The 72,089-nt window shown below is 26.9% G+C and overlaps 1 protein-coding gene across 1 annotated transcript; it reads right to left on the bottom strand.

Annotated features, from left to right (window-relative positions):
- Window positions 1-7,755: 7,755 nt before the first annotated feature.
- Window positions 7,756-55,343, bottom strand: LOC122507385. Its single transcript, XM_043620059.1, has 3 exons — window positions 54,578-55,343; window positions 30,405-30,823; window positions 7,756-15,111 (listed from the first exon to the last, which is right to left on the bottom strand). Exons 1-3 carry the CDS (start codon window positions 54,714-54,716, stop codon window positions 14,932-14,934), a joined length of 738 nt encoding a protein of 245 aa, XP_043475994.1. The 5' UTR covers window positions 54,717-55,343; the 3' UTR covers window positions 7,756-14,931.
- Between the last annotated feature and the right edge of the window lie 16,746 nt (window positions 55,344-72,089).

Genomic DNA, 72,089 nt, shown 5'->3' on the forward strand with positions numbered 1-72,089 from the left:
TTCTACATATTATTATTGAAAATACGTTACGGTGACGTAGCAATTGTATTAATTAACAAATTGATTTGATAATTATTAAATAACGTAAATTTCATCCAATTGTTTGTATTAACTAAATAATTAATAATTTAATAATTTTTAATAATAATAATTGCAATTGTTAAATTAATTATTATAAACAACTTTATATTATTATATTGAACATTTAAAATTTAGAAATATGTTAAAATTATAGAAAAGTGATATTTCTGTAAATTCTAGAAATTGGAGTTGGAAGGGAGATGAAGTTGAGGAAAGATAAGACTCAGCCCCTTTTCAAAGATCCTCCTATGCTTAAAACTGATAAAAATGGGACGGACCCAAAATTTTCTTTTCTTAAACCAATCCTAATAATACTCAACCTCTTTTTTCCTTTTCTACAATATTTTCATCCCCGAATTTTCCTCCCTTGAGAAAATCAGTAGTGGAAACTGACATATAAATATATGCTTTCTTTAAGAAAAAGTCAGTCTTACTCATCCTTCAAGTTCTACAATTTTCAATCATTCAAACTCCTCAGTTTTTCTCATCATTCAAGTTCTCAACAAATTATCAAACTCAATCAAGAGTTCTCCCAAATCTTTAAAAGTTCTAAATCTTCAAGTTCTAAATCTTAAAAATTCTAAATCTTCAAATTCAAATTCAAAGTCTTTATTTCAAAATTTACTAAAATTCAACGAGAGTTTCAACTTCAACTTCATCTCCAGTTCCAGTTCAAATTCGGTTCATCTAAAAATTATATTAAAAAAGTGAGTAACAACATTTAATTGCTGTCTAATTTCTTTTTTGTAAATCTTAACACACATATTCCTATTCCTTGAATGAATTGTACTACGTTAATCCTTGGATTGATCTTAGTATAGAAATTAATTCCAACCTTTTTTTTATTCTTATATATTATTAAATACAATTGACTCCTAAAAATATTTTTACCTTTGATTCCGAGATCAAGTATTAAACTGTAAAAAATCTCAGTTCGAAAAAGATCTTATTCCTTTTTTTATTTAAATTCTACCATCCTTAATTTTCTTCCAATTAAATCAAAGAAAAGAAGAAAACAACGAAAGTAATCCCAAACTATTGGACGCAAGTCTAGGCTTAAAATAGTAAATCATAATTAAATTTAATTAAAATTTAATATTTAATTAAATTTTAAAATAAAGTATCATTACGAACCATAATTTATTATTTTTGGGACGTAATAGTATTATTATGTTTTTACTTACATCAAAATATTTATTTACATTATGATTACAAATTAAACAATTTATCACGATTTTAGTAATTTATTATAATGTATTACAAATAAAAAAAATCACAGACAGCAACAAATATTTTAGTATATCCTAGAATGCCTTAAGCGTATCCGGTAATCAAAACATTCCTAAGATGTCACATGTAAACTTCATGTACTACGAATTTAAGTAGTCAATCGGTTCAAACATTTTCGTCACTTCCTCCCTTTGTAGTGGGAAGAAACTATTTGATTCACAATATTGGTAATCAGAGTCCCCACATAAAGCTTCAAGCAACTAATTTGAACCAATCGGTAAGGATTCTGAATTTGAATTCAAAAAATTGTAATTGAAAATGGAGATTCACAAATGGCTAACAAATGGAAAAAAAAACTTTATGGAATATTGTGTAACTAGGGTTCTAGGAATCTTTTGTGTTTTGATGATATGAATTATATGCAGTCAAAAGCATTCTCCTCGACAGGGTGCAGGGAAAGCGCAATCGAAACCGAAGCCTTCCAACCACAAGCAAACAAGTCAAAAGGTAAAAAATTATCTCAATTAATTAGTTAAATTAATTAAATTAATTAATTGTCTTAACATTTTACAGTATAAAAATTAGGTTATGATGCGCTATAAAGAACTCAAAGGGTTTGTTATGGAGTAACAACAAATTTAATTTTAAGTTGTTAATAATAGAAATTATGTTTTTAGAAAGAGTATAAAAATGGGACGCACACTTATTCCCCAAATGTCATTTTTCCGAAATGTAATTTTACCGAACTGCACTTTTGCGAAAAGCCAATTTTGCGAAATGTCACTTTTGCGAATTGTCATTTTTGCGAAAAGCTATTTTTGCGAATTGTTATTTTTGCGAATGGCCATTTTTACGAATTGTCAATTTTCCGAAAAGTCATTTTTGCGAATCGCCATTTTTACGAATTGTCAATTTTTCGAAGTCATTTTTGCGAATTGTCATTTTTTGCGAAAATTCCTATAGTAAACTTGTATGCATATATAGATTCACTATAGGAATTTTCGCAATAATGACAATTCGCAAAAATTACTTTTCGGAAAATTGACAATTTGTAAAAATGGCGATTCGCAATAATGACAATTCGCAAAAATTACTTTTCGGAAAATTGACAATTTGTAAAAATGGCGATTCGCAAAAGTGACATTTCGCAAAATTGGCTTTTCGCAAAAATGACTTCGCAAAAGTGCAGTTCGGTAAAATGACATTTCGGAAAAATGACATTTCGGAAAAATGACATTTGGGGAATAATCATGCGTCCCGACTATCGGTGCATATAAAAACACCCTATAAATCATATGCTAATAGATCAATGCACAGTCTATCCGTCAAATTTAATTATTTTCACATTTTAACAAAATTTTATATTTCCTTCTTGCAATTGGCTTTTTTATACTTCAGTATACTTAAGCTGTTTTTCAATATTCTGAAATTGGCTTAGAAATCTTTAACTCAAATGTTTTGAGAAAAAGTGTATTCACGGTAGTCGGTAAGCATTCAGCGTAACGTCCCAGTAAGTTATAATTTTGTTCTGTTGGATACTTTTTCACGATGTACAATTTTATTCTTTAAAGAAATATGTAATGAAGAAGAATTAAAGAAGGAAATGTGTTTTAAAATGTTAAATTTATGTTGATGTTACCAATAATAGTTACGAATTCGACATTTCCACTGAAATTTCGAGTTGCTCATTTGATAAGATATTTACATGGAATCATAACCACAGATTGGACTGGATTTGATTATATGGTGTCAGTATCGTTCATACTTTATTCAGTAGGGTATTATTAAGTAACATGTAGGGTTGTTGTGGCTAATCATGGGATTGTAATTCGCCTCCCGTGCAGTACTTACAATAGTTACGCGTGTAATATTGTAACATAATATGCCTTCTTTCTCCATTGGAAATAATTAAAAAAAACACTACCTTTATTTTTAAATCTTTCATTATTTAAAAGCGATGAAGATTTTCATTTTTTTATATTTATATCGCAAAAGTTACTTTTTTGTAAAATACTATTGTAGTTTTTTTAATAGCTAGTTGAAATTTGATGCTTAAGACAAAAATTTTCAACAGAGAACGTACAAGAAATTCCAATATGTTTGCAATTATTTTAACAGTAAGCGTTTACAATAAATATATTATAAGATTCAGGTAAATTTTTACAAAAACTAATCCATATATTTACTAGTCTAACTTGTAAAATTAATATCTTTTTTTCTTCGTATAATATTAATATTGAAAGATAATCTGTGGTTTATTTTGGAAATTATTTTGAATTATAACAACCATACTTAATGGAACTATATGGATGCTCCCTAAGAGGATCTGTCTTTATATATGAATAATTTTCTTCTACTACTCTGGTATTATTTTTCACAAGCGACATCAAAGCGGATTGTATTACCGCGATAATTCCTCGTTATTAGAACTGTAGGGTGATGGTTTCATGGAAGCTTACCACACCCCATGTGCTGAAACAAATCCGTTCAAATTGAAACCGATGCAAAGAACTTAAAGGAGGCATTCGACTCTGTCACCATCCCTTCAAGAAGAAAAGAAATTGATGGTATGATGAATGACAATGAACAATTAATCCACATTATAGAAGCGGCCAGTGTATAGCTAATTAATGGAACTTTTAATAAAGTTAAGGTTGGTACTCTGAAGCAGACAATCGTGTAAATTATCATGTACTTCAAAAACAACAAGCAAGTTTGTGAATTCTTAGCCAATTTTTATGAGCTTGAAAGAATATTCAATGATTTTAATTAAAACTTGCATCTATTTACCATTTAAAATTTCAGTAACCTAGAGGTACGTGTTAATATTGTTCAATCTTTAGAAACAATTTTTTTTAAAGCCTTGATTAATTTTCTGGGTAGAGACCGAAGATTTATCATCAACTTCGCCAAAATAAGAACCACCCTAGAGATCATGCTCTTGCATTCCCTTTTCAGTGAGTACAGACTCTAGGTCGCTACTTGAGCAAGGGAAGTGTCCCTCGTACCGTTTTTCACCAACTAATTATTGAATGCATAATTTTATGCATTTATTATTAATTTTATGCATTTATTTAAAAATAAATGACAATTAGTTTTCCATGCTTCTAATAGTAATAACTGATTTTAAAATGATGGGACAATAATAGATATACATTTAAAAAAAAAAATTATTTACAATTATGATTTTTAATAATTTAAAAACAAATTCTCCCATATCCTTAAATTCTATTTTGTAATAATGAAAACTAAACTTAGTTAGAAAGTAATTGTATTCCTATCTTGAAGAATGTTTAAGACTTTGCGCCTGTAAGACCGCAATCTGCTAATCGTAGAAGTAAATACATATGCGTACATATGATTGACAGAAATGTGTCCAAACTTACACTGCAGCATATTGAAAGAATGAAAGATATACAAGATACTGTAGAAGCTTCTGTTTACGTTAATGTTATAGTATTAGAAATATAATACATTTAATTAAATAGAATAAAAAAATGTATAACTAATATTACACATCTAAATACAGAAATAATATGAGGTTGAAAAGTTAGATTTATTAGATGAAAGCAAATATAAAAAAATTTGTCTTGGAAAAAGTCAGAAGAAGAAAGTAGAAAACATTTGGCTCAGGTAACATTTCTCTTTGGGTGTTTCTATATGAATTTTTACAAAATTCTACAATATAATATTATATACCGCATATTGTTTAAACAGAAGATGGATATTGGATAATTTTGATTAAATTTTCCTTTGATGAATTCTAAAAAAATCATTTGATCTATTACTATCCTTGTAAAAAAAGTATTGGGAGGTACGAGATTTCGTATTGAGAGTCCCAACCTGCCAATACGGAATTCGCGAAATACCACAATGGGTGTCGTGGTGAATACGGAAGTCAAAGAGTCCCAATGCGGTGCAACTAAAGCTGCACTTACTGGTTTGACGTAAAATGGGTAAACAAACATTTTCTAACTCATTTATCTCCGAACACAGACACTTTTCACTAAATCTGCCAACGTACAATTTGGTAAGCATCTTCTAATTAAATTACAATAATCGAAAATATTGTTTAGATTCATGCAGAAACGCGGTTATAAAAGGAAAAATTGCAAAGTAATGTAATGCAAATCATATGACAGCTGGGCCACTATGTGGTCGCTCGGTTCGCTCTGCTTGCTTCTGCCCTCTACTGGCGACTGGCGTTATGTACCGATTGTGCGACGCATTGAAACGAAAATTCTTGTCGCAATATTAATTACTTTGACTCCATTTTTACATTGATTTCTGGATTATGGCTTTTCATGATGACATAAATATTTTTCAGACAGCCATTTTTTTACTAATCTACTATATTTCAACAGTTTCGCATAATGGTAAAGTTGGTTCACATTAAGCTCAACCGTATTTGTCAACTATGCGCTTTTTCTTATTAATTTCTTCCAATTCAATTTCTTTATTTCCCTTTCATTTTCCGTTTTTGACAAAAGATAGTTTTTAAAAAATCTGTTTCATTGTAAATTTGCGTAAAAAACGATTTTACGCCTTTTCTCACTATTGCAGAACCAACTCTGTCCTGAAAAAAAGCCCTTTTGATTTAAATGGTATTTCGCCTTTTTCACAAATACAATAAGTAACCTATTAGGGAATTTCTCCCATGGTATAGAAATTTTCTTATTGATTTCTTCACGTTCGATTAAACTGGATAAATTTGTATAAAATGTATAATAGATATTAAAAAGACCAAAATATATATCATTTTCCTTTAAATAAGTGTAAATAATTTTTAAATTTTCGGGAAAACAAAATTAATATAATTTTTTGTAAGAATTTTTAGGTTAATAATAGCGAAAAAAACTAGGTTTACCTTTATTGTGAGAAACAATTGTATCACTAATATTTCCTCCTTGTTGCTTTCTTTCCTTTTTCCAAATTTCTTCATCCCTTAAAATCATGGGCAATAAAAATTTATTCTATTTGAATTTTGGAATATTCCGTACAAAATGCCAAGGAAAAGTTACTAAGGAAAGTATTTTAATATATTTTAAAGGTCTCTTAGATCTTAGAATTTTAGTGGAAAATAATTTGTTGTCAGTATTTGATAATCCAACGCGTTTTGTGAATAAAGACGAAACGGACTTTAGTCTTTGTCCAAAGACAGTCAAGGTAATTATGGACATAAAGGATACAAAAATGTTTATAAAATTCAGCAAGGCAACGAAAAGGTAACCATTATTGTACTGATGATTTTCAATACGTGCGTGAAGGAATTGCTCCACCAAGAGTGGTTTTTCCGAATGTAAACCCTCCTTCTGTTATTAACAGTATGCCTCCAGATTGGGTTTTGGACAAAAGTGAATCTCTAGTTGGATGACTTCCATTGTGGTTTTCGAATACATAACAAATGAATTTAATCTATGAATTATAAGAGAAAAAATTCTTCGACCAGTTATCCTCTTTATTGGTGGACATAAGTCCGATTATCTAATCAGTAATTCATTCAAACTATGACCATATAAGAAAATTTAAAAATGTTGTAGCATATCGTCAACAATTTATTTTTAATCTGAAAGCTGGAAACATATAAATTCAAGATTGACAGAACCAATTTCTCAAGAAGAAAGAAATGCTGCTCTTATAACATTAACTGAATTAAATTAACTCAATCAAATTCTTTTTCTCGAAAATTTAATGATTTAAGTAACAATAGACTTGTATCGAATCAAATTGTCTCTAAACTTAAACTTTTTTTTAGCACATAGCATAATAAGGGAAGAGAGAGATTGGTACACGTAAACATCCCAGAGTAACAAAAATTTCCCATATTTCTACCAAAAAACAATCACGTAACTAATTTATTAATTAGAGATGAGCACAAAAATCAAATGCAAGCAGTTGTAACAAATACATTATATGCACTTAAAAAAAATGTTGGCTAAAAATGTTTGTATCGGTGTCGATTTTTAGTACATTACAACTTGTTGGTATGGTAGATGATAAAATTCAAAAATTGGTTGATTCTTAGATTCCTTTGGTGCGTTATATTGAATTTAATTTTCAAGAAACTTAATTTAATTTTTTTAATGCATTTTCAATTTTGAAAATCTGATTTAAGATTCATAATCAGCATCCCCAACAACTTCTCTATACCAGGATGTAAATTCTATTTCAATCACCTAAAATTATATTTAGAAACATTTTTATAAAATTTATTGTTGAACTGACTTTTACATAATGTCCAACATATGTGACAGTAAAATAAAATATTGACTGCTGTCCTAAAATTTTTTTAAAATATTTTTAGATTTTAATTAAAAATGTAAATTTTGATAAAGTTTTTATAGTTAATAAAACAATATAAAAAATAAAAGTTTTAAGCAAATATTTGTAACTTTAGACAACAATAAGGATATGGATAATAAAGAAATAGTAACAAGAAACTTGTATGCTTTCGGCGTGTTCACATTTATTTAATAAAAAACCAAGTACAATAATAATACGACAACAGTATAGTTGTCGAGTAATTGATATCGTAACATTACGATAACTATAAAAGTGAAAAAATCTGTACAATGAAAGACATGCGGGTAGCGGAGAGATGCCCCTGTCCGTGTTTACATTATTAATAATACATTTCACTGTTGGACTTCTAACCACTTCGCACTTTTGTTCTTTAGTAAAATTCTTGTTTCGAAAAATACATCGACTTAATAGCGGACGTAAAAACGTTTTGTTAAAATTCGGAACTTGGGGGAGCGGAGTGATAGGAAGAGGAATTTATAATTATACAAGAATAAAAAACTGATATATAAATCAAATAATATGAATAATATAGTATTCATGTAGCACGTAAAATTATAATAAAATTAATAACAGGAAAAAAATGTCATAAAATAAAATAAAAGTAGCAATAACGTATTGTCTTATAGTGACTTAAATAACACAGCATCGTATGATTGGGTCCAGTGGCTTTGCGCTTTTTATTAATGCTTTATAATCTCTCTTTTCTTTTCTTAAATAATAATTTTAATTCCTATTAAAAAAATATTTTGTATTTCCTTTTCAACGATTTTACACATTTTTTTTTTTTTAAATATACAGCAATAAGAAACTTAATTGTTCATATTTATAAAGCTTTGAGTGCAATTGTTGTAAGTTCCAGAACTGCCGGAATGTAGCGTACAACTTGATTTAATGCTTTTTGATAGCGGAAAAGTAGAGATTATACGAATTTTTAAGGAATTTCTGTTGAAAATTTCACTCAAATTTCCCACAACATTGTCAGAAATTCCACATAAGTTTAACAAACAATTTTATAAGCTTTTGTGAAATTTCTCTAAAGAATTTTATACAATATTTGCGGAAGAAAATGTAACAATTCTTTGACATTTATACTTGTGGGAAGTTTTCTATAGATTTTTGAATGTACAAGATCTGGCAGTTCTGTACAAAACGAAATTGAATCAAACATAAGACATTAAGAAACAAAAAGAGAAATTAAAGAAAAATTTGACCGGTAATGCACTGCGCATGAAGAAAATGTTACCTTTCTTAAAATCCGATTTTAATTTTGGCCAGTGGTGTAACTATCATACAAGAAAACCCATCAATTCGGATGAAAAGATATAAATTTACTAATGATTGCAAAGAAAGCAGAGAAAAATTTTTTTCAGGGTGAGTTCCTTGTCTCTAGTTACGCCACTGATCTCGGCACCATCTCTAATTTACTTAGGAACCAAACAACGTCACCTAGACGATTTAAAGGCATTAACGGGTCATAACATTGATTCTTAAAAAAAAAGTATAGGAAAAAAAACGAAAGAATAATACAACAGAACAAACAAAGTAATAGTACTGCTCTTCGTATATCCGCAAAAGGGAATTGTTTATACGATACATTATCACGTGACCGCCGTTCTTCTTTTCAATTTCTCGTGAACAAATATAATTATAGAAAATAAAAAAATTAAAGCATCTCAAGCACAGCATAAACGCTCGCAAATAACGTTTCCTCTTCGTTATTTGGTCACTTCTTTGGATTGGTCAGCTGGACGAAATTTCGTTTCGATATACATATATTTTTTTTCTTTTATACATATATTACTTTTTCATATTCTTTTTCAAAAATTGATAATCAAAAAAACAAAAGAAACAACAACAAAACGGTACATAGTCCAGACTTTATCACAAGGCAATTGCGAGCTTACAGCAGCTTGAGAGCAAAACCGGCTATAAAAAATTTATTTCTTAGATGAGAAAAACATCTGTGTTTACTAAAACTTGTTGATGTTTAAAATTTAATGCCAGCGTCGTATGAGAGAGCAGACAATAACATTCTTTTTTTTTATAGGAATTGAAGAACAATAAATTGCTCCCTAAATTCTGTCTCTCTCTCTTTCTCTCTATTTTTTCCTTTCAATCGTTTAATCTCTCTCACTCTTACATTGTCACTTTCTCTCTATCTCTCTCTCTTTTTTTTCTATATTACCATCGTATAATCGAACAGATCACGGCGGTCAATGGTCCACGGGACATTTGGCTACAGGTAACGCATTACAAAAATTACAAGGTTCTTTAAAATTGGGAAATAAGAAAAAAGGAGTTCCTAATTATTGCGATCCTCGACCAAGTCTCACTGGGATTTCATTTTGACAATTAAAAATAAAAATCGTATCCCTTATTAGCTCTTAAAAACAATAAATTTTATTTGTAGGTACAATTGATTCTGGTCCCAAAAACTTTTGCGCTAACTGACGAGAGATATGGTTTTTAAATAAGTGCACTTTGATATTAAATATGGTTGGATTAGAAATTGAGTAGTTTGAAAAACTGATAATTAAATTTTTTTTTTATTATGGCCATATCTTTTATCAGAGTTAAATAGAAAATTCTTTTTTTGAATTATGTATATCACATTTTTGTTAAAGCGCTAAAAGAGACAAGAGTCGAGAGATCAAATAAAAGATTGAAGCACAAAAGAAAGTCAATAGAAACAATAAAACCAAAATTATACCCTTCGATCATTCTGGCTCTAAACGTGCGTGCATGTGTAAGAGTATTGCAGTTGGCACCTTTAAAATTCGAGCAAATTATCATGAGATTCCTTGACACATTTTTGTGCACGTTTCTACGCATTTGAAAAAAAACGCGCATTTATGGCAAACTTAGACAGTCTGAGCAACTCAAAATTCTTTTCAAAATTTTAAACATAGTAATAGTTTATACGACATTAAAGAATTAATTTACGCCTGTGTTTGAGTTTTTCACGTGAAAGTGTTGGAGTATGATAATCAAATGAGCCTTTTCTCGTAGCCGTGGACGGCATTTCTCATTTAGCAAGATCTCGTGTTTAATAAAATTCCCAATAATTGTTTAGAAAATTTTAAAAACATCAACAATAGAGAAGTTTTTTAAAAAAATTTGATTAGAAAAGAAATAACTGTTTAGCAGATACGAGAAATGCATTATTGGCAGTAAATGGTGCGGCGCGAGACTAGGCCCAAATTAAAATACTGACAAAAAGATCGAGTACCTTCTAGACATGTACTACAATAATTTATTATTGGTACAAAGATCTCAAAATGTGAATGTTTCTTTGAAGTCTTAATCGACAATGAGAATGGTACACATTGTTTAATTGAACAAAGGTTTTGAAAAAATATACGCATTTGCCATTGTCGACGCGGATTTCAAAAAACATGACGGTACAAAGAGGTAAAATGATTAAAAAGAAACCAGAGAAAAATCTCAATCTTAGCAAATACCCATCGTAAAAAGAATCTCTGTCTGGTAAAGACTAGTCGATTACCTCTTTAACGCCGGAGTAATGTTCAACTTAACTGCGACGATACAATAGATAATAATCATCAAGACGATGATAATAATAATATAATAATATAATAATAATAATAATAATAATGAGAATTGTAATAATATAATAATAATAATATAATAATAATAGCAGTAAATTAACTAGCGTGAGCACCAATGCCCTTCGTTTTCCAAATCAAGAAAATCTGATATAAATCCGTATATAAACAAAAATATATTTATGAATAGGTAGAAAAACACAGAAACTAAATCTTTTCCGAAGAGAAATCAAAGGGCATTGGAAGTGCAAGCTCGCGTAACAGCAATCGACTCCTCCAAGAGATCATTTGAAAGGTGTATTTAAAATTAGAGTTTCTGATTACAAACTAATGCACATGTAAATATAATTAAAAAACACAATAATAAATGCAAATACAATCTTAGACTCTTTCACGTGGTTTGAGAGGAATTGGATCGGGTCTAGGGATGGTTTTTTTGTGGCATTACAATATTCGTATGATTATTCGTCATTATAATTAGATATTTATTAATAATTACGAGATCACAGTGACGCTTTGACGCGCGGGGATCTCGGGTGGGCGGGCTGCTGTCTTTCGTTTTTGTTAAACTTATATTCTTTTAAAATATTGGTGTGTAGTGATTTCTTAAAAAAGAAAAACAACAATTAACAGATTGAAACCTAATAATTATAGATCTATGAAATTCATTTCGTAAGGCGAAATGATCACTAAAAATATAATAAAAAACACAGCCTGCCCCCCACGATCCACATAGTCACAGTTACAGCTTATATCTCTCCTCTTTGTTCATCTTCATTATGGATCGCGCTTTTTTAAAAACCTTTCACAAACGCCTCTCTATAAATCTTGTAAAATTTGCCTTTACGTGGCAATTTGACTCTCGTTTCACAAAAAAAGTTTCGACTTTTTTTTGTTTATCGAAACAATAGTTGGTTTTTTCCAAATATATCATTTAAAATATATATTTCATATATATTTCATATATTTATGTTTTCCATATATATCAATGTTTATCAGTAATTCTTTATATGGCTGACTACTAGCTACAAATAATTATGATTCTATTTCATAAAAAAATAATTAAAAAACAAATAAACAATCGGCACCGTGATTATTTGACGGGCTCGGGAAAAGCATTAATATTTACATGCTGTTTTTTTATTTTAAAATTCATCTTAAAATTTTTTTTCAGGCCTTCACAATAACTTCCTTTCTACTTTCTTCTGCTTATTTTTCTAAAATCGCGTCTATCATATAAAATAAGCAACTGTTTGGCCTCGGGGCCATTTTTTTGTGCGTCGTATCACCTTGTGCAATAAAAAAGAGGATTATATTCTTCTGGTTGAAGGAATATAGTGTCTTAGAACACTAACTATTTAGATTTATTTGCTATTAAGATCAATAGTATTTGCATTTTTGAATATATTTTTTGTCACTCTTTTATTTCGCAAAAGAAATTGAGACTAATTTTTCTTAATGTGAATCGAGGACATGAATTTTTTTGTCTCTTTACTTTTAATTTGCTTTTTCCAATATGAATTTTCGAGTAAGATTAGAATCAATGAAAATAAGTGCAAATATCAGAAATACGAAAAATTATCTTTGGTTTCATCCATAAAAATTCTCAATTACTTTTAAGTTTTATATGAATATTTATTTGACCGCGACGATTAAAAGAGCGATTTTAGGCTCCTAGATAAAAGGGAATACGGAAGTAGATATGCTATCTAAATAAATACTATGACTATACACACTGGAATACTTATTAGCGACAAGTATATTACGGCACAAGTAAGAAGTATAGAAAAATAATACAGATAGAAGTGGATCCATAATAACCATTTTCGGATTATTCTTTGTTGCTATTGTACATTCCTAGAGAGGACCAAAAATTCAACATCTCTATAAGTAATGAGGAAGAAGAAATGCTAAAAAATTCACTTACTTGTTCAACTTATTTGAGCAAAACTAACATGTTGAAATTTTATTATCAGTTCTCGTGAACCTTATATTTTATATTTTTTCTGTAACAGAAACTAAATATGAGCAAATAATTGTAACTGTACGAATTTCTTATAAATCTAATAGTTAATTCATGAGCCAAAGAAAACGGTTGTGAAATCACTTGATTTTAAAAAAAAGACTTTCATCATTTAAAGGTAAATGAAACGAGTTTTTAGCAGAAATGAAGATTAAAAAAAAAGAATAAAAATAAAAATTAAGGAATAAGTAGAATAAAAACAGAGAAACATTAGAGTAAAAGACGCTTCCTCCGAAGTGCTATAATAAACGTCCAACATGGATAAGGACGCTTCTAAAAGCTAAGCTACCGGAGATCATTTGAAAACTGTCCACGGGTCTCGCAGCGAGCCAATCATTTTGCTGCGATCCACGACCTATCGATTACCTACTTTAATTAATTATTCGCGACTTATTACTGATTTAATTTTTGTATTTGCTTTTTACACATTAAAAAGTTACTCCTTCACGTTATGATTTTCACTTTTTTTGTGATTCCTGCCCATATTATGTTCCTGTAAGAAACAAGTACAAAATTCAGGGCTAAATGTACCCAAAAATTGTAATTATAACTTACGAGATGCTTGACAAATTTCAACATCTCATAAGCTATCTGGTAATAATTTATTTGTCTTACGTTTATATATAAAATTTTCTCTGGTAAGAAATAGTATTTAAATTTTCAATTTAATTCAGCAAGAAATATTAAAATTTCGATTAATTAAAATTATATCACGAATTATCACATAGTACAAGAATTTACAAGAATTTTAAAAATATAGACAAAAAAAATTTTCTAAAAATCAAAAGGTAAAATTATAGAATTTTTCTAGTTTCGAATCACGTGAGTGAATAATTAAGCTTATCAGAAAAAAACAAATTCATTTAATATAGTTTATCAGCTTTTCATTATTATTATAATATTAAACTTTGTTTGACTCTTAAACTGCATTACCTATGAAGCAAGACACGACCTTTTTTTGTTATCACCATACAATAGCACTAACTTATTTAATTCTCTTTATTTATCCATAATGAGATCATAATTTGATTATTGAGTTAAGTTCTCTTTGGAACTCGTCCTTAGCTTCCCCGTAACCCTTTTCTTCCCTTTCCGATCCGATCACTACTACAAAATTTCTAAAAAATCACTCGTATTGTGATTATTACATCTAAAAACTTTTTCGTAAGACCACCAAGGGAGATACATGGCACTCTGGGCCTCAGTGAATAAGGTTTGGTGAATTTTTTATCACCGCGCATTAAGAATGCAAAAATTAAAACAAGATATTAAAATATCTATCAACTTGTAATTATCTACTATCAACGGCTTACAAGTGAAGATTCATTCACGACAACACTATCTTCGCAAAAATTTATTGACGAGAAATCCGAACTTTGTTCCTCTTGTATATTTACTGCAAACAGTCATCAGCATCTTGTAGTACGTTGACTGGCAAAAATTTACAAAAATACGTCATAGGTATAATTAGAAGTTGCAATTTTCGGTTTTTTTATAATTCCGAATGTTTCCAAAATTGTTCGGAATCAACCGTGAAATTCTAAGTATTGGCCATAAGGCGACGGGTTGAACCTGTCTACATCATGTGCTATCATCGGCTTGCTGCGCGCATCTCCAAAGATGGCCAAATGGTTATCAAATAGCTCCGGATAGAGATACTTGCTGCATGTTGAATTGTGCCTACTGATGCCTGCCATTACGACAAGCAAAAATACAAGCAATGTTACTCTATCGTAAACGGGACACCAGTCTCCAACCAAGATAGAGAGCCACTGTCGTCCAGAGTGTTTCCCGAAGCGGTGCCGGGATCAACATTGATAAGATACTGTCTGTAGACGACGAATTGCTGGTGCTGCTTATGAATGTCGAACCCAGCACAGGCAATCTCGACTTCTCTATTTCCGCATCCTGAAATTTCAAAAATAACTACAATGAAGTTAATGAAGTTAATGATAACAAGTGATAGTTATTCTTAAATTAAAGCTTAATATTTAAATCATTGCTAACATTATTATTATCAGCAAATTTCATATATGTAACATTTAAAGGGACTTGTGTTTAACGACTTCTAATGTGACTGACTTGTTTTTATTGGAATAACAAACTCTACAGCAGTTCCTATCTATCACCATGTGTCTAAAATCAATCGAGGGGTCAACTATTCTTATTCAAAATGCAATTCTCTAAAAATGGAATTTTGGTAGGTATATAAACCACTTCTGTGGGAAGTAAGATCTTGTAACAGCCTTGTTCCAGTCTCGTTTATGAGAATAAAAGGTAAGTTTTTATTTATATTATTATAATTCAAAACTTTAAAAAAATAATGTGAAATTTATTAAAATTATAAACTAGGAGTGGGTGCGCTACGAGTGTTCTGTTGGTTCTAGTTTACATAAAAATAGACACAATTCCGTTTAATAATATTTAAAAGTTGAAAAGTCAACTTTACTTTATACTTTTCAGTTCAAATAACTCAAGTTTATATTTTATTTAGAGTGAAATTTCATCAATTTAAGAATAAAATACTTTATAAGTGAACTTGAAGAATCCTTTAATACTTATGTTCTTCAAAAGCTTTTACTGAGCCTTGCAACAATCTTATAGCATCAAATTATTATTTTCTCAAGTACAGGAAAAATAAATACGAAAATTCGAGATACTGTTTACTTCCTAATTGGGAGTGTCCTAATTGGATCGTATTATACGCCTATAGAACTGGTACTCACGTTGAGATATTTTTTAAGTAAGAAATTCATAAGTGATTTTTAATGGCGTTATATTAGGGGTTTCTTTAAGAATCATTAGGAAAGGTAAAACCTAAACATCTTGAAAATCATATGTCCGTACTATAATTTCGAAGAATATACCCTTGAAGACAGAGCTATACTGTCAAGTAAGGGATTATTATGGACATGAAATTAATTAGAGGAAACTTTTTACTGTAATTTGACATGTTATTTGATCCTAGGAATCTAAAAATGGGTTAAAAATGTCTATATTGCTTTAGGCTTAATAACCCGGAAACAAAGAGTTACAGACTACTGTTTATTTTCAAAAATAACCCAACACCTGCAGCTTTTTTTTCTGGATTTTAACTTATTAACGTATATTCCAGTTAGTCTATATTCTTGAAAGAAAAAATGCATTTATAAATGAAGAATTGGGGAGAAAAAGTTTTTAACTATTACTTGTGTTTAAAACAGGAAGATGAAAATTATTTCTTGTTTTGGTCCTGTAAAAATACTGACAGCGGTCATTTTTAATTAAAGACTCTAAGTGAATTGCTGGTGAATATAGATAATAAGGAGTTCTGTTTTATCGGCCGAAGATATTATCTTAGTACTGGGACTCACCTTGTGAAAACGAAAACGAAGCGCGCGTGTAGCGACGCTTTCGTGGCCAAGCACACGGCCATTTAATTTCATTCTCGATTTAGTGTTATTGTAAGGCGCAGCACGCCGTGAATTTAAAATGAAAAGTTTGTAAAAATTTATAAGTTAAATTATTAGTGTCATGTCAGGTCTTCTGTCGAATAAATAAATTGTTCAATTAAAATTAGAATTTGAAGTAAATTAAATTAAATGAAATTAATTATGATAAATCTAAATTCAGTGACAAAAAGTGTAATTAATGTGTTGATCTCCTAAACCCCTCTCTTCGCGGTTTGTTGGGAATTTTCCTAACAATTTCCGAATTAGTCTGGCAAATGTCTAAAATTAAATAAATTAATCTTTTGGATATTTTCAAGTAAAATATCCTAGTGCTAAATAGTATATTAAGCAACAAGGGGACAAAGGCAGCCAATTGTTTACGGTGATTTTTGTGACACGAGTGGAGATTAAAATTATTGAATTCAAAGTGTAGATGACGTTCACTCCTGACTTATTGTCAACCAGTTTATTGATTTTGGTTAAATAAAAAGTAAAAATAGAATTAAAATCTCAAAATAAATGTTTAAATTGTTTAAAAGTCTTTAAATAATTATTTAAAAATAATTAAAAATAAAAAGAACGTTATAATAGATAAAGATGTATTATGTTAGCGATAAATATATTGCATTATCTGTATGAAGATAATGCAATATAGATAATATACACACGTGCGAATACAAAGGCGTGAAACGATTCGCGACGCTTCTCTTTGTTTTCATCGTTCGGCTTCATATCTTGACCCCTCTTCCGCGACTTCCGATTCTCGTTTCTTCTTAATCCACACTCAGTATAATAATAAACTTGGGAAAGCCCAATCTCCGAAAGCGCCTTTATGGTCGACCATAATATCTGGTCACCGTCGTTTCACCCACTCTCCAAACATTGAGTCCAGTCGCACGATATATAGTGTGAGAAGAGAGATTATCGTGCGCGTCACATTAAGGGAGAATTATTGCAATATAGGAGAATACTCCTGAGAATCCTCCTCGTCAATTAATTGTGTCTTCTTGGAGAATTCGACATTTCTTTTCACGTCCCTCGCAACCGTATTATTATTATTCCCCGCCGCTATTCCTCACGCGTCCCATCTAAATAATAGGATTACTTTTTCCCATTCCAATAATAATGTTTAAATTTAAAGACTAATAAAAAATATCCAAAAGATATTATTCTTATCATTCCTTCCAACCCTTGTCAATAAAGTTGAAAATCGTATATCTAATATTAGTCATACCGATGATAAGACCGCAACGATCTCAAGGAATTCGAATTTCAAAGCAAGCACATTCAAATATACGCTGCGGCGATAAACTATTCTTCGAAAAACACTGAATATTTTACCACCGAGTTTCGTAATGTCGATACTACGATAAAGGACCGTCAAGTTTTTAATGGCATAAACGATATAAGTATATAAGTAAGCGATCTTTCTTACCTCAGCTAGCACCGTTCTAGAGACATAAAGTTGTACTCAATGTTTACTTCGAATCGCACGGGCGCGTTGTTAATGCCTCGGGGTAAAACTATTGCGCAAGGTAATTACGCGTCTTGCCAGTGAAATGGATCGTTCGCTAGCTCTATTTTGCCATAGATAATAGAAAAAATTAAACTGGTACAAAACTTGCGGTCGAAGATATACGCAGAAGCAACAATTGCGCACAACTCGATTGAATAACAACAGCTAAAGATGTTAAAAGATGAAATTATCAATTTTACAGTTCTAATGTTCCACTTTATAGTGACTACGCCCAGAAAGAAATCCCGGAACGAAAATTTTAAGTACAATTGTACAAAAGTTAATTACACCTGAGAATATCCTATTCTGAAGGAAATTATGACTTTGTTTTTGTTTTTCTCCAGTTTTGAAGCTGTTAACTAATTTCGATGAGATAAAAAAAAATTAAACTTTTTCTGACACGTATAGTGCGTCTTTTATGTTGGTGAAAATTACGCGTAAATATATTATTCAATGGTGGGACAAGTTGAAGTTGCGTGCAAACAAACTCTATGGTAAAGGCCACTGTAAGCCAGCAACTTTTTTTTGCCTTATGATGTTTGTCTTTTTTTTCATCTCCTGAACGAGGAACATGGTTAGAGTAAATCATTGCTTCATCGTCTAATGCAATCGAACAACTTCTTTTGCAATCTCTTCAACTTTTATTGGCCTGCTGAGACTTAATGTCTCTTACGACAATACATTTTGTGTCGTATTGAATATTTTTTTTTTAATTTTCCTTGATAATGTACTGTACATTAAAGCGTAAAATAGATTTTACATACGATATTTAAATGAATAGTGTTCCTTGAAACTGCGTGATATAAACTATAAAATTTAGAAATTCATTTTTAATAGTTGCAAGAAATTTTAAAGCAATATTTTAATTACTATATTTGACTATGTATTTCATATTTAATTGAACCATTAAAACCCGAACCATAAAAATATAAAAATATATATATAACACAAAAAATTGTTTCTCGAATTCCAAATTGTTTTAAAAATTGTTTAAATACTTCCCCCCGATGAAAAAAGTGAAATGTTGAGATGTTAATTATTTAATCAGAGTGTAAACGATCTTAATTAACGGACGATAAAATCAAATACTAAGGAAATAGCACAAAGATATAATTCAAGGTAACTTTCTTAATCTGCGGCTACACATGTTGCTATGCTCACTTAGTTTTACGTAAGGGGATGTGGTCACTTTGCTGTTACATGCCCGCTTACCTCCCTAATGTGCATATGTGAAGTATGCTGTTGGGGTTTCAGTGACGAATGGGAAAGACGAAAATTATTCTTGTAAAATCCCTCGTTCTAAATAGGTATCATCTTCAGTCCTCTACATGTGGTGCTTCTTTCTTTTTTATATTTTTCTTCTTTTACTTTTCTTAACAACCAAAATACATTCTACTTAATATAGAAATTTAAATATTTCAGTTGGGTTTATTTTATCGTCAGCCTCATTATTATCATTTTGAATTGTTTATTGTTTTCACATTGCAGACTTCGCACTCGATAATTAATTTTCACAAAGTGGCAAAAAGTAGCTTTCAAACTAAAAAAAAGTAGTAAAAAAGAAGTTATCGAAAAATTAAACTTGACGACCAAATAAACTCGTTTCAGACACTTCACAAAACTGACGAAAATTCCATTGTATATTTTATTTTTTTGACTTTTTCCTAATTTTCATCAAAAATATTAACTTCTTTCTTATCCTGCTAATAACTTGAATTCCTGCAACGAATTTTATTATTCATGAAAGAATTTATGTGAATATTTATAAAAATAATTTAATTCTTGGGAAGAATTTTATAAAAATTTTTAAATAATTCATTTCTTTCGACTAATTTTATGCAAATTCTAATTTAAATAATTGAATTCCTTAGAAATTTTTATTACTTATGAAAAGAATTGAATTTTTACGAAGATTTTTACAAAAATTTTTTTAAATAATATTGAATTCTGTTTGGAAATTAGATGAAAATAGTAGATATTAAAAATCATTGAATAATTGCGAAAAGTTTTTAAAAATAATAAAATTTAACAAAGAATTCTAATAAAATTTTTACAACAATTGAATGCCTCTGTGGTATTTTATTACATTTTTTTAAAAATAATTGAAATCCTTATAAAAGCATTTTATTCTTTATGAAAATAATTGAATTCTTGCGAACGACTTTATTAGAATTTTTTTAAATAATTGAATTTCCAAGAAGAAATTTATATCTTTTAAAAATAATTAAATTCTTGTGATGAATATTGTTATTTATGAAAAATATTAAATTTTGCAAAAAATTTTATTAAAATACCTCAAAATAATTGAATTTTCGGGAATAGTTTTGTTATTTATCAACATAATTAAATTCTTTCAAAGATTTATTTATGTAAACAATTGAATTTTTTGGAAGAATTATATTAAAATCTAAAATAAAATTTAATTAAAATTGTATTTTAAATAATTGATTTCTTTCGAACAATTTTATTAAAATATTTGAAAATGCTTGAATTCCTGTCAAAAATTCTAATATTTTTGTAAATAATTGACTTCTTTCAAAGAATTGATTTTTACAATCATTTTTGAATTGAATTTTGAATTGAAAATTGATTCTTTCGAGGAATTGAAATTAAATTTTTAAGAAAATTACATTTTTTGAGCAATTCCTGTAAAATTGTATTAAAAATAATTTAAATCCTGCGATGATTTTTATTATTTATGAAAACAAGTGAATTATTTGCTAAGAATTTTATTAAAATTTTCAAAAATAATTGAATTTCGAAGGAGAATTTTAATACTTTTCAAGATAATTGAAATTTTGTCGAGAGTTTTTAAAAAATTTTGAACATAATTGAAGTACTGCGAAGAATTTTATTAAAATTTTTGAAAATAATTGAATTTCGAAGAAAAATTTTATATTTTTGAAAATAATTGAAATTTTAACGAGAAAATAAAAAAAAATTTTTGAATATAATTGAATTTCTGACAAGATTTTTATTAAAATTTTTGAAAATAATTAAGTTTTTGTGAAAAATTTTGTTATTTTTGATAAATAATTGAATTATTTATAAGAACTTTATAAACATTGTTTTAAATAATTAATTTTTTCGAAATATAATAAATATTATGAAATTTTATTTTAAATAATTGAATTCTTATGGGAAACTTTATTTATGAAAATAATTGAATAGTTACAAAGAATTTTATTAAAATTTACAAAAATAATAGAATTTCTGAGAAATATTTATGTTGTTTTTAAAAATAATTGAATTATTGCGAGAAATTTTTATAAAAATGTTTAAAAAGAATTGAATTTCAGTGGAAAATTTTGTTATTTTTGAAAATAATTGAATTCTTCGTAAGAATTTTAGAAACATTGTTTTAAATTATTAATTTTTTCATTTTATATAGGGTAAGTGCGGGTATAGTCGGACAGTACTAGTAGTCGGACACTTCCGTGTTTTTTGGCAAATAAATAATAATGCATTGTGATAATTACTTTAAAAAGTATACTAGACGAATGTGTGAAGTTTATATTTTATTAAAATAGTGTTATTTTCGAAAATAATTAAACAAGAAATATTTTATTTAATGTTTTAAAAATCATGGTGTCCGACTATAGATACAACCATTTTCGACTAGCGCGATGAGTGGCACAAAGTTTTGTTGATAATTAATCATAAATATTAAAACTTATAGGGTTTAAATATTATATTAATAACTTCTAGTATGCTTTAATTCCATTTTCCAGCAGATAGCAATTAAAAAATTATCTTTTTTACTTTATAAATTCTAAATATCTGACAGATGTCCGACTATAGAAACAAGGGGAAAAAGTGTCCGACTACTAAAGCATTCGTAATTTTTTATTAAAATGTTTATATTTTATTAAATACTCAACTATTTGTAACAAATTTATATGATTTTTAATCCTGAAGAACTCCTTTAATTAATAATGTGCTTATAAACACAGTAGATATTTGCTATTTCAAGAAAAAAAGCATAATTTAAGATTGTATCCTTAAGTGTCCGACTACTAGTGCATTTACCCTAATTATTATGAAAATTTTATTTGAAATAATTGAATTCTTGTGGAAAACTTATAATATTTTTGTAAATAATTGAATTTTTCAACTACTTAATTAAAAATAGTATTAAAAATAATTAAAATTCTTCAATGAGTTTTTATTATTTAAGAAAATATTTGAATTCTTGCTTAGAATTTTATCAACAAATTTTTTAAAAAATTGAATTTCTAAGAAAAATGTTATTATTAGTGAAAGTAATTTAATTATTGCGAGGAATTGTATAAAAATTTGATAAAATAATTGAATTTTTTTGAAAATTCTATTGCATTCCTGTGGTAATTTTATTATTTTTTGAAAGTAATTGAATTTTGGATGAATTTTTTTTAAATAATTGAATTCTTTTGCGAAATTTTATGAGTATGTTGGATATTAAAAATAATTGAATTTCGGATATTTTTTGAAAATAATTGAATCGTTTAAAAGAGTTTGATTATAATTTTTGAGAATAGTTTTTTGTTTTCTAGTATTTGCGAATTTGAAGTATTGTAAATACGCAAAAAAACAGAAATAGTAGCTTTTAGTGGCTGAAATCGTAAAAAAGTACCTAAACAGTATCACAACGTAAAAAAAGTAGTAAATGGTATGTTTTAGTAGATGAGTGCGAAGCCTGAAATTTATTATTTTCAAGAATGAAGCATTAATAAAAGCATTAATAAAATGCGTTGGTTTCTTTTAGATAAAGAAAATACTTTGCCTCGTTTGGTTGATTCGTTGACATAGGAGCTTAATGGTTCGTATCAGAAAATTATTTACTCAAACTATAACCATCTTTTGTCGTATTTAGTAAATCGAGCAGAAGCCGAGAAGCTTTAGACGCTGCATTTGAAAGAAGAAAAGCTCTCGCTCTCTCTCTCTCTCTCTCTCTCTCTGAAACAAGACTGCTAGAAATGCGTGTAATTCGTGCATTGGTTTAAGTGCCGCTTTCACGCTCGATAATTTTGCTCAGGAAGCGTTGGGGAGTGAGACTTCTTGCACACAGCGAGCACAGTGGATCCGAGAGACACGCTATTGTAGTCAAAGCTTGATTAAAAGCCGTTTCGTGCGAAGAGATAATTATTTACCTTTTCACAAGAAGTTTAATTACAAAGATGCATTCACACTTCGGTTACGCTCGTTTGACTTAGAATTTTGCTTGCAACCGACTTTGCTTTGCCTCAAGATATCCAGAGTGTAAGATAAATTGAGATTTTTTTAAACTTTTATGCGCAAAGAAATCATGAGTTAGCGATAGGGGGTTTTAATTAATTGAAAAAGTTGAGAGTTCCAAATAAAAATATATGAATATTAGGTGTTGAGTTTCAGGGGAAATTAAAGGTAAAGTTTGAGAAGTTTTATTTTTATTCTGCCCACTCAATGGGTGAAAAGCATTTATCGTGTTTCGTAAATTAACAAGTTTCGAGTTGATAAATTTCTTTGGTAGCAGGTGCATATTCTCAATTACCTCTGGCTAGTTGTCTTTGTCGATGAACAACTATTTTACAGATTTATAACACGGCTCGTAACTTAGGGAGACTGGTCGATCGTGGAAAAGAGGGATTTCTTTAATTTCACGGATCTCTTCTTTCCCTTCAATTATCGGCACTTAACCAGTAATAATTAGACGTCCTGGGATTGCTCCGAGCCGACAGATCTTTAAAGCGAATATAAGAACCAGTCGGAATAAAAGAGAACTATGTTCTACTCCCCTGACAGTAAACAAGGGATCGAAATATACTATGGATGGAAAAGTAAATAAGAGGAAGCAAGAAATGGAAATAATTAGAAGAAATTTCAATTATTTTCTGAAATCTCTTCTGAGAGTCAAAAAGTTGGAGGCAAACTATTCTTCTTTAGTTTTTTATATTTAAAATTCAAATTAGTTTTCTCTTCTCAAAGGAATTTATTTTAACTAGCATACTTAAGTTTAAGAAATAAATTCTGCAATTTACATCTTTTAGAAATATATTATTTTTACAACGATTTCGGTCATTAAGTTTTACTCAAAGTCAAAGTTTAATTTATAAATTCTTTTCAGCAGAAGCTAAAGGTTTAAAAATTAAGATGCCAGTTATCGATACAAGATTTACTGGCTCACGGATTATTATTAATGTAATTTGACCAGGTCATTGAACACAACCGGCGTAGATAACGATTTTGATAAAGTGCGAGAGCTTCCAAGGGACTTGTATCGAAAGCTATATTCGATGTCTTAGTGAGACAAGTAGGGCTGATATTTATTGTACTCGAGGGATCAGGGAAGTGCGATAACTAAACTTGCGTTTACTCGTCCAAGTTCGTGTCCCACCTGAATAGTAGATTATAATCCAATGTCGAACATCGTAGACGGGGTTTCAAACTTGCCTTTTTCATTTTACCTCCTTAATGATTGGAATTAGAGAATATATTAATTGAATAACTACTAAAGTCTACTTAAAGAGACAAAATTATTCAACTTTTTAAAGCTTAAGGTGCACAGACATCTGACAAAGCATGGGCAACGGCTAGACTCATTTTTTTCAAAATATTTTACTTCTCTATTTAATTTCAAACATTTTCCAAAGTATAGGGATAGACTCTGTCAAAGTATGGACAAAAACTGGAATCAATTTTTGTTAAATCTTTTACATTTCTATTCAAGTTTATTAATTTTCCGAAGTATTGAAAGAGTCTGGCAAAGCATGGACTATTTATTAAAAAATGAAAATTGTCACAAAAATTGATTTCAGCTGTTCTCCTTACTTCTTCAAACACTTTTAATACACAAAATTCGCACACGATAATTAATTTTAAAAAAGTAGCAAAAAGTAGCTTTCAAACTAGAAAAAGTAGTAAAAAAGTAGTTATCGAAAAATGAAACTTGACGACCAAAAAAACTCTTCTTAGACACTTCACAAAACTGACAAAAAATTCCATTCTATATTTTATTTTCCTGAACTTTTCCTAATTTCCATAAAAAATATTTACTTCTTTCTTATCCTGCTAATAACTTGAATTTCTCCAACGAATTTTATTATTCATCAAAGAATTTAAATATATACAAAAATATTTTAATTCTTCCGAAGAATTTAATAAAAAATTTGTAAATAATTGATTTCTTTCGTCTAATTTTATGTAAATTCTAATTTAAATAATTGAATTCCTGAGAAATTTTAATTATTTATGAAAAGAATTGAATTCTAACCAAGATTTTTACAAAAAAATTTTTAAATAATTGAATTCTGCTTAACAAATTTATAAAAACAGTAGATATTGAAAATCATTGAATTGCAAAAAGTTTTTAAAAATAATTAAATTTTACAAAGATTTTTGACAATAACTGAATGTCTGTATTAAATTTTCTTAAAAGTATTTGAATTTCTAAAAAACATTTTATTAGTTTATGAAAATAATTGAATTCTTGCGAACGATTTTATTAGAATTTTTTAAAATAATTGAATTTTCCAAGCAGAAATTTATTAGATTACTTTTAAAAATAATTAAATTCTTCTAATGAATATTGTTATTTATGAAAATAATTTAATTTTCCAAAGAATTTTATTAAATTTTTTAAAAAGAATTGAATTTTCGGGAATAGTTTTGTTATTTATCAACATAATTTAATTCTTTCAAAGATTTATTTATGTAAATAATTGAAATCTTAAAAAGAATTTGATTAAAAACTAAAAGAATAATTAAATGATTTCAAAAAAAATTAATTAAAATTGCATTTTAAATAACGTATTTCTTTCGATCAATTTTATTAAAATATTTGAAAATAATTGGATTTCTGTGAAAAAAGCTAATATTTTTGTAAATAATTGAATTGTTCCAAAGAATTTAAAAAAACATTTTTTTAAATAATCCCGTGTAGAAATCACCATGCTATGCCTAAAATGATTATTGGCCCTAGCTTGGACCTAACTTGGCAACCCCTTTTTATATATCCTGGGCTGGTCCTAACTTGGTACTAGCTAGGAGATCCAGTTATGACTTAGAAAAATTTTTAGGAAAATAAAGTGTCAAAATTGATACATGAAAAACATGTAAAAATTGATAAATATTCTCAATTAATATTTATAAAATTAATTGATAATCATATTTGTTTAAACAATTTATTGTTTGACATAAATCAGAAAATTATACAAATATTATAAAATAAAGTTAATTTATTAATTTATTAATTCAGCAATTGTTTAAACAAATAATTGTTATTTACTAACTTTTTACACAATCAACCTAGAAACTAGCAGTTTTTTCTAATTTTGCAATAAGTAAATACTCAGATTAGTTAATTGCAAAACTTTAAAAGACTACAAGTGTCTAGATGCTTTATTGTCTTAAGAATTAATAAATAACAACAATTTTTTGTTTAAACAAATGCTGAATTGTTAAAATTATAAATTATCTTCATATTTCACTACTCAAGTGTAATAATCGCGAAGTTAGATAAAAAACTGCAAATTTTTAAGTAATTTGTTACAAAAGTTAATAAAACAGCAAAATTTATTTATTTATTTAAACAGATACAGACTGCAATATAATTATCATTAGTAAAATATATTTCTAATTTCGTTCGCTGATTTTGAGTTTCGTTTAAGTTGGTGCTAAACACTAAGAGATATTGCAATTCGAATGTGGGCTGACCCACCCAGGTCCAACCCAGGACCTACCTGGGCTTCCTAGTTTCATTAGCAAAAATTTCTAAGTCCAAGTCTAAAAAAATTTTTGCAACAAAAAATTAATGCTTAAAATGATTTAGAATAATGAAAAACGTGTTTTTAACATAAATTTTTTTGACATTTTTTTAAAAAGTGGATCACCCGCTTAATTAATTAGGAAAAATTTCCAAGTCCAAAAGACGAATATTTTTTTTAGACCAAGAAATTAATGTTAAAAATGATTGAGAACAATGAAAAACCTGTTTTTAACGAAAATGTATAGATATTTTTTTTCTTGATATAATATAAAAATATTAATTTTTGAATTTTTATATTTGGATATTATTTTATTATTATTGTCGTTGTTAAACTATTTTTTTTATTTATTATCGTGTATTAGTGTCAATAATTACTATATTGAATCATCAAAAGCAAGTCCACAAGTCACTGACAATAAAAATTTTCATCTCAACTAGTTTCATTAGCATAGTGGTTAGGGCGTTAGTCTCGTAGTCCGTAGGTCGTAGGTTCGATTCCCGCGTGCGTTAGATTTTATTTACTTCTTAGGTTTGCGTTTATTCCGATTTTTCTGCATTGTATTCGTATAAGTATGCAATTTAATGATTATATATACTGTAAAATAATTTAATTAACAAATTTCTAATTTTTTTTATAATTTTTAATGTATATATTAGAGGAATATATATTAATCTCTACATATACTAACATTATTTATGAATTCGCTTTTGGTCATCACTTAATTGAAAAAAATTATAATTAATTAAAACTAATACTTATTATTAATAATTTAGGTTATTTCTTTAACAAATATTATTAACTAATTAAAATTATAATGAAATAGAAAATACTGTCTGAGATGGTCCTTTCTAGGTCCTAAAATGGACCCATAAACTGGTCCTAACTAGGCTCCCAAGTTAGGACCAGACTAGAATCGCATCACCACCCATTGTTGGTCCAACCTACACTGCCAACCTAGGACCAAGCTATTAACAGGGCAAAATAGGTAGGACCTGGCTAGGACCAATTTTCATTTTCCACACGGGATTTATTTTTTCGAGGAATTGAAATTAAATTTTTAAGAATAATTAAATTTATTTTTTAAACATCATTCTTCATAAATTGTATTAAAAATAATTGAATTTTTGCGAACGATATTATTAACATTTTTTTAAATAATTGTATTTCTGAGGAAATATTTATTACTTTTAAAAATTATTGAATTCTTTTGATGAATATTGTTATTTATGAAAAAAATTTAGTTTTGCAAAGACTTTTATTAAATTTTTTAAAAAGAATTTAATTTCTGTAAAAATTTTGTTATTTTTGAAAATAATTGAATTCTTTATAAGAATTTTTTAAACATTGTTTTAAATAATTCATTTTTTTTTTTGAAATATTTAATAAATATTATGAAACTCATCTTATTTTAAATAATTGAATTATTGTGCTAAACTTCTTATATTTTGGTAAATAATTGAATTCTTCCAAAGAATGTTAAAAAACATTTTTTTCAAATAATTGATTTTTTCGAGGAATTGAAATCAAATTTTTTAGAATAATTACATTTCTTAAGCAATTCTTGTCAAATAGTATTAAAAATAATTGAAATCCTGCGATGAATTTTATTATTTATGAAAATAATTGAATAATTGCTAAGAATTTTATTAACATTTAGGAAAATAATTGAATTCTTGAGAAGAATTTTATTATTTATGAAAATAATTGAATTCTTGAGAAAAATTGTGTTATTTTTGAAAATAATTGAATTATTGCGAAAAATTTTATTAAAATGTTTAAAAATAATTTTCTCAAAGTAATTGAATTCTTTAGTAGAATTTTATAAACATTGTTTTAAATAGTTAATTTTTTCAAAATATAATAAAAATTATAAAAATTTTATTTTAAATAAAATTGAATTAGTGTGAAAAACTTTATTTGTGAAAATAATTGAATTTTTCGATTTATTAATTGAAAATAGTATTAAAAATAATTGAAATTCTTCGATGAGTTTTATTATTTATAAAAATAATTGAATTCTTGCTAAGAATTTTATTAAAATTTTCAAAAATAATTGGATTTCGGAAAAGAATTTTGTTATTTATGAAAGTAATTGAATTATTGTGAAGAATTGTATAAAAATTTTATAAAATAATTGAATTTTTTGAAATTTTTTTTTGAAAATTCTATTCTAAATTAATAATTGCATTCATGTGGAGATTTTATTATTTATGAAAATAATTGAATTTTGGATGGATTTTATCAATTTTTTTTAAAAAATAATTGAATTCTTTTTTGGAATTTCATGAATATTTTATATATTTAAAATAATTGAATTTGTAATATTTTTTGAAAATAATTGAATCGTTTTAAAAAATTTAATTATGATTTTTGAGAATAGTTTTTTGATTTCTAGTACTAGCGAATTTAAAGTAAGTGGAAATTGTCAAAAAAAACAGAAATAGTATCTTTTAGTGGCTGAAATCTAAAAAAAAGTATCCAAATAGTAGCATAACGTAAAAAAGTAGTAAATGCCCATACTTAGCCAGACATTCAAATTGACTAGAAATGTGATGTAAAAATGATGATTTTCGAGTGTTGCAATTTTTCCATTGTAATTTTTGTTGCTCTTTATTTGAACATTTAGAAATGAAGTTAGAGTGACAGCCCTTGTTTAACTGCACATGTAAACGCGATACAAATACTGAAGCCACCACCCATGTTTATTTTTAACGCATTTCAAATTGAGTAGAGTGCGCGACTCAATTTTAAACCCAGGACTTTTTTACTGTACGTCCATAAAAAGGTAGAAAGAATCTTATTTAATAACACGTATAAAAAAGGAACAATGATGGCACCTAAATGAAATTGCGAAGTGCGGATGGCGAAGTGAAAAGTTGTAAGGTTTACTTTATACACAGTGTCAGACCCCGCGGGACGTCGTTGAGCTCGTTACTGCTTTGTACTTTGTACTTAGATTTTACTATACAGTGGCAGTTTCGTGTCCCAACGTCATTTGCAGGAATACTACTTGGTTCGTGCGTGCTTGCATTTGTTAAAGGACCTTCCCACTTAATGTGAGCAAAGGGTATTTACAAACTAATAATGGAAACCTACACAGTAAACGGAATGCAAAGTATCAGATACAAAACTGTTACAGTTTAACTATGAAACCGGAAATTACTCCAGACAAATAACTAAGGAAATAAAAGACGTTACTTACTACCTTAAATAAACTACTTTTGGTCATTAAGCTTATGATGCTTGTATTTCTTCCTGAATAGTGAATTAGAACAGTTTTTTAATTTTCTGTTCATCCGGAAGTTGTAAACATTTGAATATCTGCATTTTGAGAGAAGTAACAAGGATATTAGAAAGGTTTATTAATCAGAGTGTCATTCGACAATCTGAGGGTATGTTTCGACCTCGGTTTCGACACAAGGAAGCGTAAAGTAGTTATTCCAATCTAATCCAATACTTTTTGATAAAGTCAACTTATTGTAATTCTTCATTATGGTTTATGGTGAATAATTATTTCTCAAAGTAAAATACCTTGGTTTTGGCTGCATGAAAGTCATCGGCGATGTTTCTGAGATTAGCGCCGACGGTAACCCATTTCCTCTCCTTGAGCGTTGCACTTAAGTTTAGGTGACCTGAACAGCAAGAACTGTTGCATTTCTTTGAGTCTGAAGGTCCTTTATCAGGGATTGCACTTTCGGATGTTAATCGACGCCTTCGTGGTTTGGGTCGTGGACTCGGTACTGGAACATTGCACTCTGGAAACTGGAATGCTGCATCTCTTGTTGGACTGTTTGGTGCCGAGACAGTTACTTGAGGAGTAGATGCTGGAAGTTGTTCCACAGCTGAGAGCACTAAGTCTGGTAGAGGCAATCTAGACAAATCGGAATCTACCAGAACAATAGACCGCTCTCGAGATCCAGGAACGTCACCTGATCGACGTGGTAACCGATCTGAAAATAGACAAATTATAATCATTAAACTCTCCAAGAAATCAAAATAACATTAGGATATAATAGAGTAAAGATTTTTTTTAGGATATAATAATATACATTTGTATAAGTCTAGGTAAAAATTATACAAATAAAAACTGTATGTGTGTTACTGCGTTGTTTATAACAGATAAAATAATAAAATTTTTTACGCACTGCTCTAAGGAAATAGTTTATTCTGTGTGTAAGTGAAAAGATTAATTTATCTTAATAGCGATAAGTTTATCGATATAGGAACAAAATTAGACTGTATCTACTTTTTTACTTGAATATGGTGATTACAGTTATAAGGATGCGAATAAAGCGATAAGTTCGATGTATGACCTCGCGATAAGAGGTAAAAAAAAAATGTAAAATAAGATTAAATGTCCCGTTGACAGTTATGCACTTTGCTAAATTCCGACGATCTCTTTACCCAATTACACAAAAATAGTATAATAGTTACTTTCAACTTTTCTGCACAAAAGATGAAAAATAAAATATGAATTGGAATTTAGTTTTAATATTATTATAACTATAATAATCATACATTCTGAGACAGGGAATTTGGGCAAAAGTCATGGATTTTTATTAAAAGTAGTGGAAAAAATTAAATTTTTAGAATTTATAAACAAAATTCTCAATTTTTGTGTTTTTTTTGTTTGCTTCATAAACTATGAATTTACCACGAATTCTAATATACAAACTTTAAATTTTTCTACTTTTTTCTATTTCTGACAATAATTTAATTTCAAATAAAATTCTTGAACAACTATATAATAAAATAAATAAATTATTTAATGAATAATTTTACTTAAATTATTTCAAAATCAATTCAATTTTGAAAGAGTTGCGTTTAAAATTTTCATAAATAAATTATCTTCAAACGGTTTCAATTTGAACTTTTAGAAAATTTCAATTTTGAATAAATTCAATTAGAAATTTTAATCAACTTAGATTTTTGAAAATTTTTCTGAAACTAGGTAAATTTTTTAATAGGTATTTAATTAATTATTAAAAATAATGTATGCATAGAAGAATTTTAGTTGGAAACATTAAAAAAAATTTAATTTTGGAGAAGTTACAAATAATTTCAAAAATTCAATTATTTTCAAAAGTAATAAAATCTTTCGCAGAAATTCAATTATGTTCAAAAATTTTTAAATATTCTCGTCAAAATTTCAATAATCTTTATAAATAATAAAAAACCTTCTCCAAAATTCAATTATTTTCAAAAATTTATAATAAAATTCGTCTTCAAAATTCAATTATGTTAAAAAATTATTAAATATTCTCGTCAAAATTTCAATTATTTTCAAAAATATAAAATTCTTCTTCAAAATTCAATTATTTTCAAAAATTTTAATAAAATTCTACGCAGAAATTCAATTATGTTCAAAAATTATTAAATATTGTCGACAAAAATTCAATTATTTTCAAAAATATAAAGTTCTTCTTCAAAATTCAATTATTTGAGTCATTCCATTATATTTCGACTAAAGTCGTTGCTGACTAATTTTAAAAAATTATAATATTTGGCAGGAATGATGTTAAAGATATTTTTTTGAGTATGTTGTAATTATATTTTTAGTATGAATTGGAATATTCTTTAAAAGTAAAAGTTTGGTCTGGTAATCAGGGAAAAACAAAATAAAAATTTTTTTGGCAACCCTGATTGAGTGTACAAATTTTTAAAAACTAACGTTTTTTTAGATTTATAATTTCAATAGTGAATAGTGCGAATTATAATTGAAAAAATTTGAAGCCAAAATAAAAATATATTGTCTCCATTTTCTTTTGTTTTGGTTTTTTAAAAACTTTACGGACTTCAGCGTCATGAAATACATGCGGAGAATAATTAAATGTCAATAGTGGTGAATCTAGAGAAGGGGTTGCGAACCCTCTCTGGGGGCGAAAAGTTCAAACTAAAAAAAGGTTACATGGTCGACGAATGCCGCATTCGAGGATGACCCTCTGCAGCAAAAGAATGGGATCTGCCACTGAATGTCAAATCAATGAACACCTCACTTAAAAGGTTTTCAGGCAAGTTTTTTCGTTAAACCCTCTAAAATAAGGTTTAAAATAGGTACTTCTCGAATTAATAATTTTCAAGATGAAATTCAATTACTTTTCTTCACTATGAAATGAACGCAGTGAATTGTGAGGTATTAAAAAGCGTTGCCGATTAAATTAACACCAAAAAGGATTTTTTAAATCCTTTTTGGTGTTATTTTAACACCTCACGATTTACTGTGTAAAACATTTGAGTAAAAAACATTTTAGGCGTGATATGTCTACACGAGAATAGATGAAAAATAAACATTAAATTGAAGTACCAATTTGCTTTCACATTTATACTGTTTTATGGAATAAATAGATAAGATCGTATGATTTAGATAACGTGTGACTTATGACATTTTGTCGGAAAAGTGGGAAAGTGTTTTCTTCGGAAATGCCTACGTAAACATGTGCATTTTGCAAGCTTAGAAAAGTGGTTTCATCGGATTGGACTTCATGATAGTGTAGTTGATCGAATATAGGTGACGATGTGGTAAACCTCGTTGCACAAGTGAAAGAGCTGTGGACTCAAAATGTCAAGGATGCCACCACGTGCAAGTACGTAATGCACAATGATACCTGGAGGCGCAAGAATTGTTATTTTGTCACACACGCCTCGTGCGAGTAATAAGCAGCATAAATAATATTATGTCTAGATAGAAAAAAAATCACAAAAGATACAAGTACCAATATTTTTCATCCATTATAAACTTTTGCGACATTATTTTCTGACTAATGTATTTTTTTGTCCTTTTCTTTATGCGGTATGGTATAGTAGCATAAAACTCAAGTTTTTAATTTTCTCTAAATATTTTGGAGAAGGATATATTTATTTTTTGTAAATTTTACAACTGCGAGATCGAGCTTAAGAGACAAAGTTATACACACATCTTTTGTAATTATTATACCTATCAAGAAAAACAATAAATTCACGATGAGATCAAGCTTAATCAGGCTCGATTAAGGCTCGTTCAGTGTTGAATGAGGGTGGATGAGACGCAGTGAGAGCAAATCTGCTTCAAACTGAAATGTTAATTGTAATACAGTTTCTTGCATTAAATGGTACCTACCATTTAATGGTAATTTAAGGCTGGTTATTAAATAGCAAGTTGAGATCAATATTGTATAAGTTTGAACCATGTTGAGAAAATCATACTCTGTTTAATTTTTTTCTCATATTGCAATTTATAAAACGTTAATCAATGAAAATGATAATAATAATTATGTTTATATTATACTTAATATAAACAAGTTAAGTTGTTTGTACTTTAATTACTAGTTGTACAAGACTGATAAAGGCAATTTTTTATAAAGATAATTTTTCATTACTACTAACACAACTATTTAAAAGGAAGCCTCTATAACCGCAACAAAGAATCACCACATTGTGATCTCGTCATTCAAGGCTAGTAATACTCTCTCTCTCTCTCTCTCTCTCTCTTTCTTTCTCTCTCATTGAATTCATACACGGAAAAATTAGTTGCTTACAACTTTAAATGCTTTTTAGTGAAAGAGTCTTATACGTAGACGAATATTTTTAATAATAAGCTTAAAAAAATGGAAAAATTAAAATTTAATAAAAATAATAAAAAAAATAATATCCAAAAAAGAAAATTAATCAAAGTAAAACAAAAATTTAAAAAAATTTAATTATTCTATAAAATGACGCAAATGTTAGTTAACGAGCCGCAAATAATAAGACTCAAACTCTTGAAATGCTCAACGATACATGTTTAGATAATGTTTTTTTTCTTTTTCTCTTTTTATACGTACAAAGAAACAATTATTTTCTTGTTTACATAAATTAGATTTAACTTATAAAAATAAAGTTTACGTACATTATATCAAACAATAAGTATTTTTGTAATGGAAATTGACAATTAAATTTTAAAAGGATAAATTAAATGCTATAGGTTTGCTTTCATGTTAATTATTTTACAATTTTTATTTACATAAAAATTAAATTCTCATTTATATCTACTACAAACTACTTTAAAATTATTTTCAAAATTATTTTCAAAATTATTTTCTAGAATTTTTAACTTAAAATTCTTCTCTAAAGCAACTATTTTTGGATTATTAAATAATTTTTAAAAAATTTCTTTGAAAATTTTCAAATACATTTTTGATAGGAATTCAATTAAAAAAAAAATTAATTTTAGAGAAATTATTAATTAAAAGTACGAAAAATTCAAATTTTCAAATATTTTAATTTGAAACATTTCCAAAATTCAATTATTTCTAAAAATTTAAGCTATAATGCATTTTATATTCAATTTATTATCTAAAATTTAAACTAAAATTCATTACTTAATTAATTTTTATTGGAAAATTCTACGACAATTCAATTATTTAAATACAAAAGTAAAGAAGTTATTGAATAATTGAATATTTATTAAAATTGAATTCTAATAAAGAATGTTATCAACAAATTTTCAAATAATTGAATTCTTTCGAAGAATTTTAATAAAATTTTTAAAAATACATTACATTTTTTGAGGAATTTGATTAAAATTGAATTAAAAATAATTGAAATCGTACAATGAGTTTTAGTTATTATAAACATAATTGAATTCTTGCAAACAATTTCATTATTTATGAAAATAATTGAATTCCTAAAAATAATTATATTTATTTAAGAAAATAATTGGATTCCTGTAAAAAATTGTATTATTTATAAAAATAATTGAATTTCGGAGAAGAATTTTATAAAAATTTTTGAAAATAATTGAATTTCGAAGAAGAATTTTATATTTTTGAAAATAATTGAAATTTTGACGAGAATTATAAAAAAATTTTTAATATAATTGTTATATTGCGAAAAATCTTATTAAAATTTTTGTAAATAATTTAATTTCGGAGAACTTTTGAAGATAATGGAAATTTTGACAAGAATTAAAAAAAATTTTTGAATTTTATTAAAATTTTTTAAAATAATTGAATTTTGGAGAAGAATTTTATTACTTTTAAAGATAATTGAAATTTTGACCAGAATTTTTAAAAATTTTTAAATATAATTGAATTGTATTAAAATTTTTGAAAATAATTGAATTTTTAAGAAGAATTTTATATTTTTGAAAATAATTGAAATAATTGAAATAATTGAAAATAATTGAAAATAATTGAAAATTACTTTTGAAGATAATGGAAATTTTTACAAAAATTAAAATAATTTTTTGAACAGAATTGAATTTTGTGAGAAGAATTTTATTACTTTTGAAAATAATTGAATTTTTGCGAAGGATTTAAAAAAAAATTTTCAAAATAATTGATTTTCTACGAAGAATTTTATTATTGTTGAAAATAATTGAATTTCTGCAATCGCAATTGGAACTTTTCCAAAATTCAATTTTTTTTTTACTGTTTTTAACTAAAATTTTTCTAAAAATCCATTACTTTTAATAATTAATAAAATATAAATTAAAATTTTTTTAAATTTTAGAAGAATTTGTATTATTTAAATTTTTCAAAAATCTAAGTTTTTTTTCTAATTAAATTCATTTAAAAATTGATATTTTATGAAATTTGAAATTAGAAACTTTTGAAGTTTATCTATTTATGAAAATTGTAGATTCACCTTTTTTAAAATTTAATTAACTTGGAAATATTTAAGAAAAATTATTCATTAAATAATTTCTAAGTTATAATTTTATGATAATTTTTCAAGAAGTAAGTTATTTAGAAACAAATTGTTGTCAGAAATAGAAAAAATTGAAATTGTATTGGAATTCGTTATTTTATATGTAGTTTATGAGGCTTCACAACAAAGACACAAAAATTTAGAATTTTCTTATGAATTCTAAAAATTTAATTTTTTCCAGTACCTACTTTTAATTAAATTCGCGACTTTTCCATGTTTTTTTAAGGTTTATAAAATTACCTGACATTTCAAGGTTTTCCAGGTTTTCAGGTTGCGTGGCAACCCTGTAATAATTTTTAAAGGCAGTTTTTTTCTTATAAAAATTGATACTTATTGAATAATATTTCTGCATTATTTGAAAGATGTCATCAACCGTAATGTAAGAGAATGGATATAAAAGTACGTTGCTATGGATAATATTGCGTTATAAGTGTTAAGCATAACGTCTTATTTATTTATGTTAATGAAACTCGATGGCGCAACGCAAGTATTTGAGAGTAAAGAAATAGCAATAAATTTGTGAGATTGTCATATTGTTAAAATATTCATTTTTTATGTTAGATGTGATATATTAGACACTAATTATAAAAGAATTGCCGTTTAATTTCTGAAAATAGAAAAAAATGTTCCTTTCTGTAAACAAAACAAATGCGCTAGTAGACAAGAGAGTTGGAAAATAGTTTACTTGAATTTGTCAAACTTTTGCTATTAACTATAGGCAAATAGCAGGTTACAACTTGGAACAATCAAGTTCTTTGAAATATATAAAATTACGTGGTGCGCGATTATTGTAATATTGAGAATAGCGAGTAGGCACTGGCAACTTTTCCCCATCAGACCCCTACAATAAATAAGGCAAACTGGCTATTATCCTACTACTTCCCAAGTTCAATCTCCACACGGGTAGTGAAGCGAATCAAAAACTGCAATGCGCACGTGGCGCACACCCGCATGCACTTGAAGTATATGTACATACGCAGCAAAGTCCTTTTACTACGGAGCCTACTAACGTGGCAGCATATGCGATTACATGAGTCACATCGATCCTTTTGTACGTAGCGTAATACAGTTCGTTAATGCTATTATCCCGTTAGAAAATTCATATACTTACATGTTCATTTACACGTTCACGTTATAATGTTCGTGCACCGCACCGATACAAGAGCGTGTAACTGAGAAACTCTGCAAATAAAATTCGCTCGAGAAATTGCTGCCATAAACTTGTGGTTAAGAATTTTGGTTCAACTATCTATATGGTTATTCAATCTTTCAGATTAGAACGCAACTTTATGCGGCATTTTCGCCAAATTGCACCTTTTTCAACCAAATTGCACAAAAGGAGAAAATGGGTGAAAATTCGTCGAGTATAATAATTCTTTTGTGTAAATTCAAAGAAATCAGAAAGAAATAGCAAATTCAATGCAAAAAGAAGTATCTTAAAAGTGACTACAAAGTTACTTTAAAACATCTTATATCAAGATGTTCCTTTCCTAAACATCTTATATCAAGATGTTCCTTTCTTAAACATCTTAATATAAGATGTTTTAAGTAACTTTGTAGTCACATCTCATAACAAGATGTTTCTGGCATAAACATCTTAATATAAGATGTTTTTGATAATATAAGATATTTTTAATATAAGATTTTTAATATTATTTAAGATGTTTTCAGCCTAAACATCTTAATATAAGATGTTTTCAGTAACTTTGTAGTCACATCTTACACTGTAAAAAGAAAGGTACTAATTTAGTACGAATTTTGGTACTATAAATCGTAATTTGGTTCTATTTTAATACCAAAATCAGCTCTAATTTAGAACCTTTTTTTTACAGTGTATAACAAGTTGTTTCTGGCCCAAACATCTTAATATAATATGTTTTTGGCCTTAATATCTTAATATACAAGGCTTGAACCAAAATGAAAGTATATTTAAAAGTACGGACTTTACGGAACAAAAATGAAAAATTACCGACCAATTACTGACAAAAATATAACCAGTCCGAGTCAAATAAGAGAAAATTTTACTTAAAACTAGAAATTAAATTTTTCATAACAATAAAACAAGAAGATATCGATCGACTCCGAGTAAAAATCAATTTTTATAATTATTTTTGAAAAAGTTCTTCTTTGATAATTTTTAAATCCATTTGTTTACAATTCAATTTCACGTGAAATTTCAATTATTCGCAAATTGTTCAATTAAATATAAATTAGAAAAAAAAATCTACAAAATATTTCAAAAAAATTCAATTAAACCTTTTGAAAAAAAAATAATTTCACAGAATTGTTAGTTAAAATTTAAATTGTCAAAAATTTTAATTTCAAACCTTTTCAGAATTCAATTATTTCTAAAAATCAATGCTATAATGCTTTATATAGTTGACTATATAAAGCATTATAGCATGGATTTAAAATTTTAAATGAAATTCATTTTTAAAACCATTTTTATTAGAAAATTCAACTATAATTAAATTATTTAAATTCAAAAGTAAATAATTATTGAATAATTTAATGTTTTTTAAAATTGAATTCTCAAAAAGAAGTTTATCAACAAATTTTTAAATAATTAAATTTTTTACAAATTCTAATAAATTTATAAGAATACATTACATTTTTCGAGGAATATTGATTAAAATAGCATTAAAAATAGTTGGAATTTTGCAATGAATTTTATTATTTATGAAAATAATTGAATTTTTGCAAAAAATTTTATGAAAATAATTGAATCTTAGTAAAAAAATTTTATTATTTATGAAAATAATGAAATTATTGCGAAGAAATTCATAAAAAATTTGTAATTAATTGAATTCCTTGTGGAATTTTTTATTATTTTATCAATATAATTAAATGTTTACGCAGAATTTCATTATAAAATTTTGTTAAATAATTGAATTCTTTCGGAAAATTTTATTAAAATAGTACATATTGAAAATCATTGAATTAAGGAAAATTTTTAGAAATAATTAAAATTTTTGCCGAGAATTAAAAATAATTAAATTCCTGAAACGAATTTTATTAAAGTTTTCAAAAATAAATGAATTCTTGCGAAGAACTTTCTGAATTTTCTTTTTAAATAATTGAATTCTAGCGATGAATTTTATAAAAATCATTTTAAATAATTGATTTTTTTCGAAAAAGTTTATGAAAATTGTATTTGAAAATAATTAAATTCCTGAAAAAAATTTCATTAGTTACGAAAAAAATTGAATCTCTGTAAAATTTTTATATTATTTATGAAAATAATTGAAATTATTGCGAAAAAATTTATAAAAAAATTTGCAAATCATTGAATTCTTGCAAAAAAATTGAATTTTATTTAAAAATTTGATAATAATTGCATTTTTTGAAGAATTTTATTATTTATGAAAATAATAATTTAATTTTTGGGAAGAATTTTTTAAATAATTTTAATAATCCTAATTAAATTCTTTTAAAGAATTTTTTTGAATTTCATTAAAATAATGGAGTTTTTTCTAATAATTTTCATTGAAAGTTTGCAAAGTAATAGAATATTATATGAAAAATTTCTTTCAAGTTTTTACAATAATTGTGTTTTTTTGTTTTTTAATATTTTAAATTAAGAATTTTATTAAAATTTCAGAAATTTCAGAAAATAATTTAATTTTTTCGAAATTTTCTTTAATTTACTAAATACAATCGAATTTATTAATTTATTGTATTGAAAATAATTGATTTTCTGCAAAGAATTTTTCTATTTATAAAATTAATTGAATTCTTGCGAAGAATTTTACTATCTATAAAAATAATTAAATTTTTTCGAAGGATTTATTAAAATTTTAGACAATAATATTGAATTATTTCGAAAAATGTTATTAAAATTTTTTTTATAATTGTATCCTTTCATGAAATGTTATTGAAATTGTATTAAAAATAATTGAATTTTTGCGAATAATTTTATTACTTTTAAAGATAATTGAAATTTTAACCAGAATTTTAAAAAGTTTTCGAATATAAATCAATTTTTGCGAAAAGTTTTCTTAAAATTTTTGAAAAAAATTGATTTTTGGAGAAGAATTTCATTACTTTTGAAGATAATTGAAATTTTGACCAGAATTTATAAAAATTTTTGAATATAATTGAAAGTTTGCCAAGAATTTTATTAAAATTTTTGAAAATAATTGACTTTGAGAGAAGAATTTTTTTATTTTTGAAGATAATTGAAATTTTGTTGAGAATTTAAATAAAAATTTAAACGTGATTGAATTTCCGCAAAGAATTTTATTACTTTTGAAAATTAATTGAATTTTTGCAATCATTTGTAACTTCTTAAAAATTCTCCAAATTATATCGTTAAATTTACGAACTTTTCTTGCTTTTTGAATTAAATTACGGACTTTACGGACCATTTTTTAAAAAAACTGACTTTCACGGACTTAGTTCGAGCCCTGCTGTAATATAAGATGTTTTAAGTAACTTTGCAGTGACTTTTAAGATACTTAATTTTGACAGTGATTGAATAAAATTTTTGGAATGAAAACACGGCCCTGCAGGAATTATTACAACTGTAAAAATGAAAAAATGACAACTGCGATTATATCTGCTGTCATTATTTAAATTCAGTGATGTCGAATGAAACGCAATGTGTTTAGCATTGTCACTGCGTACGTGAACGATTGTAAATATATACAGTTCAGCATGTGGTTTGAAGCGAGCACGCTGAACTGCACAAAGAACCTATCTCAAGGCCGTAAGAACTGCAGCGTTCTAATACAAGCGCGAATAATGTATGTGGTTGAGCGCGCGAGCAGAGTAAAAGTGCTTCATGACACGCGTATTACCATCCATACTAATATTTCTTGCACGTGTATCTCGACAAGAGTCTGTACGTACACCTACATATTAGTCACTTCACATGTGTATGTAAAGCAGTGTCTCATAATTCGCCTTCGCTGAATGCGCTGAATGCGCACTTTTTATTTCAATTCACTTTTGCTGCTTTTCCGGAACAAGAGAGTTTCTGTGTACTGCGTGGTAATTTATCTCCAAAAACCCCCAAGATTTTCGTGAATTAACTGCGATCCTTTTCATTTTATATAAACACCAATTTACTTTAGTAACAACAGTATAAAGTATGCACTAGCCTACCGTCGGAAAGATAAGAGATATTTATGATACGAAAAATTTAACGATGAGAAATAGTTTATTAACACGGAATACTAATGTCCAATCTATTCTTTTTCCAATTTTAAAATTTTAAATGCAGGCTTCACAGATAGTCTCTTTTTCCCCTTATGTCCCCTTTTTTCAATTTTGCCACCTTTTTCACCTTTCTGATGATTTTTTACATTTTTCCCCTTTTCTCATGACTTATTCCACTTTTTCACCTTTGTCTATAATCAAAAACAAAAAAATTTCTCTTTTTTTAAAAATTTTTTTCAAAGTGTAATCATAAAATTAAGACGCAATGCGTTTTATTTTTGATTTAGATTATTAACACCACAACTTAGATTTATGACAAATTTTAATAACTAAAATTCTTTTGAAATTGGTTAAATTTTTTAATATTACATATATTTAATTAATTATTAAAAATAATGAATATACAGAAGAATTTTACTTAAAAACAACTAAAAAGTATTTTTAAAAATTCTTGTCAAAATTTCAATTATCTTCAAATGTAATAAAATTCTTCTCCAAAATTCAATTATTTTCAAAAATTCTCGTCAAAATTTCAATTATCTTCAAAAGTAATGAAATTCTTCTTCAAAATTCAATTATTTTCAAAAGTTTTAATAAAGTTCTTCATAGAAATTCAATTATGTTCAAAAATTGCAAAAATTTTGTCCAAATTTCAATTATTTTAAAAAATATAAAATTCTACTTCGAAATCAAATTATTTTTAAAAATTTCAATAAAATTCTTCTTAAAAATTCAATTATATACAAAATTTTTTTTAAATTCTGGTCAAAATTTCAATTATTTTCAAAAGTAATAAAATTCTTCTCCAAAATTCAATTATTTTCAAAATTTTTAGTAAAATTCTTCGCAGAAATTCAATTATATTTAAAAAATTAAAACAATTTTTGTCAAACTTTCAATTAATTTTAAAAAAATAAAATTTTTTGAAAATTTAATTATATTCAAAAATTTTAATAAAATTCATATCAGAAATTCAATTTTCAATTATGTTCAAAATTTTTTAAATATTTTCGTCAAAATTTCAATTATCTTCAAAAATAATAAAATTCTTCTCCAAAATTCAATTATTTTCAAAAATGTTAATAAAACTCTTGTCAAAATTTCAATTATTTTCAAAAATTCTTCTCAATTCAATGATTTTCAATATCTACTATTTTAATAAATTTTTCCAAAAGAAGTCAATTATCAAAACAAAATTTTTGATAAAATTCTACGCAAATATTGAACTATTTTCATAAATAATGAATATTTGACAGGAATTGAATTATTTACTAATTTTTTATAAATTTCTACACAATAATTCAATTATTTTGATAAATAATAGAATTTTTTTTATATGGATTCAATTATTTTGAAAACTAATAAAATTTTTTAGAGAGATTAAATTATTTTTACAAATAATAAAACTTAACGCAGAATTTCAGTTATGTTTGGTACAATTTTAAACGAATTTCTCGGAAAATGTAATTATTTTTCAAAATTTATTAAAATTCGTCGAAAGAATTCAATTATTTAAAAATTTGCTGATAAAATTCTTTATGAAAATTCATTTTTAAGAAGTAATCAATTATTAAATAAATTATTTATTTTTATATTTGAATAATTGAATTCTCGTAGAATTTTTAAATAAAAATTGCTTCATAAACGAATATTAGTTACAATTGAGGAGCCGGGAAGAAGAACTCGCCGAGCGCTCCAACGCATGCGTTAATATCAGTCGGGTAGCAGTGACAGGCCCAGAGGCGCTCACTGCTCCCCGACTGATATTAGAGAATACGTTGGCGTGCTCGGCGAGTTCTTCTTCCCGGCTCCTCAATTTTAGATAATAATTTAATATTTTTATGTACTAAAAAAATAATAAATAAAAGCATTATAGCGTGAATTTTTAGAAAGAATTGAATTTTAAAAAGGTTTCAATTTTAAATATTTGAAAATCTACGCAATTTTCATTCAAATTGCAGTAGTTTAATTATTTTCCAAAATTTTAATAAAAATCTTCGCAGAAATTCAATTATGTTAATAAAATTTTAAAAATTTAATTTGAATTGAAGTTTTTGAAAAATTTGTAATTGTTCTTAAAAATTTTATTAAAATTCAGCGAAAGAATGTAATTATTAAAAATTTTGTTGATAAAAATTCTTTATGAAAATTTAATTTTAAGAAACATTATTTAATTATTCACTGTGTTATTAATTTTTGTATTTAAATAATTTAATTCTAGTTTAATTTTCTAATAAAAACTGATTTAAAAATGAATTTCACTTAAATTTTTTGATAATAATTGAATATTAGAAGCATAATAGCATGAATCGAAAACTATAAGAAATTCGAGTATTAGTACATTGTTAATATAACTTTTAACATATTTTAACATTTTTGGTTGTTTTTATATTTTTTGTCCCCTTTCTGATGAATAAAGGTCCCCTTTTTACCTATTTTGAAGATAAAAGATATTGTGATACTTTTAATTGTAGTTCATATGTTTAAATTACTTTCATCGATTGTTATGATAAGATAAGATGGTATCGTTTGAAATGTAACAGAACCGAGTTGGCGATAAGAAAAGATAGTTTTCTGCCATCAGAGCTGCAGAAAGCCAGTAAGTAGCATGTTGAAAGTGAATTTCCATCTATACCTGGGAGGACTGAGACGAATTCTTATCAATACTCGAACTGAAAGTGTTAAAACGTATTGGACTAAAACTAAGCAGAAGTGAAGTGTGATTTAATTACAATGCTAATGTGCAATATTCTGCAATTGTAAATTTCCCTTTGTAATCGTGCAATGGTAATTACTTATCCTTTGTACCTAGCTGTTTTGTAACGCGTCGCACATCCACATCTAGAGTCAAAGGTCGAAATTACATTTCAATTTCAATTGCTTTTGATCATTTGCAAATCTAATACAGCGATGTATCATGTAATGAAGATAAATATGAAATAACTCACCGGCAAATTGAAAACAATGTGCTTTTTATACATTATACTAAATACAAGACACTTTTAATTGATATCTCCATATGCCAATTGCATATAAATTATCAACTTTGAATAAATATATACCTATCCTATACTCTACCGTCGGCAATTGTCGGTAAGCGTACGGCTTGCACGCGGCCACGCGCACAAAAAATATATATTATTTAGTAAAAAATATGTGAGAAAATTTAAAAAACATCGTTAAAAAATATTTGCAATTAATGATACAAAAATTAACCTAGGTTTTTTGGGAGTTGAACTTTTTTAATTTTCATGTCTGCCATATTGGATCCGCCATTTTGAATTTTTTAAAACTGACCCCAGATTCGTATTCAGCGACCCCAAAAACCCCCAGATACCAATTTGTAGGAAAATTAAATGATTTTTTCAAAATTCGTCCGCCATCTTGAATTTTTAAAAACTGACCCCAGATTCATATTCAACGACCCCAAAAACACCTGAGTAACGATTTTCTAGTGAATTCAGCAAAAAGAAAAATGCGTGACTCGAAGGGTTAAAGATGAGATATAACTGTAACTAATTTTATAAAAATCTATAACGAAAAATTAGTTAAATAGTTGAATCTAATTTTTCTTTATAGATTTTTTTATTGCAATGTGTTTATTAAAAATTATTTCTACACTCTTCATGGGCATTGTCCAGTATTTAGAAAATCGTCAGCCTCGGCAATTTATACTGGGTAATATCGTCATTAAAAGAAATTATGTCTGTTTGTCGAGTTGTACACTGTTTAAATCGAAGGCGTAATAGTAGCGCAGTCATCTACCAAGCAAAGCAAATTGCTCTACGCGAAGAGACAGCAGGTCTCTCTTGGAAGACAAAAGCTCTTTCTCTCTCTCTCTCTTTCTTTCTTACCCACTCACTCACTCAATCTTTCTCCTTACGTATACACACAGGGAAAGCAAGAAGGTTGTTTCTGCTATGCTGGTAGAACGGTTGCGCTTCATGCAGGCTAGTTTCATCAATTTTCCGCTTTGCGCGCTACTGTACTTCCACAAATGAGTGGCTCGCTTCTACTCGCTTCCCTTCAAGTAAAGCTGTTCGCCCCTGCCTGCTTGTTAGATGACAGAACTACTATACTGTATAGTATAGTGATTCTCTTTTTTACATTCTCACTCACCACATGAGGAGGTGCCCAGTACAATATATTCTTGGAAATTTACCTTAATGTTAATGGTAAGATTCGCACCTTTCAGACTTCGCACTCGATAATTAATTTTAAAAAAAGTTACAAAAAGTAGCTATCGAAAAATTAAACTTGACGCCAAAGAAACTCGTTTTAGACATTTAAGAAAACTGATAAAAATTTCATTCTAAATTTTATTTTTCTGACTTTTTCCTAATTTCCATCAACAATATTGCTTCCTCATAGAGGAAGGATTGTATTAGCAAAATTTTCGATTGTGATTTTTTGACATATTTATAAATTTTTTTTTATTATGCCTAATACTTTAGTACTTTATATATGCACAGGAACTCCCCGTATAAATGTTCTAAATAAATAAAAAAAAAATTCGACGTATTTTGACCTCTGAAGTCCAAAAAACGGATTTTAAAAATTTGTCCCGATGTGTGTGTGTGTGTGTGTACTAACATTACATTTGCCTCAATATCTCAGAACGGGAAAGAGCTAAAGGCCTCAATTTTTTTTTAAATTGTAGGTCTCTCCGGGGGACATAAAATGAGATTATTTTCAACCCGATTCATAAAGTTTAACTATATTTTTTTGCATTTTTCATTTTGTAAGAAAACGTTTTTTGGCCATAACTTAAAAAAAAGGTTAGGACACCTATAAATGTTTTCTTAAGTTTTGTAGAGTTTTTCCAGACGCATCTTTTGAGCCTTCATTGAACATTTTTCGTCTATATTAGCCTGAGATATTAAAGTTTTAAAAATCTAAATTTTTCGAAAATAATACTTTTTTGAAAATTTTGTTGAAAAATATAAAAGTAACTTTGAAAGTATCATTACCAACTTGTAGAGCATTAAAAACGCTTCGATGCAAATTCTATAATTAAAATAATTGAATTCCTGAGAAATTTTTCCTATTCATAAAAAGAATTGAATTCTAACAAAGAATTTTACAAAATTTTTTAAAAATATTTTGTAAATAATTGAATTATTCAAAAGAACTTTAAAAAAAACTTTTTTTAAATTCCTGTAAAATTGTAATAAAAATAATTGAAATCCTGCGATGAATTTTATTATTTATAAAAATAATTGAATAGTTGCAAAGAATTTTATTATTTATGAAAATAAATGAATTCTTACGAAAAATTATATTAAAATGTTTAAAAAGAATTGAATTTCAGTGATAATGTTTATTTTAGTATGAAAATAATTGAATTTTGCAAAGAATTTTATCAAAATGCCTCAAAATAATTGAATTATTTTCGGTAATAATTTTGTTATTTTTCGATATAATTTAATTCTTTCGAGAAATTATTTATGTAAATAATTCAATTCATGGGAAAAATTTTATTAAAATCTAAAAGAATAATTTAATTTTTTAAGAAGAATTTTATTACTTTTGAAGGTAATTGAAATTTTGACGAGAATTGTTTGAATTTTTAGAAAAAATTGAATTTCTGCGAAGAATTTTATTAATTTTTTTGAAAATAATTGAATTTGAAGAAGAATTTTATTAAAATTTTTGAAAATAATTGAATTTTGGAGAAGAATTTTATTACTTTAGAAGATAATTGAAATTTTGACTAGAATTTTTAAAAATATTTTGTTTTTTGAAAATAAAATAATAATTCAATTTCCAAGAAGAAATTTATTGCTTTTAAAAATAATTGAATTCTTAGGAAGAATGATATTAAAATGTAAAAAAAAGAATTGAATTATTTCCAAAAAAAAATAATAAAACTATAGTATTTAAAATAATTCATTACCTTCCAACTTTATGAGAATATTTGAAAATAACTGAATTTCTGTGAAAAATTCTAATATTTTTGTAAATAATTAATTTTTTGATGTGTTGAAATAAAATTTTTAAGAATAATTACATTTTTTGAGCAATTCCTGTAAAATTGTATTAAAAATAATTGAAATCCTCCGATGAATATTATTATTTATGAAAATAATTGAACTATTGCGAAAATTTTTATTAAAATGTTTTAAAAAAATTGAATTTAAGTGAAAAATTTTTATATTTTAAAAAATAATTGAATTCTTCATGGGAATTTTTTAAACATTGTTTTAAATAATTATTTTCTTCGAAATACAATAAATATTATGAAAATTTTATTTTTAAATAATTGAATTCTTATGTGGAAAACTTTATTTGTGAAAATAATTGAATGTTTCGATTACTTAATTTAAAATAGTATTAAAAATATTTAAAATTCTTCGATGAGTTTTATTATAATTATGAAAATAATTGAATTCTTGCTTTGTATAAAAATTTTGTTAAATAATTGATTTTTTCGAAAATGCTATTCTAAATTAATTGAATTCCTGTGGAAATTTTTTTTTTTTTGAAAATAATTGAATTTTGGATGAATTTGATCATTTTTTTTTTAAATAATTGAATTCTTTCACAAAATTTCATGAAAATGCTAGATACTGAAAATAATTGAATTCCGAATATTTTTTGAAAATAATTGAATCGTTTCAAAGAATTTGATTATAGTTTTTTGGTTTCTAGTATTTGCGAATTTAAAATAGTGTAAATTCTCAAAACAACAGAAATATTAGCTTTTAGTGACTGAAATCGAAAAAAAGTACCCACATAGTAGCATAACGTAAAAAAGTAGTAAATAGTATAGGTTTTAGTAGATGCGAAGCCTGACCTTTACAATGACGACTGGGTAAAATTTAAGGACATTAAAATATGTCCGCAATAGCGAGCTTTAGTAGCTTAAAGATTAACTTTTGCTGAGCGTGGTCACATCGTTAGCTGTAAAGTGTCGTAACTTGTAAGATGCGAAACGTAAGCACCGTAATAGGGACAGTTAGAGAGAGAGTCCAAGTTTTATGTTTCACTCTCATTGTTCGCGGTGCTTACGCTTCGCTTCTGACAAGTTACGACTTATAGTCAGTTTTAAGCCTAAGTGTAACCACTCTCACTGTAACTTAACTCTGAACTTCGTGTAGTAAGCTTATACCTTTAGAATTATTTATTAATCTTATACAAATCTAGTTGACCACATAGTTGAAATTGATCACAATTCTTTTGCTGCATTAAACAGCAAATTTTCCAAATGTTTTCCTGTGTTATTTTAGGAATTGTTGTTTTCCATCTTTTCAAATATTTCTAATGCCTATAAAAAGGTTTCACAATATTTTAATTATAAATTAATAGCGCGAATAATAAGATGAATCAAGAGTAATGACAACAATGTAGTAGTTTTATGTAGTTCCAAATTTAGGTTTGTTTGAAAAATTCTAAAACCTATGCTACCATATAGTATTCGCGTAGTATTACGCCAGTTGTAATATTTCCACATAAGAATATAGTCAATAATACAATTTCAATAAAACAACATTTCCTCTCACTGGTGATGACGGTCAATAATACCATTTCGCTTAAGGTTTTATATTGCATTGCCTACCTTTAAATTCGCATCGTCAACACGATTTCAGCGTTCTTCCTTATTTGCTACCATCATGCGCATGGAAAATTGAATCGGAAACTTTCTTCCCTACCGTATTTCCAATACCCCACATTTCCGGTGGAGTAATATGATTTTCTGAATTCAATATGCATCGTCCTATATGCATCACTGCACAATCATTTATATTGGTAACCCGCTATTATTTATATACACATACATTCATAACTTCAAAACTTGGGTTTTACTTCTTTTCAGTTCAACCATCGAGAAAGAAAATATCATTTTCCACAGACAATAAAATTACAAGATTTTCATATTCTCTTTGTATAAAAACAAATATAGTTACGAATTTAGAATTTTCAAAAATATTACAAAAAAGAAAGTCTAAAGAAAGATTAAAGAATAATTTAAACGTTTCACTTCGAGTAACTATTTCTTGAATTATTTGAAAGATCATCATTCTCTCATCTTTTTATTTTTGATAAATACGGGTAAATATTTCCGAATTAAATTCTGAATTCTTGATGGCATATAGATAAACATTTATACTACAAAATATGCGATCCTCGATGCGATCAAAATGTTAAATATTTATTGAAGTGTATTTTGGAAATGTTTTACAACTCTGATAACGTGACTGTTAACATTATAGGAATTTCAAAGTCTTGAGCAAGCAAATTTAATCCAAAAGAGTAGAGTAATAAGAGGTTATTAACTTTTATGTCAATGTTTTCAATTTCTTTTATCATCAACAATTCTTAGTTTGTACAATTTTCGACCTTATTTCTGACCCTCTGGTATAACTTGAACCAATTGCTTATAATAATCTTCATTAAACTCTTATTTGCAGTTCCATCTGTACAACGATACTGCCAAAGCTATATAAAGAATTTAGCATCTACTTCCCCTTTGTGTTTAAGATTAATTTTGGCAAATTTTTATATTTTTCTGAAACTGAACATATTTCTGAATTTTTTTTTTTTTCTTTTTTGGTTGAACAACATTCATTATAAAAAATAAATATTACTTTTAGCTCATTTTTGACTAAAATCGTTTACATTAGAACCACTTTAACGGTTTAGAAGAAGAAAAAGAAAAAAGAAAGAAAGAGCAAAGATTAGATTAAAAAATAAGATTAAAAGAATGAATTTAAGAAAAAGGAAAAAAATGCAAAACATAAGAGGAGTTGCAGTATAAGTAAGAGAATGAAATCTACGCATTACGTGTAAACGACCTTTTGATGAAATTCATATGTACATGTATTCAGTTATATACTATTTATATTATTATTTTTATTATCAGTATTATTATATACTACAATCGTTGAACAGTGAAAGTACATATTGTGTCATTAAATTTTCTACTTCGAAAAGTTTATGTTATACAGAATCCAAGACAAACAAAGCGAAAAAACTTCAAATTAATAATTATTGAGTATAAACCTAGTGAAATTCGAAAAAAATAATATGTGAGAAAGAAAGTGTGAGAAATAGTAGTGAATTTCGCGTTACTTTCGCTTATGCAATAATTTATCAAAGGAATATATTAATAAAAGCACTTTGTGAATTGTATAAAGAGAGTGAAAGCGAAAATAATTAAAACATTAAGAAAAACAAAAGTGTATAAATTCAGAAGATACTTTAAAAAAAATTGCGGATTATTTTAGAAATTATACACTTGCTTTATATATGATATAACATTCTGCAATAATGACAATACATCTGGAAGAAAAAATGTTTGTTACTTATTCATACATCGCTTATGAGTTCAATACATTTGTCTTCAACACTCCCCGGGTTTACCAGTGACTAAACATTGAATAAAACTGTAATCCATATTGACTGAGTGCATTAATACTTTACGGATCCTATGGGTCTCTCTCTCTCTCTTTCTTTCTTATGTATAATTTTCTCAATACACTACTCGTCACTATACATATAATCGATTGCATGCTTTCACATTTACAAACTCTGGAAAACTTTGCAGAAAAGGAAGCAAATTCTTGTTGCGTAGTAAAATAAATCTTTCATATATTAAGATTATACGTTATAATCTAAATGATATAGATGTTTCTTTTGTGAGTTTTGTAGTTATTTGTTCCGTGAGATCCCGATGTATTCTTTCTCTATTAACTACTTTATTATTTAATATCAGAAAAATTAGATATGAAAATACGCCTAAGAGGTAGAGAAGATTTTTGAATTTTCTAAAAGCGTTTGTTGATGTTGAAGTTTGAGGTTGATACTATTTTTGATCACGCTTTGAGCATCCAACGCGTGTGACCCGTTTAACAACTCTCCACGCTTGTAAGATGCAATTCCAATTTCATAATACGAAATGTGAAAGTATTAAATTAATGGACAACGTATATAATTTTATAATTATTTACTCTTGGATTTACGTAAATTCGCCGCAGTGAGATTTTTCATAAACTCTGTTTCATATACTTTGCAAATAACGTGTTTGAATAATGCAAAAAAAGAAAAATTGTCTTTGTTGCTTCTGAAACTTCTTTTTTTTCTTCTGCCTTTTTTTCTTATTCGCCATTTTTCTTTGGGTAAAGGAGAGACTCAACTAGCGAGCAGGGTCATGGCCGGACATCGTCTACAATAATACTCATGACTCTACACCCACACTACATCTGTTATTCGACTCTTTTGCCCCAAAGCACCCTCATAAAAGTACATTTTATTTCGCTACAAATATAAATTATGGTATTTTATGTCTTTCTTGAATCGGTCAGATAGCCTGTGCATGTATACGGACTCGCATTGAATTCGTGCGCATGTTGCTTGGTGCGCAATTCCGCAATAGAAATTCGCTTCGCGTCCTGATGATACAAACAATTTCTGATATAATAACATTCTCCTCTATTAAACTTGCAATATTCCTAAGCCAATTTCAGTCTTTTTTTTTGTTTTAATAATAGACAAAGAATTAACGAAAAGTTATTCTGTTGCAAGTAATAATTGTAATCCCCAGTACATATATTATATTTTATCTTTTGAAAACAAAATTCTTATTCAAAATCCCATAAGAAAGAATGTATAATATTAAAAAAAGTCAATTTATAGAAATACTTTTTTAAATAAAACAGAAATTTGTTTAAACCTGATTCAAAAGAATAAATACTAAAAATTATTTCATTTATAAAAAAAAAAAAAAAAAATCCAGAAAATTGAAAATTTGAAAACCTCGAGACTAGCTTGGGTTAAGTTTGAGTCACTAATTAAATAAAACAGTGAAACAAAAGAAAAAAAACAAAAATTAAAAAAAATTTTTTAAACAATTTAACAAAAAATAATGATTTTGCGATAAGGGAATGTTCGGAAATGACAGCCTGTTTCCTGATTTTCCATATACATAAGTAAACATGAGAAAAGTTTAAAATTCAATAAAAGTACACGTTAAGGAGTAAGTCACTTAAGTGTTAAAAAATGTAAACAAATCATGCACATTCACTTTCTTGTATGCGTATGATTATCAGAAGGTACTATTTCTACTGCTTATCAATTACTAACATTTTATTTAGTTTCCTTACTTTAAAATTGTTTTCATTAAAACTTATTTTTAAAAAATGTTAAAAAAATGTTAAAAAATGTTAATAAAATTGTCAAAAAATGTTATTGTCTTTAAAAAATATTTAAGATAATCAAGTATTGTTAAATTCAATTTTGTTTTTAAACATCCATTATCGTTGGGTTCGAAAAATGTTTAAGTGTTAATCAAATATTTTTAAATTAAAAAAAATTGATTTTGAATATTCATTTAAAAAAAAAAATTCATTTGGAAAATATTTAAGTGTTAAGCAAGTGTTTAAAAATTACTGAAAACTTTTGTTGTTGTTGTAGTAAACAGCATTATACTTAATCAAATATTCTTAAATTTAAAAAACATTAACTTTGAATATTCATTTAAAAATAAAATTCATTTGGAAAATATTTAAGTGTTGAGGAAATGTTTTAAAATTACTAAAAACTGTTGTTGTTGTAAACAGCATTGTACTTAATCAAATATTTTTAAATTTAAAAAAAAATTAACTTTGAATATTCATTAAAAAAGAAAATTTATTTGGAAAATATTTTAGTGTAAAGCAAATGTTTTAAAATTACTAAAAACTGTTGTTGTTGTTGTAAACAGCATTGTACTTAATCAAATATTTTTAAATTTAAAAAAAAATTGATTTTGAATATTCATTTAAAAAAAAAAAATTCATTTGGAAAATATTTAAGTGTTGAGCAAATGTTTTAAAATTACTAAAAACTGTTGTTGTTGTAAACAGCATTGTACTTAATCAAATATTTTTAAATTTAAAAAAAAATTAACTTTGAATATTCATTAAAAAAAAAATTTATTTGGAAAATATTTTAGTGTAAAGAAAATGTTTTAAAATTATTAAAAACTGTTGTTGTTGTTGTTGTTGTAAACAGCATTGTACTTAATCAAATATTTTTAAATTTAAAAAACATTAACTTGGAATATTCATTAAAAAACAAATTGATTTGGAAAACATTTAAGTGTAAAGCAAATGTTTAAACATTATTAAAAACTGTTGTTGTTATTGTTGTTGTAAACAGCATTGTACTTGAAAGAGATCAAAATATAACAAGCACCCTTCATGGCGTACCTATAAACACATCACCAAGCAAACAAAAAAGTATGCATTGTATGTCAATAAACGAAAAAAAATATTGTTAAATAGAAGTATTTTCCAAAGAGCATTTCAAAAATATTGAAAAAATAAAAAAATCTATTGGTTTAAGCATTAATGGCAAGTGTGAGAATTCAAATTTTGAAATTAGACTCAAATCAGACTTCTATTAATTAACGTAACAAATTGTCTTTTCATCAAAAGAAAACGGTTTTTTAAACCATTACAGCGATAAAAGCGATGTGTTTTGTATCGTCAGAAATGTTAGTTGCATAAACAGAAATGTTTATTGCAGATTACAGCGAAATGAAAATTTTTGAAAAAGCATAAGAATTACGATGTTAATAGCCAATGATGAAGTATTTGGTATGTACAAGATTTCATTAGGAAATAAAAATATTTGAGAACAAATGGATTTTGGTGAAGCAGATCAGTAACATGATGGTGGAATCAAGCAGCTTCTTATTTTCTCTTAGTTTGCCTCTCTGCTAAAAAGTTTATTTCTTCAACTTTTTGTCATAACTTGAAAAAAGTTCTTCATAAAAGTCTCATTTAAGTATTTCTTGAATAGAGAAGAAGAAAAAGGTAATTGTCAATACTCTTTGGGCCAAAGAATGAAAAGACAGTGTTTATAGTGTCGGGTGTTTGAACTCAGGTGGTACTTACGATTTCTGGAAGGATGCTGGAAGCTCCTACTGCGAAGAACCTGTTGCAAAGCTCCGTACAGGTCCAGCATAAGTTGTTCCAGCTGTTGCCCCTGAGTATCAGCTTCATCTTCTGATGGTAGTGCGAATGGTATGGCCATATTGAAATGTGGTTTGCCAATATTAAAATTGAATCAAATGGAAAATGTCTCTTTGTACAATGATGATGGATTTGAGTGGAAGATGAGTTATTGAGAGTTGAAGTTCGTTGAGATGAAAATTCGTCTTGTCATGACAATTGGTTTGCATCAGGCAGGCAGGTAACGCTTCCGAGAGAGAGCTTCGATCGTTGTCAATAATGAAATTTTGTACAAGCTCTACTATCGACGTCTGAAGCGTCTATAGGACGGATCCTCGAATAGAAGCAATTCCATTAGTCTGGCAGAGTTGTTTTTTTTTTGTTTTTTTTTTTTTTTGCTTTCGTCAATTCACTCACAATTGATGCTGTCCCACTATATCACTACAGGTGTCGAAAATGACAAGATGCAGACTTAACTGCGTAAAACACTCGATCGCGCACAATGTCTACAAAAGATAAGAACCACTTGAAAAAATGCACAAGCAAGTTACTCGACTAAGTCTCCTACAGGAACCACAAGTTACGTTTTTATTTGAAAGACTATCAATCACACGTTTGCAACAGAGAAAAAAACCCGAGAACTCGACTGAGCATAGGAAACGAAAAATACGTTTAATCTCCTCGAGGTTCAGTGTAGTAATAGATTGTACAGTGCAGACCAATCTTCCATGTTGTGTTCCCCACTGGAGAGAAATCAGCGTATTCCCGATGGAGGGGAAAAGCTGCGCGAGCATCAGGCCATGCGGTACTCAGGAGGGGTTCGAGGGGACAATAACCGCATGTGTAAAAGTGGTGAATGAGGGGGCAGGGAATAGAGTGTAGAGGGGTAGGTTACAAGTCCTGGTTGTTGCAGCAACCAAACCAGACCAAACACACGTGCGCCGTGCGCTTCTCTACGCATGAAACAGTCGTTTATGCTGTTTATGCACTAAGACAGTCTACTACAGTGATCGGTGCTTTACTGTTGAGGAGAAAAATAAGCGCTGGCCACGCCGATCACACAAGTACAACCAGTTCGTTCTCCAAGAGTTGACCGTGTGTTTGTGTGTCCATGCACTCTCAGGGCCTCATCCGAGAACGATACTGAACGATACCAGCGCATTCACCATTTACCACTACTCTTACTTAACTGCGTAGTTTCCACAACGAATCTTTGCAAGTAGGGTGAGCGCGTAACTCGAGGCCAATATCATGCCTGCAGTTAAGTGCATCGAATGATCTAAGATCGATGACAGTATTGATTTTTTATCATTTCAATAAGCATCGACTTTGCATAGGTTCAATTCTTATTTTTTTAACTCAATTTCAGCCTTCGCACTCTTCTATACTAAACCTACAACTGTTTATACCACTTTTTTTACGTTATACTACTTTTTTTACATTTCAGCCACTAAAAGATACTATTTCTGTTTTTTGAGAATTTACTTTAAATTAGCTAATACTAGAAATCAAAATACTATTCTTAAAAATTATAACCAAATTCTTTGAGACGATTCAATTATTATTTTCAAAAAATTTTCGAAATTCAATTATTTTCAATATTTAGTATTTTCATCAAATTTCGCAAAGGAATTCAATTATTTTTAAAAAATTGATAAAATTCATCTAAAATTCAATTATTTTCATAAATAATAAAATTTCCACAGAAATTCAATTAGTTTAGAATAGCATTTTTAAAACAATTTCGAAACAATAAATTATTTAACAAAATTTTTATACAACTCTTTACAATAATTCAATTACTTTCACTAATAATAACATTTTTAATAAAAATTCAATTTTAAAAAAAAAATTTGATAAAATTCTAAGCAAGAATTCAATTATTTTCATAAATAATAAAACTCATCAAAGAATTTCAATTATTTTTAATATTATTTTCAATTAACCCATTAACGCCCAACTCGTGAAAATTCTTTGGTCATTTTCAAGCTACGTAATTATAAATAAAACGTTTGATAATTTATACCAGAGGTACATTTTTTAAAGGTTTTGGATGTGCTCTTTCCGATTCCGGTGTCAAAAATAAATTTCATCCACACCATAATTAAATATGGCGGTTTTAATGTCAAAAAATACAAAAAAAGAATTCATTTTTTGAAGTTTGCCATTTTTTTTCACCTCGAAAAAGTGTAAGAATAAAATTCTATTTTCAACCATCGGTGCATAAAAATTATACACTTTCAAGAAAAATGAAAGAGAATTTAAAATTTCAAGATGGCGGACCAATATGGACCAATATAGTGAATTCTATGAATTTTTGTAAAACTTGTCCACCATATTGGATCCGCCATTTTGAATTTTTGGAAATAATGTTCATATTCGTAATCAGCGACCCCGAAAACCCCCGAGTAACAAATTTCAGGCGAATTCATTGACATTTTGGCAATATGAAGAATATTGGTTTGGAAGAAATTTATTTTTGACACCGGAATCGGAAAGAGCACATCCAAAACCTTTAGAAAATGTACCTCTGGTATAAATTGTCAACCGTTTTATTTATAATTACGTAGCTTGAAAATGACCAAAGAATTTTTACGAGTTGGGCGTTAATGGGTGAATTAATCGAAAAATTCATTTATTTTCACAAATAAAGTTTTCCACAAGAATTCAATTATTTTCGTAAATAATAAAATTCTTCTCAGGAATTCAATTATTTTTGAAAATTTTTATAATTTTTTTAGCAACTATTCAATTATTTTTATAAATAATAAAATTTTTCGCCGGATTTCAATTATTTTTAATAAAATTTTATGGGAATTGCTCATTTTCAATTCCTTGAAAAAATCAATTATTTAAAAAAATGTTTTTTTTAAATTCTTTAGAAGAATTTAATTATTTACATAAATAAATAAATCTTCGAAAGAATTCAATTATTTCGATAAATAATATAATTATTCATGAAAATTCAATTATTTTAAGACATTTTAATAAAATTCTTTGCAAAATTCAATTTTTTTCATAAATTCCATCACAAGAATTGAATTATTTTAAAACATTCTAATAAAATTCTTTGCAAGAATGCAATTATTTTCATAAATAATAAAATGTTTTTTAGGAATTCAATTGTTTTCAAAAAAATAATTGAATAATTGAATTTAAGTTTTTTTAATGAATAATACAAATTTCTCAGGAATTCAATTATTTAAATAAAAATATGCGTAAAATTAGTCGAAAATTAATCAAAAGAACAATTTAAATATTCATTTGTCACGGAATTTCAAGATTATTCACAAAATATATCAAAAAAGAATAAAGAAAATGTCATATAAATATCACAGAATTATTTATCAATTTAGGATGATTCAAAATATATAATATTTGGAAAAATTCACAAAATAGAATATTCAAGAAAATTTAAAAAATATCATTGTTAACAATTTTGAGAGTGGTCAGAACTAAATTGGGGAAAAATCAAAATATTCATAATTGAAACAAGTCTCAATATTTAAATTACCAAAAGAAGCAACCAAAATCAGGAAAATTTACCAAAATACAAATTAAATAAATCTTTACTGAATTTCAATAAAATGAATCATCCTAATGGACATCACACAATATTACAGAATGAAATAATTCACTACTTATGAAATTATGAATTTGAGATTTAACTAAATTTATGAATAAACTGTTCTCTTCGGAGATTGTCGACAAAAGAATGAATCAGACACGAATCTTCAACGCTTGTTTGGTCGTCGTGTTAGAAACGATCTTCATTTTTCTATTTCTTCAACAAACTCAAAACATCAAAAAAATAGTCTGGAATGTAGTATAACATGAATTTAGGCTCCAATTCTTGAATTACTCTTCCAAATTTCTAATTTGCATAATCCAGATGTTGATTTAAAAAATTTGGCCTAAAAAGTTACTTTTCTGTTTTGCCCAACTGAAGGGGTAGAACCAGTACTTCTTTAGAAAGAAAATTTTTAATTAATTTTTTCTGCATGTTAAATTGAGGGTGTAGATCAAAGAACCGGTCATACCGCTCTGATGTGTCATAGTCAATAACCGGTTCTTCGATCTGCACTCTCCATGGAACCAATGTTAAATGGCATAGAACGTGGTGTCATCTACAAAGTTCATTTTTCCTGTTTATCAAAATGAGTATTCTACAAGAGATCATTTTCAGGTTTTTTCTATGAATTAATTTTACACTTAACATATATTGCTATACATATACTCCTATGTTGTGCATATGTCTTGGATTCCGTCTACTTTTGTATTAACAGTAACAATTATAAAAGAAGTACATCTGCTTAAATCTGCTCTCTAAATTACTCTCTAAATTTGAATTAGTAAAAATGTTTTTTACTTTAAATTAGTGATTGACTTTTTTATTTTAAATTAGTAGTTTACTAAATAAATAGTAATTTCTACTAATTTATTAGTGAAATTTACTAATACAGAAGCAAAAAGTCAGTCACTAATTCGAATTAGTAAATATTCTTACTAATTCAAAATTAGATAGTAAATCTGATTTAGTAGAATTCTTCTCAGAAATAGTAAAAATTTTCTAATTGTTAGTCATCTATTTCACTAAATGAATTAGTGAATTTGATTTGTCGACTATTAACAAAACAGTTCCACTAATAAAATTATTACTAAATAATAATAATGACGACTTTTCGTCATTTAATGAGTAACTTATTCCACTAATTCAGATTTAAAGAGTACTTAGATAATCTAATAATTTAACACCCAGACGACAATATTATCCTGCTTTCAAAAATGAATTTACATTTTTATACACGAAATCTTAAAAAGTGGACGGCTATACTGGAACATCGACGATATTTGAAGGATGAAAGAAAAGCGCGGAAAGAAATGCAATAGATGGGACATCCATATACATGATATGGACGGGAAATCCGTTTTCTATAGAGAAATGGATGTGTAAAAGTACCTACGTTCTCTTTTCAAAGAATCAAAAGAGAACTAAGATTTAGATTCGAGCTCTTATTTTAATCGCAAATTGAATTAAAATAGGATAAAAAAGAGTTACAATAATTTTATTCTACTGAATAGAGTGGAACCTCGATTATCCGAACTGTAAATCATTTTATCCAAACTACCATTATTCGAACATTTTTGTCATCTTAAACACAAATTTTCAATTTTTACATCTATTGGTACAAAAATCTCAAAAAAATAAAGAAATTTTTTTGACTATAACCACAGAAATTTTAGTTCTGCTAAATTCTTTTACGTTAAATAAATGTTATGACTTTTGTACTTTGTGGAAAAATGACGACTCACTTTTGTTCTGTACGAGGGATTAAAAAAATTAGGAAATGTTCGGAATTAAATGGAATTAATTTCTTTAATTCCATTCTATTCCAGTCTTCTTTCCGGGTTATTAAGTAGTATATGGAGACATTTCCCTTAGTCGACGCTTCTAAAACAAATTTACTTCTTTGTTATTCGAAAATAAATTATTGGTTCAAATAAAAAAGACTTCTAATATGTGAATGTACCCATGCAAATATATACATGTACATCCGAAAATAATATAAACATATCTTTTAATGTAAATTGTTTTTCTAATGAATATCGAATAGTCAATCAGAAGGACATTTTCTTCTAATCTAATCCTTTTCTGCCATAATTAAACATAACCAATGAAGTAAAACCAATAAAATGTTTTTAGAAAATAGACAGTTTAATAAACCTAACTTTACGACAGCGTGCGGTAGTAAGTGTCATTCTAAGACAGAACCATGATAGAACTGTACAAAGCATTATTATCTAGAAGATAATACGGTTTTTTTACCTCACTGCGAGAAAGAACAATAATGCACGCAAAGGTATATCGATTTATTTGACTTATTACTCATGAATATAAAAAATTCATTGTAGGTACTTAGATAAAAGATAAACGTGTAAAAATTACATAAAATAGAAAGAAAAGGTTTATGGTATTTTTCTTTTTCTGCCAAATTGCTATTAGATGAAAAACATGAATAAAACATTTTTGCATTTTTTTCCACAACGATGAATAACATTAAATTAAATATAAATTTTAAGAACAGAAAACAATTTAAAAAATTTTCATTCGTAAAAATATAATTTGAAATAAAGTATTTACTATTTTTAGATATTCCACGCTGAGATAAATCTCTTTGTTGTCATGAACAAGTTATTGTTGTGTTATATAACTAAATTCTTTCTTTGACATATAATCAATATGCAAGTCTAATAAATTTTGATTTTAATTCTTTTTTGTTTAAACTACAAATAATAGTAATACTATTCTTTTGTATACGGTAAATTTGTCAATTAATTTTTAAAATTAGGTTATATGTGCATATAAAATCTTCGTTCAGGAATTATTACGAAATTTATTCATTAATTCAGGATAATCATGTTTTTATTATTTATATTTGTTACTTATTCAGGATATTCATTTTTTCTGCAGCATTAACTGTTTTTTCCCATATCCTCAATTTTTGAAAAAATTTAATAATAATTCCTGAATGGAGATTTTCTGTATACCTATATGAAATAGTACATTAGACGCTCGGAGTGTCTGTCCTAAACAGGCAGTATCTACTTGGATTTCACAGGTCGACACCCAAAATGATTCACCGATCGGACCATGATATTCTCATAGATTTTTTTATCGTTGAACAGAAATCTGTCTTGAAAAGTTCTCATCATGTCGAGATTTTAAAAAAATAGACTTAAATTCTTTTAAAAAAACAGTTTTAGTCATTTCATGATTATACCTACACCGAAAGAAATTAAATTTCAAAGTGACAAGAAAGTTCCGCTCAACAATTATTTTTACATTTTATTGTCAATATACGAAAATCTATCTGCAAAAAAGAAGAATTTTTTTCTTGATTTAAACATTTCTTTACTAAAAGATTACTTTTAATCTTTCCAATAATTTTTAAAAATAAATATAATAATAATATTAATACTTATAAAATATAATAAATTGATATAGTGAACTAAAAGAAATTTAATTTGAATCAAAAAATTTTCCTTTCCTTCAAAAAAATTCATTTTCTGGCTACAATAGAATATGAAAGTTTAAATTAAAAGTTTTGATATTTTTTAAATGAACTATTATAAAAGTCTTTAAGAATTACTGAAAAATTAAAATACAGTAGCTAACCTGTAATCATCTTTTTTTTTATTAATTTCCAAGTGTTTTCTAGCAATTTTAAAAAAAAATCAAAACATTTGCACATAACTGCTCTTTCTTATTACATATTTCAGACATCTCTACAAAACGTCAACGTAATCCATATTTAATATTTTACGAGAAGAATATCTGATACATTAATATTGCAACTATCACGCGACGTATAACAGTCACATACTATGAATATTTAAAATTTCTTTGTTTAAACGTTCACACAATATTTTTGAAAATAATTTAGTAGTTCAAAATTTGAAATTAATATCTAATATTACATTGACCCTCCACTTTATACATTAATTCTATAAGTATTAAATTTAAAAGTAAGTCTTTAATTTAAAATATTATAAAATCTCTTTTCGTATACACATAGTAAAACGTGAAGTGTTAAAATAACACCAGAATGGATTAAAATAATCTGCAACAGTTTAATCTCTCTAGGATTAAATTAACACCAAAAAAGAATTAAAATAATCTATTTTGATGTTATTTTTAACGACGAATGAAATTTTACTTTAAATAAAACACCAAAGTCAACGATTTATAAAAATTCAACGAATTTAGCTTCGCCAGGGAGAATAAAAAGTTAGTAACTTACTTAGTTACTAACTAACTTAGCCTCTTCGCTGTTTGGAAAAATATTCATTTTAGTGCCTCAAAATGTCCATCAAAATTTTTTAAATTGTTATATTACTTAAAAATAGCAAACAATTATTTATTTATTACTTTTCCTAGTATCATTGATACCTATATTATGTGAATAATGATATAAAAGAATTTATTTTATAATTTAAATAACAAATTTCTATTTTTTGCTAAAAATTTCACGACCCAACGTTGGGTCGCAAACAGGCAACGGGTTAGTAACATAGTTACTAAATTCAATTGTGTTCACAAATTTCAAAAAATTCTCGTCAAAATTTCAATTCTCTTTATAAATAATAAAATTCTTTTCTGATATTCAATTATTTTACAAAATTTTAATCAAATTCTTGTCAAAATTTCAATTATTTTCAAAAGTTTTCTAAAATTCAATGATTTTCAATATCTACTATTTCAATAAAATTTTCCAAAAGAATTCCATTATTAAAAAAAATTTCAATAAAATTCTACGCAAACATTCAATTATTTTCATAAATAATAAAAACTATTACAGGAATTTTATTATTTACAAATTTTTTTATAAATTTCTTCGCAATAATTCAATTATTTTCATAAATAATAACATTTTTACAGGGATTCAATTATTTTTATAAATAATAAAAGTCATTGCATAATTTCAATTATTTTTAATGCAATTTTAATCGAATTCCTCGAAAAATGTAATTATTCTTAAAAATTTTATTTAAATTCGTCCAAAGAATTTAATGATTTAAAAAATTTGTTGATAACCTTTTTTATGAGAATTTAATTTTAAGAAACATGAAATTAATAAATTATTTATTTACATTTTATTTGTATTTAAATAATTGAATTCTCGTAGAATTTACTAATAAAACTGGTTTTAAAAATGAATTTGTTAAAATTTAAAATTATAATTAAATATTAAAAGCATTATAACGTGGATTTTTAAAAATAATTAAATTTTGAATAAGTTTTAAACTAAAATCATTGAAATTCTTAATTTTTCATATTTTTGACAAAAAATTCTGTAAGTAGAATTAATTCTTTTTAAAAGTTTAATAGGATTTTTATTGAAATTATTTAAAATTTTTATTCTTCAACATAATATTTAATTGCAGAATTTTCGAATAATTGAAATTTTGTAAAATTGAATTGTAAACGAATGAATTTGAAAATTCTCGTAAAACTCATCGCAGCATTTCAATTATTTTTCATACAATTATAATTGAATTCCTTGAAAAAAAAGTAATTATGTTTATGCAACTTTTAATAAAATTCGACAAAAGAATTCAATTATTTAAAAATTTGTTACTAAAATTCTTTATGAGAATTGAATTTTAAAAAATATTCAATTATTTAATAAATTATTTACTTTTGCATTTAAATAATTAAATTCTTGTAGAATTTTCAATTTTCTAATAAACATTGATTTTCATTTCATAAAAATGAATTTTAGTTAAAATTTTAGATTATAATTGAATATTCAAACATATCATGGCTCATATCATAGCTTTTTCCCAGGTGCATCGGACCCTTATAATTGAATATTAAAAGCAATATAGCGTGATTTTTTAGAAATAATTGAATTTTGAAATTGATTTTTTTGAATATTGAATATTGTCAACAAATGGATTTGAAAATTGCCACAGAACTTTTTCGAAAATTATTAAAAATAATTGATATAAAATAAAATTGTAGTTGAAAATTTTTGAAAATAATAATTGAATTGAAATAATGGAAATAATTTTGAAGAAGTATAATATTCTTATAATATAAAATAATTATTTTATTACTTGGTGTTATCTTTAATTATTATAAAATATGAAGAAATTGATCACTCCGAGTCGAAGACTCGGAGTTATCGATATCTTCATGTTTTAAAGTTATAAAAAAAAATAAATAATAAACTAAAATTTCATTCATTGTAAAAAATAACACCAAAATTGATTATTTTAATCTTTTTTGGTGTTAATTTAATCTGCAACACTTTTTAATACCTCACGATTTATTGTGATATCAATAAACTTTATTTCAAATAGGGTCATTTGGGGTATATGTAAACAAGGGGTAAATGTAAACAGTAGATGTTTCAGCTAAATTTACAAATTAAAAAATAAGTACGACGTTTATCTTTTTACCTCAGCTCACCTACAAGATGTTCTGAGTATTGCCAATATTTTATTTTGACAATTGGCAATGCCATAGTGTAAGTTATTTTTTAATGCAAAAAAGATTGAAAATCAAAATTTTACTGTTTCAGTATTTTGTCTCGCATTTGCATAAAAATAAATTTAAAAATCAAACAAAAATATGTCATTCTTTCTTATTAATGTCCTAACAAAAATTGACTTTGATTTTTGATTTTCGTCAATTTAGTTAATAAATAATTAAGTGTTCGAAAATTCGAAAACTCGGGGTAAATGTAAACAGAACTTCAACTACATTTTAAAAGAAAATAATTGAATAAATTTGCTTCTATTTCACAATTTCATTAATTTGGCAATGTAAAATTACATAGAAAAGGAAATTAGGTCCTCTTTGAAAAAAAAATTTTATAAAAAAAAAAAAAAAAAAATTTTGAAAATTTGACCAATTTTTAAAAATATTTTTTGGTTCATCCGCCATTTTGAAAATTAAAAATTTGACTTCAAATTCGTATTCAGCGACCTCAAAAACCCCCTAGTAGCCAGATTCAAGCAAATTTGATCAATTTTTAAAAATATTATTTTTAGGTTCATCCGTCATATTGGATCCACCATTTTGAAATTTAAAAATTCGATTTTAGATTCTAATTGAGCAACCTTAAAAACTTCTTTTTACCAAGTTGAATGAAAATCTATTAAAATTTGTTCAAGTTATTCAAGTTTTTACATTATTAGTTTTGTAATGATTAATTGTTTATTTTATATGATACATTATCAGTCAACTGGTTGATTTACTATACATCTACGAATAATTTTTATCAGTTTTTCCATCCCTTAAAACAGTAGTATACTTGAAATAACTTGTTTCTTAAACCTCGCTTAACTACAGTGGTGTTTACATTTACCCCGAATTTTAGGAAAATTTCAAATTCTCGGGGTAAATGTAAACAGTCAGTTTTAGGCGATTCAGGTGCACCAATATTTTTTTGAACCTCAAAAAATTTTTCTAGGGAACTCTAGTAACAAGTTCATGCAAAAAAAATCCGTCCGTTTTACCTTTTAACAAAAAAAACTAATGTTTTTGGTGAAAAATAGATATTCCGTTTACATTTACCCCAATTGACCCTACACATTATATTCTTATAAAATTATATTTCCCAATAAAATTTTTTTTCTTTTAAAATCGTTTTTTTATTCACAAATCCATTTATAAAATATTGCAGATGTGCATTACAAAAAGAGTTTAATATGTTTTCCTACGATTTATACAGTATTCTTGAACATACGAATAAAAGCTATTACCTCTGAATAATTAAATACAGTAAAAAAATTTTCTGATGACTTGCATATGTATAACCCGCATTATTAACGAGTGTGTAAGTTATGTACCCACGTAAAAAATACAATTTTAACAATAGATCTTTTATCTATATGTACTTTCACTTACCCTAAAAGCCAATAAAAATTACATCTAGAAAACGTAGCTGCTTTATATTCTATCATATGAATCAGATAATTTCCCTCAATTAACTGGAAAATCCCTTTTATAATAACTATACATAGAAAATGACTTTTTTTCTTTTAAAAATGGTCTTAGTGTATATATTTACCATTATATTATATTATATTATATTATATTATATTATATTATATTATATTATATTATATTATATTATATTATATTATATTATATTATATTATATTATATTATATTATATTATATTATATTATATTATATTATATTATATTATTTACTTATTATATCATGCACTCTAACATTGTAAGATTATTTCGCAATAATTAATATCTAATATATGACATTGACCCTCCACCTTATGTATTAATCCTAATAGTACAACATATGGTCGGAATATATAGCGTCAATATTGCTCCACCTAATTATGTCTGCCTTGAGACAATGTTGCATGCCAATATCGGGGCAATATTTCAACAGTAATGCCTTTCGCAGATTTTAAAATTAGTGTTACATCTTCTCCACTGTTATTATATCGATTTGTAGCACTATAAGTTGTCGGAATTCTAGAATTGTATTAATCACCAACTTACACATGTCATGCTTTTTCACGCTCATCGATCTGTTAAAATATATAGTTATATACTTTGATGCTGAAAAATGACTAATTTCTAAAATTATATTCACCCTCAGCTTTTATATGTAATGTACAGGTCAAATGCTATATTCTCACTTCATATGTAAGCGCTGTACAAACATTCAATTATCGATTCACCGGCAGTTTCCTTTCTGGAAGAATTAGCCCTGTTGAATATATGAAAAGGAGGTGTTTTGAAAATTAGAATATAAGATAAATAAAAGAATTGATCTGTTAATAGAGCTTTTCAATAAGAAATTCTTGATATGTTTTGTTAATAGACTTTTTGTAAGTTGTGTTACCAAAAAAGTTAGTCTGTCAATTTGAAGTAAGTTCCGGTTTAAAAAATTACTAACAAGTAAACGTATACCTATAATTGTAGATTGAAATGGATGATTCTTCTAAAAGTGACATTTTTGATGTCTTGATTATTTTTATATAAGGTATTCTCTAATAATTATTAACCATTTTCATAGTAAAAATTTTGCACATACTTTGTATGTCAAAAAAAATTTAAACAATTTTAAATTTAATCTAATTGTTGACGTAACTTTACAACTTATTACCTATAAATAAAGATTACATTTATATTTGAAATAAATTTTTCTATAACATAACATCCTCTAACCTGTAGATTTTAAAGTAACTTTACATCCTCTTACCTGTAAATCAAAATCTGTTGTACCAAAATAACACTTTTCTTCTAGGTCAAAAAATAGGTCAAATTTAACCGTAATTTTGATGTATCGTAACGAACGATTACTTTGAGCCATAGGTCAAACGTAAAGTTCTTTGATATACATGTAAAGTCACCTTAAGGACCTTATAGCGCTAATTTTTGACATACAGCTATAAAAATAGGTCACCTTTGACCTAAATTTTGAGTAACGACTCCTTAGAGGGCCTACGGGTCCAAAAGAGGCATCGTAAAGCCCCTCTTATGATTAACGTTACGTTACTTTAAAATTTAGGTCAAATTTCACGTACTTTTAAATTTACAGGTGAAAAAGAGGGCTTATAAGGATAACTTGTGTCATATGTGACCTATTTTTTAACCATCAGTTCGAAAAATTGGTAAAATTTGATCTGAATTTTGACATTTTTTTTAATCCTTAGGTTGATTAGATGAACAGTTCAAAATTGCGGTTGAGCATTGAAAAATGATTTTAAAAAGAGGTGTGTTCTTCGAAGGTTAAAAACATACAAAACAAAATTTTAATGCACATCAAAATAAAGCTGATAGTCTGATGTTTATTGGCTCTAGTCAAAATTCAATTTCATCTCTGAAGTCTTGTTTTTTAATTAAATATTATACTGGTAAATTGAATGGAATATTTCGACGGTAATATAAAATTGCAGTATAATATCACAGGCACACAAAAAAAAAAAGTGTCGTGGCCGAGACACTACAGTAGTATATTCCCATGTATTTTTCACCGCTGAATCCGAATCTGAAGTCCGAATGCTCAAATTGGTTCTTTTTTTTGAGTTATACTCAAAAAACGAATTTGAACCAAAAAAAATTAAAAATTTTTTTGTGACATGACAATAGCATATTTCCATGTATTTTTTCCCGCTGAATCCGGATTCGAAGTCAGAATGGACAGATGTGCTCAAAATTTTGAGCTAAACTCAAAAAACGACTCAAAAAACCGAATTAAAATGACGAAAATGAAAAATTTTTTCTGTGACACTGCAAAAGTATATTCCTATGTATTTTTTCATGCTGAATCCGAATTCGAAGTCAAAATTGACAGATTTGCTCAAAATTTTGAGATAAACTCAAAAAACCACTCAAAAAAAGACTCACAAATCCAAATTAAGATGAAAAATTTTTATGACACTACACTACTATATTCCCATGTACTTTTTCCCGCTGAATCCGAATTCGCAGTCAGAATTGACAGATTTGCTCAAAATTTTGAGATAAGCTCAAAGAACTGATAAAAAAAGCGATTTAAAATAAAGAAATGGAAATTTTTTGCTATGACACTACATTACAGTATTTCCATATATTTTTACACTCGGATCTCGCATTTGAAGTCAGAATTATTCTAATGGCTCAAAATTTTGAGACACACAAGAAAATCTGTTAAGTTACAAAAATTAAAGTCAAGAAACTCTACTTTTCTTGCTAGTACACTACATTAGTATATTCTCATGTTTTTACCTCTGCTTCTAAATTCAAAGTTAAAATTATTAAATTGGCTCAAAATTTTAAGTTAAATCCAAAAATGCTCAAAATTTAATTTAGTGCAAAAGAGTTCATTTTTTTGGTATTCGGTAGTGTATTCCCATGAATTTTATATACGCTGAATACAAATTCGAAGTTAGAATTATCAGAATGACATAAAATTTTTTAGAACTCAAACCCTGGTTACAGGTACAAGCATGCATGTTTTTGAGCACTTTTAATGAAATCCAAAATTTTGAGCCACTTTGAAAATTCTGACTTTGGAATCACAGTGAAAAAATACATGGGAATACACTAGTGTAGTGTCATAGCAAAAAATTTCCTTTATTCATATTAAATTACATTTTTATCAGTTTTTTGAGTATATCTCAAAATTTTGAGCAAATCAGTCAGAAATCTGTCAATTCTGACTTTAAATGCGAGATCCGATATGGAAATACTGTAATGTAGTGTCATAGCAAAAAATTTCCATTTCTTTATTTTAAATCGCTTTTTTTATCAGTTCTTTGAGCTTATCTCAAAATTTTGAGCAAATCTGTCAATTCTGACTGCGAATTCGGATTCAGCGGGAAAAAGTACATGGGAATATAGTAGTGTAGTGTCATAAAAAATTTTTTCATCTTAATTCGGATTTTTGAGTCTTTTTTTGAGTGGTTTTTTGAGTTTATCTCAAAATTTGGAGCAAATCTGTCAATTTTGACTTCGAATTCGGATTCAGCATGAAAAAATACATAGGAATATACTTTTGCAGTGTCACAGAAAAAATTTTTCATTTTCGTCATTTTAATTCGGTTTTTTGAGGCTTTTTTTGAGTTTAGCTCATAATTTTGAGCACATCTGTCAATTCTGACTTTGAATCCGGATTCAGCGGGAAAAAATACATGGAAATATGCTATTGTCATGTCACAAAAAATTTTTTTAATTTTTTTGGTTCAAATTCGTGTTTTGAGTCGTTTTTTGAGTATAACTCAAAAAAAGAACCAATTTGAGCATTCGGACTTCAGATTCGGATTCAGCGGCCAAAAATACATGGGAATATACTACTGTAGTGTCTCGGCCACGACACTTTTTTTTTTTTGTGTGCCTGTGTATTTGTGTATTTTAATATTTTACTAAAAAATATTTTAATTCTTTAAATACTGCAAACATCTTGAAAATCTATTGCCAGTATTGTGCCTCTAGTGGGTCAATTAGATCTAACTTGCGCATTTTGCCAGACAACTGACAGATGTGTCGCAATTTACTTCGAAACTCTCATAAGTAAAACATTTCTTTAACATTAACAACCAATAATTATTGTTAAGTTCCAAGAAAGTCGTGCAAGGTCGCTTAATAATGCTTTAAGTTGAACAGAGTATTAATATTAGTGCAATACAACAATCCCAACTTCAATCAATAGTGATAGAGATAATATACTTTGGATGCTACTTTGGAAACGTTAAACAGTATTTTATTAAATTATTTATTAACCTGAATAATTGATGAATTAGAATTAATTCTAAATATAAATTTACTATTGGAATTAGCTATGCTCTTTAACAATGGTTATAGGGAAGTGGATTGATGATAGATTGGGTTGGGAGAGGGCTGTCATTCGATATCCTGTCTTCGTAAATGTAAAGGGCGCAGGTGTTCCACAGAGCTAGTTGTGTATATAGATATCTAGCCAGCTAGGGAGAGAGAGAGAGAGGAGTGAGGTGGATGACGTTACTGGTATAATATAGACATTGGAAACTGAATTCCTATTACAAGATCAGTCGTCAGGTTCCCAGGTGCGAATTTATGCTGGACGCTATCAGAGTGTCATGGTTGGACCAAGGTTGGTTCAACACTGGCAATAAGTGACATATTGTCCTAAATAGAAATTCGTTTAAAAACTCTGACTAAAGATTTTGTGCGATGGAAGCTTTTACATTCTAAATGTAAGCAACAGTAGCTTATCCTCCAGACGGATTGTCGCCTTCAGAACAAATTTCAATACTTCGAAATTTGGAATTTCTTTTTTCAATATAAGATTTTTGTTGAAACTTATTGGATTTATTTCAAAATTAACATTTTTGGAAAATGATTAAATTTTATTTTTAAAATCGGTGTATTTTATAAGATATTACTTAAACGATGTGCTTAGGTTGGTTTCCAAATTTTTACTCTCTGCCCAAACAGAACTTTTTATAAAAAAATTTCCACATTAGCCTGATGCTTCCTGAATGTGTTGGAATTTGCTTCAGTGCTTTCCAACAAGGAAAATTTCCTATAGGATTTTCATTCATCGCATGGGTTTATAGTCGGTGCACTGGGAATACTTGGTGCCTCGATTGTCGACTAGTTGATTTTTTTACTACTGCTCTGTGACCTACTTAATAGAACATTTCCAAATTGATGCGATATCGTTATTCCTTTTACATTATTTAAAATATTAATTTTCTTTCTTGGATTTGCTACAACTTTACAAATTTATTAAAAATACATAGAAATTACAAAATAACAATTACAATATTTTAGTGGAAAATATACTAACAAATACAATATGAAGGAAAAAAAGGAAAAAAAGGTTCAAAAAAATTGCTAACAATGTCGAAAAATCGTCGATCACTTCCCATGGATGAATTGCTCACAATGCGTATAGAAGAACAAATGCAAGATCATTCTTATTCAATTTTTGGTGCAAGATAATTCTTTATAGATTTTTCATACAATAAAAGTCTTATTTAAAATTGTGTCCAAAACAATTGCCATTGACAGAATTATAAATGTAATCTGAATCTTTCTTCTAATATTAAATTGCAATTATTTTCTTTTAATCTTGTAAATGTAAACAGAACTTGAACTGCATTTTAAAAGAATATAATTTAAGGAATTTTGGTTCCATTTCACAACTATGCTTCTTTGGCAATGTATAAAATTACTTGGAAAAGAAGATTGGGTCTTCTTTCATACCTGCTTCGTGCAAGTCAATTGCAGGTCTAAACCTGCATAATTTTTTCCAGTAGTTGATTTTTTATGTTCTATGATGCATTATCAACCAACTGGTTGAATTTTCTACGAATTTGTTTTCAGTTTTTCCATCCATACACAGTTGGACGTGGAAAGTTTGTCTCAAAGTTTTTAGGCCTATTCTTCCTTTAAAAATACTCTACTAGCAAAATTTTCAAGTTTCTATCTCATAAAAAACACTCCC

This window comes from Leptopilina heterotoma, unplaced genomic scaffold, assembly GCF_015476425.1.
Source record: "Leptopilina heterotoma isolate Lh14 unplaced genomic scaffold, ASM1547642v1 Lhet_47, whole genome shotgun sequence".
NCBI classification, from domain to species: Eukaryota; Metazoa; Arthropoda; class Insecta; order Hymenoptera; family Figitidae; genus Leptopilina; species Leptopilina heterotoma.

Coding starts and splice junctions, on each gene's coding strand:
- LOC122507385 (XM_043620059.1), bottom strand. CDS start 54,716: ATGGCCATACCATTCGCACTACCATCAGAAGATGAAGCTGATACTCAG. Junction 30,824..54,577: donor CCAGCATCCTTCCAGAAATC/GTAAGTACCACC, acceptor GTCTATTTTCAG/ATCGGTTACCACGTCGATCA. Junction 15,112..30,404: donor TTCATGCAGCCAAAACCAAG/GTATTTTACTTT, acceptor TTGAAATTTCAG/GATGCGGAAATAGAGAAGTC.